Genomic DNA, 72,089 nt, shown 5'->3' with positions numbered 1-72,089 from the left:
TATGTATGTATGAATTTTTGAGATTATTTAATGTTTTTATAGAACTCAAGTGAGTCACAAACAAAGTAACGTCATTTTTTTGTCTGATACGAAACGATTCTTAAGAATTGTGAATATGCGAGTGTGCATATGTGTAGGTGCATGTGGGGTGATGCTTAGATTCATATGACGGGTTTGTATGTTTCTTTATTACACAAGTGTTTCGTTGCTTTTTATATGTGTGTATGCATAAATTAAGTGCATGTGACTGTAATATATTCATCTTAAGAAATTCAAATGAATCTTAAGCAGAACAGCAGGAAAAGATACAGGAAAACGAAGGAATAGAAGTTCTTCATAGATAGGTCGTTATCGGGAAAGATCATACTCTAATATCACAGATAAAAGAAAGAAGAACCCAGGCAATCTTTTACATCTGCTTCTGAGGTTCGGTGATCAGTAAGTGCAATAGTGTGCTTTGTGCGTACGTATACATGTTGTAAATCAGTATTAGTGAATGTATATGAAATAAGACAAACTTGAAATTAAAGTATCACCAAATCAAAGTATAGGTGCAGGTGTGGTTACGTGGTAAGAAGCTTGCTTCCCAACCACATGGTTTCGGGTTCAGTCTCACTCTGTGAAACCTTGGGAAAGTGTCTTCTGCTATAGTCTCGGGCCGACCAAAGCCTTGTCAGTGGATTTGGTAGACGGAAACTGAAGGAAGCCTGTTGTATATGTATGTATGTATGTATGTATGTATGTATTATGTGTATACGTATATGTATATATTTATGTGTGCCTTTGTGTCTGTGTTTGTCGCCCCAAGCACGCACCGCTTAACAACCGATGTTGGTATGTTTACGTCCGCGTATCCTAGCGGTTCGGCACAAGAGACCGATAGAATAAGTACCGGGCTTTAAAAAAAATAAGTCCTGAAGTTAATTTGTTTGACTAAAACCTTTAAAGATGGTGCCCCAGCATGGCCGCAGTCAAGCAACAGAAGCAAGTAAAATAAAATAAAAGGAAAACTCCATCATCGAAATAAAATAAAATGCTAGTGGTTGATGTAAATTGATGTTAGTGAATGAATATGCAATAACACAAAACTATGTAGTGTGTGTTTACAAAGTAATGTGATATTTCTGACGTAGTGAAGCATAGTTGCCATTGTTGCTATTGTGGTTGACCTTGTATTAGTGTACTGGTGGTGGTGGTAGTGGTGGTGGTGGTGGTGGTGGTGGTGGTTATTGCTGTTGTTTACTCCTAGATTTGCTAATCAAGAAAATCTGATTAAAGACACTCCGGCTTTGACCATTCCGTCTATTAAGTTCCCTATAACATCAGTGACTTTGGTTTAACTATTCACAACCTAATCTGGAGTGCACACGGCAACAATATGACCTGCAGCATGTGCCAATAGATTCTTAGAACTTTCCAGTCTAGACATCTTGATATTAGTATTATTCGGTTCTCTACCTTCGCCAGGTCTCATCTTCAATATTGTTATTCTTTACACGAAACAAAACATTATGAGAATTGAAGCACCTCAGAGATAGATCAAAAAAATAATAAATGGTATGACAGACTTTGACTCAAAAAGCTCAAACTTTACCCCTTCCAACGCTGCCATGAATACTGCATTATGTATATGACGTAATAAATATCCAATGAATACAGTCCAAACAAAACTGGTTTCAAGTCCACAAGTTACCCAAGGCTAACACTGCATACTAAATTCGAGCTCATATCACGTAACATTGCAACACAGTTTTTCTATCTCAACTGGCCCTGCCTAATTCAAAACTACTCCGAAAGAAATCATAAATGAAAAATTCTACCACCGACATCTGGATACATCTCATCAAACCACAACTCCATACTTGAGTGGGCTATGGTATCCTAAAACATAACTTAAAAGACTAGCCCCTGATGATGATATTAAGTTAAACATAGCCTTGGACAATTAAGGCCAAAACCTAAGGTATCTATGTAGGACCACATTTTTTACCGTGCCAATCTACTGTGAGTAGAATATTCACATTGCAGACAGCCGAAATGATATTATGATAACAATACGGACAATTGGTATTGGAGCGCGGTTCAGAAGTTCACTTCGCAATTATATGAATCTAGGTTTCTGAGTATATGTTCAGTAAGGTGCACTGGATAAGAGTATTCTACTACTTTTACACACACACACACACACACACACACACACACATTACATACACTCCCTGAAATTGCTGACCCTGTGCCAAAATTTGAAATCTATATAAGATCTAATCATAAGGCAGCGAGCTGGAAGAATCGTTAGCACACCGGGAAAAATGCTTAGCGGCATTACGTCCATCTTTGCGTTCCGAGTTCAAATTCCGCCGAGGTCGACTTTGCCTTTTATCTTTCAGGCCCGATAAAATAATTACCAGTTGAAAAGGTGAGATCGATGTAATTGAATTATCATCTTCTCCGAAAGTGCTGACCTTGTGCCAAAAGTTGAAACTGACATTAGATTTAATCGTTTAATCTGTCCCCCGGTTTAAGGCAATCACCTGCAGAATGGATTGCACTAAAGCTAAAGGTGGGGCTTTAGTGCAGTCCTGCAGTCCATTCTGTTTTACCACCTCGGGTGAGACTTTAATGCAGTCTGTTCTCTTGATATCCTTAGTACTAGCTCCTCAGTCGGGGAATAACTTTGCCCCGTCCCACCCTCTTGCCTCCATTCTCGGTGTCCCTGAAAAATATCAAGACGCTCTCACACCCTCCTGCAATGAGAAAAAAAATTATCTTAACTAAACAAGAGAAGAACAAGAACATTAACTAGTCCAATGTTTAGAAGAAATCTATGTAAAATAGAAGTAAGAAAGCGAAGAAGAATGAGGTAGATAAATCCGTGTTTATTCTACAACGGCGCGAGTTTTGGTAAGCAAACATGAGAATAGAAATTGCTTGATTTGGTTACTTTGTATATATTTGGCATAGAAAATTAAAGCTGAGTAAATTATTGCCCGCGAGATAAGAAAGAAAGAAATTCTTGTCTTCTTGTATTTTTGTCTTGATCAGATAAAAGTGAAGATTTCTAAATGACATGCGAAAATCCTCTGAGTTCCTGTAAACGAGCACCGAAAAAACAAACTTTTGTTTCCTCGTTGATAAGAAATATCAATAAATGAAGAAATATTACCGAAGTGGAATAAAATACAGAAACCAATAAAGTAAAATCAGGTATTCTTGTACAGTAGCTAGTTGGTTTAGCTGTGGTTACAGTATTGTTACTATTTAGCCCTTGGTCAACCCCGACCGAACTAACCTAAGGCCTAAGACGTTCTAGTCATGGTTGTGACCGTCTCGTCTTTTCTTTATATTGATTGATTTATTTATTTATTTTTAGTAAATAATCTTAAAGTATGACTGAAGGCGTGTAGTCTAGTGGTTAGAGCGTTGAGTTCAAGATCATAAATTCGTGGGCTTGATTCAAGGACTAAGCGACACATTGCGTCCTTAAGCAAGGCACTTCATTTTACGTTGTTGCAGTCTACTTAGCTGAAAATTAATACCAGCCGACTACTAACGCAGCATTCACTCTCCGTTCAGCAATTATCCTTGATGTTGTGTTGGGTCAAGAGTGGGAGGGACAGGAAGGTTTCTATGTCTAGCAGTGACTACATAGAAGCAATTAAAGAAAGCATAGCATATGCTACCAAGTCATCCTTGCTTGCGAGTAACAGTTATCTACTTTATTAAGTGATGCTCCACCGTTTGCCCTCACATTTCTTTGAAATCGATATCCAACATTGGATCAAGCTAACGAATATTGTGGATGAAATGCATATGGATTTCATCAACCTTCGTATATGACCGAGGCGCTAAAATAGACAATATTTCCAACATATACAAGTACAAGGGAGTGCTGAAAAGTTCCTGGCTTTAATGGTATCGCGAAAGGCCTGGCTGGAGGCCCAACATTCCCAGTTCTTTTACAGGCTGAGAAAAAATGAAGGGCTGTTGCAATAAGTGTGTGAATCTGAGAGGGGAATATGTTGGATAAAATCATAATAAACTGATTTTCCTGTATTTTCTTTTATCCAAAGCCAGGAACTTTTCGGCATTCCCTCGTACTTCAGCTCCTCCCATCACCCTCAATGTTTTTATGGAGAGTAAATATAAGCAGTTTCGTGTAGAGTTTTCTTCGTGGTAGAGTCACAATCTAGAGAGCGAGGTTTACATTTACATTTAAAATGAAACCAAAAGCAACGTATATTTTATTTCAGTTTCAACTTCAGCAGCAATATTTTTAAGCTTCTTGTTCAGTACTTTTTCTGGTTCAGTAAATTAAAGACATCATCACTCCTGCGCCCGCACTTTTCTTGATAGTCTATTCATTTAGTCTATTCTTTTTACAGACAACGCTTTTCAAAGACGTAAAGAAATTATTGCCATCGCGTCGTATATTTATTTTAACTTCTAATTGTTAGTATTGATTAATTTTTACTATTTAGTACGAAAATAAACATAGAAAACAATTCTTCGTCTAAGAATAAATCCTATTTTGTGAATGTCAGCTAAAACGTACTATTAATGAACTTAAATTGGCATATTTATTCTTTAAATCTAAGAATAACTCTATTCTAAAACAATAGTAGTATTTTCATTAAATTTGAATTGAAAATTATACCTTTTGCACCTAAAATTGCACATAAAAGCCATTATTTTTGCATCTTTTTATTTGCATCTAAAAAGTGATTTTCACTAAAATCGTATGCTTTCAAAACTTTGGAGACTTGGAAAATGTTTAGCTTGTGCAATGCTATTCCCAAAATGAAAAAAAAACACAATACAAGCATCTAGGTGGAACTGAAACTAGTATTGAATCGAAAACGTTCAAAATCTGGAACTGTCCTTACTCCCAGCACCTTTTAAGTTTATTTACTGTTTTCAATGTCACCTTTTGCTTAAGAAATCTGCTTCCCAACTGCATGGTTCCGGGTTCAGTCCCACTGCGTGACACCTTGGGCAAGTGTCTTCTACTATAGCCTCGGGCCAACCAAAGCCTTGTGAGTGGATTTATTAGACGGAAACTGAAAGAATCCCGTTGTATATATGTATGCATATATATCTATGTGTGTGTGTCTTTGTCTATGTTTTCTCCCCATCCCCGCTTGACAACCGGTGTTGATGTATTTACGTCTCCGTAACTTACCGCTTGGGTAAAAGAGACCGATAGAATAAGTATCAAGCTTAAAAAATAAGTCCTGGGATCGATTCATTCAACTAAAATTTCAAAGGCGGTACCCCAGCATGGCCACAGTCTAATGACTGAGACAGGTAAAAGATAAGATACTGCACAAATTTTCACGAAATTTTCAGTATCAGATTCGACCCATTAGGATCTTTTAAAAAGCAAAACCATACGTATTTTTTTCTAAAATAACAGAGATATGTTGACTTAATCTCGTTCATATTTGACTATCTTTTGCACCAGATTTAACTTAGTTTCTAGAAACAGATTCTTTTCCCTGAGAACTTTCCAATAAGCTAATTGGTACTAAATGTCTTCTACAAATAACAGATATTATGATTTATTGACCAATTTGATCACATTTTACCTCATAAGTGTGTCTGTACAACACCGATTTTGAGATTTATAGAATTCGATTATTCTCAGCGGTATCTTTTATTTAAGTTTAACTAAAGCAATAAATGATAAAGAAATGAGGAAATTGCTGTTCAGTAGTTGTATCTGTTCGTTAATCCACCTTTTTGAATTTCTATTAGATAAATATAGATATGACTGTGTGAATATGACTGTGTATTTATTTAAGTATAACTTACACAATATTTATATACTCAAGAGATGATATATACATTGGTTTTAGATTGGTTTTACATGAAGAATATTCCAGAGGGTGTACGAACTGTCTGTGATGATAGAGTAATAATGAAATTTGTGAGGGAAACCAAAAATGAGAAATAAAATTTTAAATAAGTTCAAAAATATCAACGACTTTGACGAATTAAAATGCTTTGTTCCATTTAAAATTATATGCATAGATTTAAAAAGCAATTTATAAAAAAATAAGGTTTGGCCAGTATGGGGCTCGAACCCACGACATTCGCGTTATTAGCACGACGCTCTAACCAACTGAGCTAACCGGCCGCCTGACTGCAACTGTTCTAATTTAACATTATATAGTATATTAGTGTGTCTTTGTGTTAATTTATGTTTATATGTGTGTATGTGTGTATGTAACTGCGTGTGCGTGCGTGCGTGTGTGTGTGTGTGTGTGTGTGTGTGTGTGTGTGTGTGTGTTCGCCCGCGTGCATCTGTGTGTGTACCTACGAGCAAACGAACGTGTATGTGTATCTGTATGTATTTGTGTGCTGTAGTTTCATGAGGCTGTTTATGTGTGACGCCTACACAATATCTTTGTGTGATTGTTATGAAGGGAAAGACGAGGCGGTTAATATGTGTATCTATCTGTGCATTTGATAATATATATATATACATTCGTACATTAATATTCGTTTATAGGTGCGCTTTATCGCGAGTGTTAGTATTCCGTTATCTATTTGCGTTTTCTATTTGCTACGTATCTGTATGTTTCGTATTTGTTTATGTGCGAATGCGAGTATGTATGTGCATGTATGCGTGAGTGTATGTGGGTGAGTGTGTGTGTGTGTTAGTTTGCATGCACGTATGTATCTATACGTGTATCTTTTATCTTTTATTTGTTTCACTCTTGGACTGCGGCCATGCTGGGGTACCGTCTTAAAAGGTTTTAGTCGAACGAATCGCCATAAGCATTCATTTTAAAGTCTGGTACGTATTCAACACCGGTTGTCTCACACACACAATACATACTGGTGAGCGGGCAAACGAAAACACTGTGTGTGTGTGTGTGTGTGTGTGTGTGTGTGTGTGTGTGTGTGTGTGTGTGTGTGTGTGTGTGTGTGTGTGTGTGTGTGTGTGTGTGTGTGTGTGTGTGTGTGAAAAGAGGTGGAGGAATTGGTAAACTGGGGCAAAATGGGTAACTTCTGATTTCTTGTTACTTTCTCCCAACTTGTTTGAAATTATTACATTCCAAGTATTGCATCATCATTTTGTATTGTTGCATCATTTTGTATTGTTGCATCATTTTTAGGGGTAAAAATTGGTCAGTATAGTTGTTGCTGATGTAGCTGAGAGGGTCCGAAACAGTAATAGGTACATTTTTTTTCAAGAAATTTTCCTTCAACTTTGACCCGATTGTAACTGAGGCTGCAAATAAAATATCTGAATAATTTTTGATGTTTAACAATCAAGATTCTTTTCTCTCTATGGTTCCAAGTCAAGTTTTTCCCACACTAATATCTTATTTGATAATTTTCAATTTTCAAAGTCGATGTCTAAATTGGGGTAAAATGAGTAATGAGTAATTTCGAAAATTTTTTCTCTTTAAAATGGTGCCTTAAAGCATTGAGAAGAGCCTCGCCAGCAGATCATGAAGAAGCATTTTTATTTTTATTTTTTATATTTTGTTTCAGTCACTTGACTGTGACCATGTTGGAGCACCGCCTTGAAGAGTTTTAGTCGAACAAATCGATTCCAGGCCTTTTTCATAAATCTAGTACTTATCCTATCAGTCTCTTTTACCGAGCCGGTTGTCAAGCAGTGGTGAGCGATAAACACAGACACGAGGACAACACAAATAGAGATATACATACATGTATTGACGGGATTCTTTCAGTTTTCGTTTACCAAATCCACTCACAAAGCTTTGGTCGGCCCGAGGTTATAGTAGAAGACACATGTCCAAGTCCAAGGTGTCACTCGCATGGTTTTGAACGGCCCCGAGGTGCCACGCAGTGGTACTGAATTCGGAACCATGTGGTTGAGAAGCAAACTTCTTACCACAAAACCACGCCAGCTCCTATAAAAATGCAAATGTTCCCATACCAGGAATCGATCTCTGGTTGCCTGGGTGAAAGCTGGAAATATTTTTATAGTCTGTCTTCATTGATATATTTATCTGCAATTGTGTCTCTCTATGTGTACATCACAGTATGTGCAAGTGGATGCCTTTGTGTTTGCATGTGTATATCTATTTTCGCATATGGGTGTGTGTATAATTGTAATTCATTGTGCTTGTGTGTGTGTGTGTGTGTGCGTGTGTGTGTGTGTGTGTGTGGTCGTGTGTGTGTGTGTGTGTGTGTGTGTGTTCGTGTGTGTGTGTGTGTGTGTTCGTGTGTGTGTGTGTGTGTTTGTGCGTGTGTTTGTGTTTGTGTTAGTGTATGTGAGTGCTGCGCGTGCATGTGTGTGTGTGAAAGTGTTGACGTTTCGAATGCTTGCCCATCATCAAAGAAATTACAGAAGAAAAATGAAAGAGGAAAGTGAATAAGAAAACGTAGTTGAATGGGGAAAAAACGTGAGAAGAGGGTTAAAGGCCAGATGGTAATGAAGTTCTGTGGAGAAGTTAAGACGGTGGGGAGGTGGTGGCTGTGCATGTATTGGAATGTAGCTATGTATTGTGATGGGTATAGGTGATAATGTGGGTCTAATCGTATTGTGTGCAACGAAAGCATAGAAATGAGGAGGAGAATTGGAGCGAGTGCGAGGTGAAAGGGAAAGCGAGAAAAATATGAGGTGTGTAGTAGAAGGTATGCGAATGTGGTAAGATGACCGACTGAGCTGTCACTGAGATGTCCTCTGACATGAACAGCAATACAAGGAGTGACGGGTATACAAAGGTCGCAGACTGGGACATTGGTTCAGACGTCGACCTTTAGCAAATCGTCACTTTTGCGGAGCAGTACAAGAAGATTATTATCGCCGAGGTAACCAAAAATGACATGTACGCGAGTGAAGTGTTGATGACCTTCTAAAACCACAGAGCCACTCCCATAGTGGGTGCAGAAAGAAAAGTGAAACATCTGGTGGCACAAGGCAGAAAATTCTGCTGTTTGGCAGTAAGGGTTATTAGAAAGTTTCTGCTATAAGGCGTTTTAAGAGTGAAGAAGGAAGGAAATTGATGAACATCAGCAGGAGCAATACAAGATACTGTTTCCAGAGTACCACCAGTCGCAGCTCTAAGAATGGCGGGATTATTTGCCTTCCCCTCAGTGCAAACAATCGATGAGCAGACATCGAGGGCCTCCACCCTCTCTTCTAACGTCTTGTGACAAAGGAGAGCTTGTGGTGACTGGAGAGGAATGGAAAGCAAACACCCAAAAAATGGCACGAAACAATGAGCCCAAAATGTAGGCATTTGTGACTCAGGGAGAGGAGCCTACAACATCATAGAGTTGCTATTTCAGATCGACCCAAATTTAATTTTACCTCCCGATAAAGTGAAATCCTATTCAGATTTCCAGAGTTGGAATAGAATAAAATCTATATCAAATTACCCCTGGGTGGTAGCTGGAAAGTAATTTCATCTTACTCCACACAATTTCAAATGACTCCCTTAAAATATGTATTTATTTAACGTGTTTTATCCATGTCATATTGGCAGCACCAGCAGCAACAGCAGCAACAGCAGAAGCAGCAGCAGTACCAGAAGCAGCAGCATCATCATCATCATCATCAGCAGCAGCAGCAGTAGTAGTAGTAGTAGTAGTAGTAGTAGTAGTAGTAGTAGTAGTAGTAGTAGTAGTAGTAGTTGTTGTTGTTGTTGTAGATTTAATTCAAGATAAGGTGGTAAGGTGATGTACCGAGAAACACACCTGCTTTCTCTATGCATTCTCTCAAGGAATTAATATAACTGGTCATCCGTGGTTAAATGCTTCCAGATCTAACGAATCCTCAAGAATTTTACGACTCTCATCGCGCAACTAAATCATATAAACAAGACATTCATTCTCACTTTAGTCGTGGTTTGTATTATGCGGAGAAAACATTAAGCTATAGATATAAACTCAAGGGAGATAACTTATGAAAGCAAGGGTAGTTAAAAAATTTACGAGTTATCTCCCTTATTCGTTTCCTTTTTTTTTTTTTGTAAATTTGATTGATGGAATACCCTTTAGTCAAATTAACAAATCTTGGTTTAAATTCTTCCTGGATTATCTAAATATTACATTTCTAAATATAATCATATCAGGTCGCCTGTTGCAATGTAAATATAATTTTAATCAATTTAATATTCGATTATCTGAATATGCAACGATGACTGATACGAATTAACGAGGGGATTTTGATGTGGTCAATCTCCTTTAATTTACACTCTATTTTCTGCAAAAACTGAACAGGACATTATATTTTGCCGTTAGTCAGAAATGACGTTTGGGTAACCTGGAGCAAGGCAACAACACCCACAACAATGTCAGATTATCTTTATAATTGTGTCTGTTTTCACTCAAACTCAACTTCGCAATATTTTAGCCACCATCTTTAGAGATACTAAATATTTAATGATAGCTTGTCAAATTCAGTTTTGTAAATACTCAAACGTTAGTAACTACATGTATATTATTTACCTGTCAAACTTAAGTGAATTTTATTGTCGTAGACACTCGGTGCTTTTTTTCATTTCTAGACGTTAACTGAGATCGTTTTTGATATTCTACCAGATATTAAAAATCATTTTAAATTGTATATAAACTTTTTTAATCGCTTACATGAATTTTCATATATTTGTTATTCATACGAAAATTTGTTTTCGATTAATTTGCACATGTCTTTATAACAGCAACTAATAAACCATACGTGGAAATTAACCTTAGTTTAGTTACAATATGCAACCAGCCAATCAGAGTTCCCCTTGACCATCAACAGAAATTTTCGACATCGTCAAGATATTCGACACACATGCGAATCTCCGAGCAAAATACTTCTTGACAATGGATTCTATCGATCATTCGTTTGATTGATCAATAGTTTCTCATCCATTCGCACCATCGTTATATCCGAACGGAGTTCTCTCCGATCCATTCAGTACGATGTGTCCCAAAACTCAATTTTATCCCAACAATCTTCCGCCTATAAATCAATGACTGCACTTCATTCCCCTTTATTCTTCTATGGCCATATAACAGCCACAAGCAACCTCGACACCTAATATCAAATATACAACGACCTCATGCAGAGATTTCGAACACATCCTCCTATGAGATGTGGTCAAGATCTTGTTTCATTCAACATCACAAAAGCACAATCATTATACAAATTAGGAAAATATTATTGTAATTCATCCATACCTAAACATGAACAGCACAACAAGAATTCTTAAGGTTGTTAGAAATGCCTTCACCATCGCTAAGGGTCGAACTTGACGTACGCACATTCAAAACATAGCAAACATAGCTTTCGTCTTCAAAGTCAGAAGAAACTTCAGATCCACGCAACCAATAATCTTTTACAAAACTCAGGTTAGACACACATTAGACTGCTCCTACGTCTGAATGCTGTTACGATATACACAAACATCCGACTGATTGGCACAAAGTCTCTCTCTGCTCAACGCTACAATCTCTGGTTTCTAGTGCTGGATTAACCGATAAGCAAAATAAGCACGTGCTTAGAGCACCATGGAAAGAGGGGTACCGTCTCTTCAACTTCTTATATGGACGGGGTGTTGGCAGCTACACTGCCGCAAAGCTGGATTTACAACTGAAATGAAGAAATGAATTAAATTTATAGCCATCTTCCAATTTTAATGCAAAAATGACAAATTTCTGCTTATAAATAAATATGGTCGCAGATTGGAAGTTTTACTAGCTTTGAACACGTATAGCACGTGTTTGTATCAGTGCAAGTGTCAGGTAGCTTGTAAGTTCTCTGTCACTGGTTCATGGTGGTCTTCATTTCATGACGCATCATGGCACACTCAGCTCTGTTTGCCTATTATATTTAGTGTTTAATCTATTAAAATGATATGAATCGTTTGCTTCATATATCATTTACGCCCACCAATTCATATAAGAATCATTATCATTCAATTTATCTCTGATTTAAGACATAAAGATATAAAAATAATCGTAAAACAACATGTGATTAGAAAAACCTATAATAAATTTAGATTATGGTTTTGGTAAAAATATTAATCTTATTTGCTATAAAAAGATTTTACTTTTGTAAACGAAAAAAATTTTTTTTCTAGTAGAGATTTTCATTTTGCGAAGTTTCTTGATTTTTCAAAACTATATCAAAATTTCTTGATACATATTGTAATTTATGCTTTTAAACTTGTAATCTAATAAAATCATTTCACATGTGTGTAAATATATCATTTTTGTCAATGTATCAAATATGATGATTGATGCGCAGGTTATTAGTGAATACTAAACACAAATTCCTCTGTCACATTATAATTTCATAATACTGCTTGTTTACTTCGTCTTCACTTCGTTTTTTTATCATTATAGTTGACTTTTTTAGACTTTTTAAAAATATGGTAAGTTGTTTTTTTTACTTTAAAAAAGCTTCATTTTGTATATCTAAATTTATCGCTATACAAAATATAAAAAGATATATTAAATTATAAAAATGAATGTTTTTCACACACACAGACACACACACACACACACACACACACACACATATATATATATATATATATAATAGTTTATGTATATATTGATATTATCTCAGTTTTAAAAAAAACCTTTGACAATGTAAATATGTTAATAGTTACCAGAGGTAGCAAAATTACACAAAAAACCAAGATATCACAGTCGTTTTATAGGTAGAGATACCAAGTTAAAGTGATACATTTTGAGAAGATATGAATAATAACAACAATAAATGGAGCAAAACGCATATAAATAAAAGTTTTGCTCCATTTATTGTTGTTATTATATATATATATATATATATATATATATATATATATATATATATATATATATATAAGTCAGTAAATAGTGGGGTTGTGTTATATATATATACATTAATATAAATATATTATATATAAGGAAACATAATTATTTATAATGACTTGTGATGAAAATTACAAGATAAAAAATTGTTGCACTCATACCAGATAAAAACAAAATACTAAGTTGTCACTGCCACAACATGACTCCCACGAGTTGTACTAAATATAAAGTCGGTGTCCATGTTAAATGTTTTATTGATTTCCATACAATATAAAACTAAACACACATACACACACATAAAGAAAGATATGTTATGTAATCTTAGTTTTACTGTTTCTATTGTTTTTTTTCCTTTGATTGAAATTATTTGGTTTTGTTCAAAATTGTCAAATAAAATTTTGCTTTTTTGTACTTATATATGACCAGCGTATTACATAGATACATCAATTTTTTTGTATGTAAAAAAAGGAAACTTTGAAAAAAAAACCTACCTATACGTTTTTTTTTTACTTCTGTATGAAGTTCTAAAAATATTTTTTTCAGTATTATCATATGCATTATGATATGACACCCAAAAACTGAGATGAAACAGATTCAGTTAAGTGGTGCTCAAAAACGAAAATTAGCAAACAAGAAACAAGAGAAGACTTTGGAATTAGAATGCAAGACTGCAAAGTTGACTAATTTCTTCGCAAAAGATCCACAACATCAACATCCCCGTCTTCGGAAGCCAGCACAAATATGGCATATACCTCTTTGATTACTCCAGAATCAAATCTAGTGGACATTCGAATCACCGAAGCATGTTCATCTAGTACAAGTCTTGTAACTAATCGGAGTGATTTCATTTTGCCCGTAAATTTTCATGATACTGATATTTCTACTGTAAATGAAATGATTCATTCCGTAAAACATGAAGAAAATCGTAATTTGGCAGATCTAGGGTTCTGGTTTGATTTTTCTGCTGATGATGTCACTTACTGGATAAATGTCAATACTACAATGGACCATTTGATAAGTCTTATCGTCACTTTATTAGCGGGAAACCAGTAAGGTATTGTTCACAGAAGCTCTTTATTGGCACAAAGAACAATGGTGAGAAATACGAGAGAGTTTATTGTTTTGTTTGTAAATTGTTTGCTCCATGAATTTGAACTTAAAAACATGTGCAGATCTGTATGTATCATTAGCTGAGCAAATGTGCACCTCACGAGATGAATTTGAAAAATATGAAAATGATGCTAAGGAAATGTTACCAGATGCTGATTACAAAGCAATTGCAACTCGCAAATGTATCAGAAAGAAGCTACCCAATGACAGAGATGCGCCAGAAGTATATCTGAACGCTAGAGATAATTTTCATGTCACCACCTTTCTAAGAATTGTTGACAAACTTGCAACTAAGATGAAAAGAAGAGGGGAGATATACAAAAAAACTGCAGAAAAGTTTTCTTTTCTATGTGATGTCTCTTCAACATCTACTAACGCTGAGAGCTATTCTCACTATTGTCAAAACCTGATTGACACTTACACTGAGGACTTCAATAGCAATTTCTTAGCTGAGCTTGAGCAGTTTCATTTATATGTGTGCTATAAGTTCAGTGCAACAGAAAATAGAAAAACTAGATTCAGTCATGCTGAACTTTTTAAAATTATATTAGAAGACAATATTGAGTGTGCCTTTCCAAATGTAGATATTACCTTTCATTTATAACACTAATGATCACAAATTGTTCAGCTGAGCTTTCATTTTTACAACTGAAATTTATCAAAAACCCTCTCAGGACAACAATGCAGCAAGGCAGGCTAGATGTCTTACCTCTACTGATAATAGAAGCAGATGTGTTGAGGAAGATTAACTATGAAGATCTGATCAATGACTTTGCTAAGAAAAAAAAATAAGAAAAAATTATTTAATCATTAGATATAAATATTATTTTCTACTTACAGATAGTTTTATATACTTTCGAATTTTCGATAAAACAAATGTTATTTTCAGGTTTATTATTGTTTATTTTTTCCATTACAATTGTATGGGGGAACCAAATTTTTAAGTGCTTAGGACCTCTAAGGATCTTACTCCGGCCCTGCTGGTTTCATAGACACGCTGTCTCCTCTCTCCGTCTTTTCTAACTCTACTACATAAGCCTCTGTTCTTTCAAGCTGGCTTGTTTTGTGCAGCCGCAACTCAGAAGCTCCTCGCTCACTAGTCTCCGCTCTTGTCATCATATGTGTAGCCTTTCACACCAACTCCCAAATCTCACACTAAACACGGAATGTCTTCTCGACTCCGTAATTCAGCCCTCATGAATTGTCCAATGCACACACACACACACAAACACACACACACACACACACACACGCGCGCACGCACACGCGCACACACACACACACACACTTATAAAGTTTTTCCTACGGCCATCATTTTGCAACTTATCTTCAGAAATGCTGATCACATCAGTCTTGCCAATTTATGTACATACATACATACATACATACATACATATATACATACATACATACATGCATGCATGCATACATACTTATTTACATGCACATATACATACATTTACTGCACATGAATGTGTGAGTGTGTGTATACATGTATAGATAGATAGAGAGAGAGAGAGAGAGAGAGAGAGAAGAAGAAGAAGAAGAAGAAGAAGAATGTCGACAAAAGGAAAATATCAGAGAAAGATTAAAACATAACAAAAAATAAAAAATTAAGTTAAAAAGCTACAAATTATATAAAAGTTAAAATATGTAAATAAATGAATGTAAAAAGCAAATATAATTATTTCAATTGTTTGTAATGCACGTGCGTGTGTGTGTATGTGTGGCTGTATAATTAAGAATCTTGGTTCCCAGCCATGTGGTCTTGGGTCGCATTGCGCGGTACCTTAGGCAAGTGTTTTCTATAGCGTCTGGTCAGCTAAAAGCCTTGTGAGGGGATTTGGTAGGCGGAAACTAAAAGAAGCCCATCGCAAAATAGATAGATAGATAGATAGATAGATAGATAGATAGATAGATAGATAGATAGATAGATAAATAAATAGATAAATAAATAGATAGATAGATAGATAGATAGATAGATAGATAGATAGATACATTTCTTTTATTAGCCACACAGGGCTCAACGAAGATGGGACAAATACAATGTAGAGCTTTTCTTTTTGGGAGGGGGAAGGAAGGAAAAAAAAAAAAAAAAAAAAAAAAAGAAATTGGTGGTGTCGATCAAAAGGGATCGTAGGAAGGGAAAAAGGGGGAAGTTCGATCAAAAGGGATCGAAAAAAAAAGAAAAGGAAAGGCCGATCAATAGGGATCGTGTATCACACAGTAATGTTCTCGTGTAAAAAGAGGGGAGGACAGTTTAGGTTTAGCCGTGGAAGGAAAAGCCCACGGAAAAGACCACGGTAACCTTGGTCAATATTCTCATTGAAGAAACTATAACAGTAAGTGACTCTCTTTTGCCTTTTTGTTTTATTTTTTTTTTCTTGTTCATAGGGTTATGCTCAAGATGGCTCCGTCGTTCACACGTGCCATCCTTGCTACATTCACCCATCTTTTTTTGAAGCATTCACTAGACAAGACTTCCCTTTCTACTCTCAACTTCCTCTTCAGGTGATACTTGAAGAAGTTGATGAGAGATTGCCCAGAGAGGAAAGTCTTTGTCTCTAGACCTTTCAGACGCGTCCACCATACACATTCTTTCGCCATAGCCACAAGTACGATGAAAATAGCTCTTCCTTCCCGTTTAAAGGAAGGAGGCGCGACAATATTCACGATAGACTCGGCTGATAGACCGACTCGTCCCACACGCGATAGCAGTTGTTCGACGTAAGCCCACAGCTCGGAAATGGTGGGACACTGTACGAGTGCGTGCAGAACGGTTTCGTCGCTCTGCCGGCATCTCGGACAGGTCGGCCCCGTGTTTCTCGAGCCATGCCTGTAGAGCTTATCCCGAACGGGTAGTGCTTCTCGATAGCACTGCCAGGCCAGGGATCTCTGGAAGTTGTCCATAGGTCCCGGCCCGAAGGTCGTCTTAAACAGGCGGGTCAGGTATTCCTCGTCGACGCCCAGGTTCGCCCCGAGATCGTCGTCGTACCTTCCCTCCACTAATCCACTATAGAATGCGTTAGTTGTGATGCAGTCGCTCAAGGTTGACCCGGGTTGTTGGAGTTGCCGAAGAGCAGCGCGACACTCGCGGTGCCATTCGCCCTTCCTCGGCCTCTTCTTGATCCATGACTGCAGTTCGGTCATGGAGACGAGCTGCGGGAAAGCGCGCCGCACAAACGGTGACCACACCTGTTCACCGCTGTCTACGTAGAGCCGGAGATGTCGCAGTCTCAGCGCGTGTCTGCGCATCATCAACCACGGCATGCCCAGTCCTCCTTTTAACGGGTGTTGGCAGCAAACGGATCGCCTAACCATCGGAACGCTTCCTTTCCACAAGAAGCGGAAGAGGATGCGCTCCAGTTTGGTGATGGTAGGGTCGGGACAAGGAACGACGGTCAGGCGGTAGTAGATGACGGACGCGATGTACGTGTTCGCCACCTCCGCCCGACCTTTCAGGGAAAACTTCCTCTCGGCCCATTGCCAGGCTAGAGTGGCCACCCTTCTCGTTATCTCGTCCCAGTTCTTCTCCGTTTGGAGGTCTGGACCAAACCAGACCCCGAGCATCTCAACCGGACCGTCAGTCCAACGTCCCACGACGGAGGCGCTACTTGACGGCATGGGGTTGCTTCTCCAGGTGCCGAGCCGCAAGCCCACTGACTTATCCCGGTTGATTTTTGCTCCCGTTACCGCTTCGTAGTCTCTCAGTGTCTCGCCGACAAGCTCGATGTGCTTTTGGCTAGACACTATGACGGTGACGTCGTCCGCGTATGCCGACACGCTCGTCCCGCATCCCAACTCTCGCGGGATGCCCCTCAGCGTCGCCAGCTTCCGCAGTAGTGGCTCGAGAGTCAACACGTACAGAAGCGACGAGAGGGGGCATCCCTGACGGACCGAACGTGCAATGTCGAAGGGTCTTGATAGATGCCCATTGACGCGAACTACCGAACGGATGCCTCTGTACAAGGCAGCCATCCAGCCGCGGAAAATGGGACCGAAGCCGGCTGCTATGAGGACAGCCTCCAAGTATTGATGGTCTACCCTATCGAAAGCTTTCGATTGATCTAAATTGATCAGGGCCCCACCCATGCCAGGTTCCTTAACTACCCTCTCTATGATGTAGCGCATCAGATGGAGGTTGTCATGGATGCTCCTGCCCGGCACCGCGCACGTTTGCGCCTTACCGATCAGTTTCTCGATGACAAGCGCCAACCGCTTGGCTAACACCTTGGCCAAAATTTTCAAGTCTGCATTGAGCAGAGTGATGGGCCTAAAGTTATCTATGACGTCCCCCTTGTTTGGATCTTTCTTCAGCAGCGTTACGGCTCCTCGACTCACAAAACCAGGAATGCTCCCGTTTTGCTGCCAGTTGCAGTACACCGCCACCAAGACGTCTCCAAACAAGTCTGGCTTACAGTTGTAAAGCTCGTAGGGCAGACCATCCAAACCCGGAGATTTGTCCCTCGAGCATCCCGCCATCGCGTCCCTCACTTCCGCCGCCGTGATGGCACCTTCGCAGCACTCCGCCTCTCTTGCCGAGAGTCGTGGCAGGCTGTGCAGGTAGGCACTGAAGTCCACCCTGCGTTCTCGCTCGCCATTCGTCCCAAACAGTCGAGCAAAGTGCCGCTGAAAGGCCTCACACATTTTGCTTGGCTCGAGCAGTTCGCGCCCCTGTTCGTCCACCAGAGACCGAATGGTGGCTTTGTTGCCCTGTTGCGCCTCCGCCACCCGGGCCTCTCGTGCGGCTCCAACACCTTCGTTTCTTAGAGCACGCATCCTAGCCCTGACAACGCACCCTTCGTGTTTGGCGTTGAAGTGTTGGTCAAGGGCCAACCTCGCCGCCAAAACGTCGGATGCGATGCCACTTCTAATTGCCTCTTCTAGCTTCTTAACTAGTTCACCCTCTACTCTGTTTCTGTCTATGGCTAGTGCTTTGCTATACCTAACCGCTTCCGCTTTTATTGCTCTCTTGAGGGCAAACCACCATTTGTTATTGATGATGGCTCCTGTCAAAGCCCTCTTTACTAACGTGCTAATCCGGTCTCTGAAAACTGGTCTCGACGGGAAAGACGCGTTTAGTTTCCAGTAACCGGAGCCCTGCCTATGTGTCTTATCTAAGTCTAGCGTACACGTCACAAGTTTGTGATCCGTGTAGCTGACTATGTGAAATTGTGGACACCCTATGCTATCTCTATCTACTCTCCTACACAGTATTCTATCTAGATACGATCTCGACGACCCGATGCGGTTTGTCCATGTCCACATTGGCGCATTCGGGTAATCGAGTCGGTACCTGTCAGACAGTTGAAAGCGTCTGAGCAGGTCTTTGAGGCATTTGCATCCCCGTCTATTCCTATCTCTGCCCACATAGTCTAGATGCGTGTCCAAGGTAGCATTCCAATCCCCCACTAAAAGTAAAGGACGAGACGTTCCTAGGAATACTTCTAGACGTCGAAAGAAATCCGGCCTACCTGTTAAAGGTGGTGCGTATACTGATATGAGTCGAAAAGCACACCCATCGCTGCCATCGACATCCAGAACAACCAATCTACCCTCCGGGTCTATGAATACTGTCTTTACTTCGAGATCCAGACTCTTGCGAAAGAGTACCGCCGTGCCACTACCGCCCATTCTCGGCAGACAGGGAGAAAAATAAATGTTAAACTGTCTGCCAAACATGGACGATAGGGCCCGCGGATCATGGAGTCTGGTCTCGCTTATGGCTATGATTTCTAGTTTATGTGACTTTATGTCATTTAGGAGGTACCCTTGTTTCCAAGGGGACCCCAAGCCACGCGCATTTACACAACCAATCTTGAGCATCATTTTGATTTGAGTGTTAAAGTTTTATAAAGAGAGTCACTTACCGTTTGAGAGTTTTTGTGTCTCCTCCTTCGGGTTTTCTTCGAGGAGATCACTATATAGTTTTTTCGCCAGGTATTTTTGGCATTTGCCAACTGCCTTTGGAAAAATAGATTTTAGTGTGTGATGCAGGGTTGGTGTTATGTGTAGTATTTTGATGTGTTCTGGCGGTGTTGTGTATGGGTGGTTGCTGGTTTTTATGTCTTCGTTTGTTATGTTTGTTTTTGTGTTGATGTATTCCATCAACTCTGAGTTTTTTGTGTTGATGGCAGTGAGCATTGTGTGTGTACTTGCTTTTGGGGTTTTGTTGCTTGTGTTGTAGTTGTGTGTGCTTGTGTTGGTGTCTGGAGTGTTTTCGGGAGTTGTGTATCTCCCTGCTTTGTTTGTGTTTGCTTTTCTTTTCTTGCTCCTCTTCCTCCTTCCTTTCTGGGCTATTTGCCATTCCTCATTACTTTCATCTTCCGACGAAGGTTCTGAGGAATCGGAAGGGGGTAGGGGCAAATTGTGAGCGTCTGTGTGTGCTTGTGTGAGTGGTTGTGTTGCTGTTTTTGTTGGTGCTGATGGCTTGTTATTTGTGTGAGGTGTGTGTGATGTGGGGGAGGGGGAAACAGTCTTGGAATTTTCTTTCTTTTCCCCTGCTTCCTCACTTGTTGTTTTTGCAGATGCTGTTGTCTTCTCAGTTGCCAGTGTTGCTTGTGTTTCTCTTGTTTTGATTGTTGATGGTGGTGTTGGTAGTAGGGTTTTTTTTCCGGGTTTTGGTGGTTGCCCTTGTTGCTTTTTTTGGTTGGCGGCGGTTGGGCAACTGTCCTTGAGGTGTGCCTCGCTGCCGCATACATAACAACGTGGCCGCCTTCCTTCCACCACTACATATAACTTGTGGTCCTTTGCCAGTTGGATGTGTGTGGGGATCTTTTGGCACTCCTCTTCAGTGATGTGGAGGAGGACTTCGACTTTTTTTCCCCCTTCCCAGTTTTTCTCCTCTGCAGTAGCAATTTCTAATATATTTGCCTCCTCCATTTCGAGGCATATAGAACCTACTATCCACTGTATTTCCACTTGTGAAGGGACATTCTTTACTGTCACCTTCGTCACTCTCTGTCCAAGATAACTCGGTATCATCACCAAGTCATCTGTGTGGAGAGAGAGTGTTGAAAATTCCTTCGCTAACTGTTCGCTCTTAAAGCGTACTAGGACCGTGGCAAATTTTCGTCCCCAAGTAACATGACTTTGAAAGGGCCATATCGGTTTGAGACAAATCTCAATTTTTTGGGTGGAGAAATTCTCCGGTCGCTTCGTTTTCTTGTTGATAAGTCTGTATGATATGTGCTTCTTGTTTGTATTTTCAATAATTGCTTTTGGTATGTGTATTTGTACAGTGTCACCTTCTTTCGTGAGAAGGGATTTTGTGTCATTGATTTGTTTTTGGGTGAATGTTAATATTGTTCTTTTTTCTTTCGTTGCATCGGCAAAATTTGTTTTTGTGATGCTGGCAGATATGTTGTTTGTGGCGTTTGTGGTGTTGTTTATCTTGTTCGTCTTGTAGTTGTTGATGGTGGTATTGACAGTGGTGTTGGTACTGCCAGGTTCAAAGGTGGTGGTAGTGGCGGCAGAGTTTGTCGAAGTAGTGGTGGTGTTGGTGTTGAAGGTCGGTGTCCTGTTGTTGTTGCTGTTGTTATTGTCACTGGTAGTAGCAGTGGTGAGGACAGTGGTCGTGTTAGCAAGGACATTTGTGTCGTTGTTGTTGTTGCTGTTGTTGTTGTTATCTTTGTCGTTGTTGTTGTTGTTGTCACTGGTGACGGTGGCAGGCAAGACTGCTGTAGCAGCAGAGTTTGTACACGTGATGGTGGTAGTGGTGGTGGTTGAGGCAGCAGCAGTTGACTCAGAATCATTGCTCTTCTTCATCACTTGTCTGCGTTCATGCGGAACGGCATTAAGTGTTTTCGCCTCTGGCATTAGGAGCGGGAAGTCGGCCTCGTTGAAAACCTTAGCCATATTCGTTTTAAAGAATATGGCTAGGAACGAGGAAGATATGTTTGAATTTTTGGAAATAAGGCTCTAAATAGAGCTATTTCCGATTTGAAAAATATATGTTCACGAAGTATTTTGTGTTATACACAACTTATACAAAATTTTAAAACAAAATAGGTCTTTTAAGAGGTGAAAAATGCAACTTACATGGGAGCCGATGTGTCTACCGTCCGTCCATGATGATACATTTCTTTTATTAGCCACACAGGGCTCAACGAAGATGGGACAAATACAATGTAGAGCTTTTCTTTTTGGGAGGGGGAAGGAAGGAAAAAAAAAAAAAAAAAAAAAAATTGGTGGTGTCGATCAAAAGGGATCGTAGGAAGGGAAAAAGGGGCAGTTCGATCAAAAGGGATCGAAAAAAAAAGAAAAGGAAAGGCCGATCAATAGGGATCGTGTATCACACAGTAATGTTCTCGTGTAAAAAGAGGGGAGGACAGTTTAGGTTTAGCCGTGGAAGGAAAAGCCCACGGAAAAGACCACGGTAACCTTGGTCAATATTCTCATTGAAGAAACTATAACAGTAAGTGACTCTCTTTTGCCTTTTTGTTTTATTTTTTTTTTCTTGTTCATAGGGTTATGCTCAAGATGGCTCCGTCGTTCACACGTGCCATCCTTGCTACATTCACCCATCTTTTTTTGAAGCATTCACTAGACAAGACTTCCCTTTCTACTCTCAACTTCCTCTTCAGGTGATACTTGAAGAAGTTGATGAGAGATTGCCCAGAGAGGAAAGTCTTTGTCTCTAGACCTTTCAGACGCGTCCACCATACACATTCTTTCGCCATAGCCACAAGTACGATGAAAATAGCTCTTCCTTCCCGTTTAAAGGAAGGAGGCGCGACAATATTCACGATAGACTCGGCTGATAGACCGACTCGTCCCACACGCGATAGCAGTTGTTCGACGTAAGCCCACAGCTCGGAAATGGTGGGACACTGTACGAGTGCGTGCAGAACGGTTTCGTCGCTCTGCCGGCATCTCGGACAGGTCGGCCCCGTGTTTCTCGAGCCATGCCTGTAGAGCTTATCCCGAACGGGTAGTGCTTCTCGATAGCACTGCCAGGCCAGGGATCTCTGGAAGTTGTCCATAGGTCCCGGCCCGAAGGTCGTCTTAAACAGGCGGGTCAGGTATTCCTCGTCGACGCCCAGGTTCGCCCCGAGATCGTCGTCGTACCTTCCCTCCACTAATCCACTATAGAATGCGTTAGTTGTGATGCAGTCGCTCAAGGTTGACCCGGGTTGTTGGAGTTGCCGAAGAGCAGCGCGACACTCGCGGTGCCATTCGCCCTTCCTCGGCCTCTTCTTGATCCATGACTGCAGTTCGGTCATGGAGACGAGCTGCGGGAAAGCGCGCCGCACAAACGGTGACCACACCTGTTCACCGCTGTCTACGTAGAGCCGGAGATGTCGCAGTCTCAGCGCGTGTCTGCGCATCATCAACCACGGCATGCCCAGTCCTCCTTTTAACGGGTGTTGGCAGCAAACGGATCGCCTAACCATCGGAACGCTTCCTTTCCACAAGAAGCGGAAGAGGATGCGCTCCAGTTTGGTGATGGTAGGGTCGGGACAAGGAACGACGGTCAGGCGGTAGTAGATGACGGACGCGATGTACGTGTTCGCCACCTCCGCCCGACCTTTCAGGGAAAGCTTCCTCTCGGCCCATTGCCGGGCTAGAGTGGCCACCCTTCTCGTTATCTCGTCCCAGTTCTTCTCCGTTTGGAGGTCTGGACCAAACCAGACCCCGAGCATCTCAACCGGACCGTCAGTCCAACGTCCCACGACGGAGGCGCTACTTGACGGCATGGGGTTGCTTCTCCAGGTGCCGAGCCGCAAGCCCACTGACTTATCCCGGTTGATTTTCGCTCCCGTTACCGCTTCGTAGTCTCTCAGTGTCTCGCCGACAAGCTCGATGTGCTTTTGGCTAGACACTATGACGGTGACGTCGTCCGCGTATGCCGACACGCTCGTCCCGCATCCCAACTCTCGCGGGATGCCCCTCAGCGTCGCCAGCTTCCGCAGTAGTGGCTCGAGAGTCAACACGTACAGAAGCGACGAGAGGGGGCATCCCTGACGGACCGAACGTGCAATGTCGAAGGGTCTTGATAGATGCCCATTGACGCGAACTACCGAACGGATGCCTCTGTACAAGGCAGCCATCCAGCCGCGGAAAATGGGACCGAAGCCGGCTGCTATGAGGACAGCCTCCAAGTATTGATGGTCTACCCTATCGAAAGCTTTCGATTGATCTAAATTGATCAGGGCCCCACCCATGCCAGGTTCCTTAACTACCCTCTCTATGATGTAGCGCATCAGATGGAGGTTGTCATGGATGCTCCTGCCCGGCACCGCGCACGTTTGCGCCTTGCCGATCAGTTTCTCGATGACAAGCGCCAACCGCTTGGCTAACACCTTGGCCAAAATTTTCAAGTCTGCATTGAGCAGAGTGATGGGCCTAAAGTTATCTATGACGTCCCCCTTGTTTGGATCTTTCTTCAGCAGCGTTACGGCTCCTCGACTCACAAAACCGGGAATGCTCCCGTTTTGCTGCCAGTTGCAGTACACCGCCACCAAGACGTCTCCAAACAAGTCTGGCTTACAGTTGTAAAGCTCGTAGGGCAGACCATCCAAACCCGGAGATTTGTCCCTCGAGCATCCCGCCATCGCGTCCCTCACTTCCGCCGCCGTGATGGCACCTTCGCAGCACTCCGCCTCTCTTGCCGAGAGTCGTGGCAGGCTGTGCAGGTAGGCACTGAAGTCCACCCTGCGTTCTCGCTCGCCATTCGTCCCAAACAGTCGAGCAAAGTGCCGCTGAAAGGCCTCACACATTTTGCTTGGCTCGAGCAGTTCGCGCCCCTGTTCGTCCACCAGAGACCGAATGGTGGTTTTGTTGCCCTGTTGCGCCTCCGCCACCCGGGCCTCTCGTGCGGCTCCAACACCTTCGTTTCTTAGAGCACGCATCCTAGCCCTGACAACGCACCCTTCGTGTTTGGCGTTGAAGTGTTGGTCAAGGGCCAACCTCGCCGCCAAAACGTCGGATGCGATGCCACTTCTAATTGCCTCTTCTAGCTTCTTAACTAGTTCACCCTCTACTCTGTTTCTGTCTATGGCTAGTGCTTTGCTATACCTAACCGCTTCTGCTTTTATTGCTCTCTTGAGGGCAAACCACCATTTGTTATTGATGATGGCTCCTGTCAAAGCCCTCTTTACTAACGTGCTAATCCGGTCTCTGAAAACTGGTCTCGACGGGAAAGACGCGTTTAGTTTCCAGTAACCGGAGCCCTGCCTATGTGTCTTATCTAAGTCTAGCGTACACGTCACAAGTTTGTGATCCGTGTAGCTGACTATGTGAAATTGTGGACACCCTATGCTATCTCTATCTACTCTCCTACACAGTATTCTATCTAGATACGATCTCGACGACCCGATGCGGTTTGTCCATGTCCACATTGGCGCATTCGGGTAATCGAGTCGGTACCTGTCAAACAGTTGAAAGCGTCTGAGCAGGTCTTTGAGGCATTTGCATCCCCGTCTATTCCTATCTCTGCCCACATAGTCTAGATGCGTGTCCAAGGTAGCATTCCAATCCCCCACTAAAAGTAAAGGACGAGACGTTCCTAGGAATACTTCTAGACGTCGGAAGAAATCCGGCCTACCTGTTAAAGGTGGTGCGTATACTGATATGAGTCGAAAAGCACACCCATCGCTGCCATCGACATCCAGAACAACCAATCTACCCTCCGGGTCTATGAATACTGTCTTTACTTCGAGATCCAGACTCTTGTGAAAGAGTACCGCCGTGCCACTACCGCCCATTCTCGGCAGACAGGGAGAAAAATAAATGTTAAACTGTCTGCCAAACATGGACGATAGGGCCCGCGGATCATGGAGTCTGGTCTCGCTTATGGCTATGATTTCTAGTTTATGTGACTTTATGTCATTTAGGAGGTACCCTTGTTTCCAAGGGGACCCCAAGCCACGCGCATTTACACAACCAATCTTGAGCATCATTTTGATTTGAGTGTTAAAGTTTTATAAAGAGAGTCACTTACCGTTTGAGAGTTTTTGTGTCTCCTCCTTCGGGTTTTCTTCGAGGAGATCACTATATAGTTTTTTCGCCAGGTATTTTTGGCATTTGCCAACTGCCTTTGGAAAAATAGATTTTAGTGTGTGGTGCAGGGTTGGTGTTATGTGTAGTATTTTGATGTGTTCTGGCGGTGTTGTGTATGGGTGGTTGCTGGTTTTTATGTCTTCGTTTGTTATGTTTGTTTTTGTGTTGATGTATTCCATCAACTCTGAGTTTTTTGTGTTGATGGCAGTGAGCATTGTGTGTGTACTTGCTTTTGGGGTTTTGTTGCTTGTGTTGTAGTTGTGTGTGCTTGTGTTGGTGTCTGGAGTGTTTTCGGGAGTTGTGTATCTCCCTGCTTTGTTTGTGTTTGCTTTTCTTTTCTTGCTCCTCTTCCTCCTTCCTTTCTGGGCTATTTGCCATTCCTCATTACTTTCATCTTCCGACGAAGGTTCTGAGGAATCGGAAGGGGGTAGGGGCAAATTGTGAGCGTCTGTGTGTGCTTGTGTGAGTGGTTGTGTTGCTGTTTTTGTTGGTGCTGATGGCTTGTTATTTGTGTGAGGTGTGTGTGATGTGGGGGAAGGGGAAACAGTCTTGGAATTTTCTTTCTTTTCCCCTGCTTCCTCACTTGTTGTTTTTGCAGATGTTGTTGTCTTCTCAGTTGCCAGTGTTGCTTGTGTTTCTCTTGTTTTGATTGTTGATGGTGGTGTTGGTAGTAGGGTTTTTTTTTCCGGGTTTTGGTGGTTGCCCTTGTTGCTTTTTTTGGTTGGCGGCGGTTGGGCAACTGTCCTTGAGGTGTGCCTCGCTGCCGCATACATAACAACGTGGCCGCCTTCCTTCCACCACTACATATAACTTGTGGTCCTTTGCCAGTTGGATGTGTGTGGGGATCTTTTGGCACTCCTCTTCAGTGATGTGGAGGAGGACTTCGACTTTTTTTCCCCCTTCCCAGTTTTTCTCCTCTGCAGTAGCAATTTCTAATATATTTGCCTCCTCCATTTCGAGGCATATAGAACCTACTATCCACTGTGTTTCCACTTGTGAAGGGACATTCTTTACTGTCACCTTCGTCACTCTCTGTCCAAGATAACTCGGTATCATCACCAAGTCATCTGTGTGGAGAGAGAGTGTTGAAAATTCCTTCGCTAACTGTTCGCTCTTAAAGCGTACTAGGACCGTGGCAAATTTTCGTCCCCAAGTAACATGACTTTGAAAGGGCCATATCGGTTTGAGACAAATCTCAATTTTTTGGGTGGAGAAATTCTCCGGTCGCTTCGTTTTCTTGTTGATAAGTCTGTATGATATGTGCTTCTTGTTTGTATTTTCAATAATTGCTTTTGGTATGTGTATGTGTACAGTGTCACCTTCTTTCGTGAGAAGGGATTTTGTGTCATTGATTTGTTTTTGGGTGAATGTTAATATTGTTCTTTTTTCTTTCGTTGCATCGGCAAAATTTGTTTTTGTGATGCTGGCAGATATGTTGTTTGTGGCGTTTGTGGTGTTGTTTATCTTGTTCGTCTTGTAGTTGTTGATGGTGGTATTGACAGTGGTGTTGGTACTGCCAGGTTCAAAGGTGGTGGTAGTGGCGGCAGAGTTTGTCGAAGTAGTGGTGGTGTTGGTGTTGAAGGTCGGTGTCCTGTTGTTGTTGCTGTTGTTATTGTCACTGGTAGTAGCAGTGGTGAGGACAGTGGTCGTGTTAGCAAGGACATTTGTGTCGTTGTCGTTGTTGTTGCTGTTGTTGTTGTTGTCTTTGTCGTTGTTGTTGTTGTTGTCACTGGTGACGGTGGCAGGCAAGACTGCTGTAGCAGCAGAGTTTGTACACGTGATGGTGGTAGTGGTGGTGGTTGAGGCAGCAGCAGTTGACTCAGAATCATTGCTCTTCTTCATCACTTGTCTGCGTTCATGCGGAACGGCATTAAGTGTTTTCGCCTCTGGCATTAGGAGCGGGAAGTCGGCCTCGTTGAAAACCTTAGCCATATTCGTTTTAAAGAATATGGCTAGGAACGAGGAAGATATGTTTGAATTTTTGGAAATAAGGCTCTAAATAGAGCTATTTCCGATTTGAAAAATATATGTTCACGAAGTATTTTGTGTTATACACAACTTATACAAAATTTTAAAACAAAATAGGTCTTTTAAGAGGTGAAAAATGCAACTTACATGGGAGCCGATGTGTCTACCGTCCGTCCATGATGATAGATAGATAGATAGATAGATAGATAGATAGATAGATAGATAGATATCTTTTTATTATAGCCACACAGGGCTAAATACAGAAAATGGACAAATTACAAAGTAGAGCTTTTCTTGGGGGGCGGGATAATTTGGATTAAAAGGGATCGCGGGAAGAAAAAAAAAAGATAGATAGATAGATAGATAGATAAATAAATAAATAGATAGATAGATAGATAGATAGATAGATAGATAGATAGATTGATTGATAGATAGATAGATAGATAGATAGATAGATAGATAGATAGATAGATAACATACATATGTGTGTGAAAAGGTTTGTATGTGAAACTAAGTGGTATGTGTACGCATGCGCATGAGTGCGCACACAAATGTGTATGTATTATATATCTGTGAGCGTCCTTGTATTTGTGTTTGTCCCACACCACCGCTTGACAACTGGTGTTGCTGCCTTTATGTGCCTATAACATAGCAGTTCAGCAGAACGAGAACGATAGTATAAGTACTACACTTAAAAATAAGTACCAGACTCGACTTGTTCGACTAAACTCATCGAGACGGTGACCCAGCATAGCAACAGTCCAATGACTGAAACAAATAATTTTTTTTTAAAAAGGGTTTATACACCTACATAGTTTGAAGCGTGTGGAGGCGCAATGGCCCAGTGGTTAGGGCAGCGGACTCGCGGTCATAGGATCGCAGTTTCGATTCCCAGACCGGGCGTTGGGAGTGTTTATTGAGCGAAAACACCTAAAGCTCCACGAGGCTCCGGCAGGGGATGGTGGCGAACCCTGCTGTACTCTTTCATCACAACTTTCTCTCACTCTTACTTCCTGTTTCTGTTGTGCCTGTAGTTCAAAGGGTCAGTCTTGTCACACTGTGTCACGCTGAATCTTCCCGAGAACTACGTTAAGGGTACACGTGTCTGTGGAGTGCTCAGCCACTTGCACGTTAATTTCACGAGTAGGCTGTTCCGTTGATCGGATTAACTGGAACCCTCGACGTCGTAAGCGACGGAGTGCCAACAACAACAGTTTGAAGCGTAAGTGACAGACGAAAGTTACAACGTGCTGTGCACTTATCCCCATCGAACTTTCAGTAGATGGAATAACAAATTAGGTCGCCATAAAGGGATATCTGTACGTCGATGCATTATGGTAAACGCTTGTACATGCACCTAGATACAGGCCGAAACGAGATGACCAGGAATCACCTGAAACCGCAAGTTTTACGTCAGAGTGTCTCTCTCTTAGAAAGATGCTGTAGCACACCCAGTGGTTTAGCTGCGCGTCTTGATACTAACCAAGGGTATTTCTGCATCCCCGCTCTAAAATGGATTATAGCCGGGCTCTGGTTTGGGAATTCCAGAGTTTTGAGGAGTGGAGCACCACCTCTTGACTACTATTGTTCTCATAGGTACAAATGAAAACATGCAGCAAGTTAGTACGAGAGCGGCCAGATGTTGTTGCGTGGGACCATACTTACGTGTCAAGCACGAAGCACCGATACCTTGAGTCATTTTCTAACTTTTCTGCTCATAAAAACATATATGTCCATTTATGGAGAACTCTTTCTCCCTTTAGATTCATCAAACATTCAAACACACACATGCACACATGCATATTTGTAGATAGATAGATAGATAGATAGATAGATAGATAGATAGATAGATAGATAGATAGATAGATAGATAGATAGACAGACAAGCAGACAGATAGATAGATAGATAGATAGATACATTTCTTTTATTAGCCACACAGAGCTCAACGAAGATGGGACAAATACAATGTAGAGCTTTTCTTTTTGGGAGGGGGAAGGAAGGAAAAAAAAAAAAAAAAAAAAATTGGTGGTGTCGATCAAAAGGGATCGTAGGAAGGGAAAAAGGGGCAGTTCGATCAAAAGGGATCGAAAAAAAAAGAAAAGGAAAGGCCGATCAATAGGGATCGTGTATCACACAGTAATGTTCTCGTGTAAAAAGAGGGGAGGACAGTTTAGGTTTAGCCGTGGAAGGAAAAGCCCACGGAAAAGACCACGGTAACCTTGGTCAATATTCTCATTGAAGAAACTATAACAGTAAGTGACTCTCTTTTGCCTTTTTGTTTTATTTTTTTTTTTCTTGTTCATAGGGTTATGCTCAAGATGGCTCCGTCGTTCACACGTGCCATCCTTGCTACATTCACCCATCTTTTTTTGAAGCATTCACTAGACAAGACTTCCCTTTCTACTCTCAACTTCCTCTTCAGGTGATACTTGAAGAAGTTGATGAGAGATTGCCCAGAGAGGAAAGTCTTTGTCTCTAGACCTTTCAGACGCGTCCACCATACACATTCTTTCGCCATAGCCACAAGTACGATGAAAATAGCTCTTCCTTCCCGTTTAAAGGAAGGAGGCGCGACAATATTCACGATAGACTCGGCTGATAGACCGACTCGTCCCACACGCGATAGCAGTTGTTCGACGTAAGCCCACAGCTCGGAAATGGTGGGACACTGTACGAGTGCGTGCAGAACGGTTTCGTCGCTCTGCCGGCATCTCGGACAGGTCGGCCCCGTGTTTCTCGAGCCATGCCTGTAGAGCTTATCCCGAACGGGTAGTGCTTCTCGATAGCACTGCCAGGCCAGGGATCTCTGGAAGTTGTCCATAGGTCCCGGCCCGAAGGTCGTCTTAAACAGGCGGGTCAGGTATTCCTCGTCGACGCCCAGGTTCGCCCCGAGATCGTCGTCGTACCTTCCCTCCACTAATCCACTATAGAATGCGTTAGTTGTGATGCAGTCGCTCAAGGTTGACCCGGGTTGTTGGAGTTGCCGAAGAGCAGCGCGACACTCGCGGTGCCATTCGCCCTTCCTCGGCCTCTTCTTGATCCATGACTGCAGTTCGGTCATGGAGACGAGCTGCGGGAAAGCGCGCCGCACAAACGGTGACCACACCTGTTCACCGCTGTCTACGTAGAGCCGGAGATGTCGCAGTCTCAGCGCGTGTCTGCGCATCATCAACCACGGCATGCCCAGTCCTCCTTTTAACGGGTGTTGGCAGCAAACGGATCGCCTAACCATCGGAACGCTTCCTTTCCACAAAAAGCGGAAGAGGATGCGCTCCAGTTTGGTGATGGTAGGGTCGGGACAAGGAACGACGGTCAGGCGGTAGTAGATGACGGACGCGATGTACGTGTTCGCCACCTCCGCCCGACCTTTCAGGGAAAGCTTCCTCTCGGCCCATTGCCGGGCTAGAGTGGCCACCCTTCTCGTTATCTCGTCCCAGTTCTTCTCCGTTTGGAGGTCTGGACCAAACCAGACCCCGAGCATCTCAACCGGACCGTCAGTCCAACGTCCCACGACGGAGGCGCTACTTGACGGCATGGGGTTGCTTCTCCAGGTGCCGAGCCGCAAGCCCACTGACTTATCCCGGTTGATTTTCGCTCCCGTTACCGCTTCGTAGTCTCTCAGTGTCTCGCCGACAAGCTCGATGTGCTTTTGGCTAGACACTATGACGGTGACGTCGTCCGCGTATGCCGACACGCTCGTCCCGCATCCCAACTCTCGCGAGATGCCCCTCAGCGTCGCCAGCTTCCGCAGTAGTGGCTCGAGAGTCAACACGTACAGAAGCGACGAGAGGGGGCATCCCTGACGGACCGAACGTGCAATGTCGAAGGGTCTTGATAGATGCCCATTGACGCGAACTACCGAACGGATGCCTCTGTACAAGGCAGCCATCCAGCCGCGGAAAATGGGACCGAAGCCGGCTGCTATGAGGACAGCCTCCAAGTATTGATGGTCTACCCTATCGAAAGCTTTCGATTGATCTAAATTGATCAGGGCCCCACCCATGCCAGGTTCCTTAACTACCCTCTCTATGATGTAGCGCATCAGATGGAGGTTGTCATGGATGCTCCTGCCCGGCACCGCGCACGTTTGCGCCTTGCCGATCAGTTTCTCGATAACAAGCGCCAACCGCTTGGCTAACACCTTGGCCAAAATTTTCAAGTCTGCATTGAGCAGAGTGATGGGCCTAAAGTTATCTATGACGTCCCCCTTGTTTGGATCTTTCTTCAGCAGCGTTACGGCTCCTCGACTCACAAAACCGGGAATGCTCCCGTTTTGCTGCCAGTTGCAGTACACCGCCACCAAGACGTCTCCAAACAAGTCTGGCTTACAGTTGTAAAGCTCGTAGGGCAGACCATCCAAACCCGGAGATTTGTCCCTCGAGCATCCCGCCATCGCGTCCCTCACTTCCGCCGCGGTGATGGCACCTTCGCAGCACTCCGCCTCTCTTGCCGAGAGTCGTGGCAGGCTGTGCAGGTAGGCACTGAAGTCCACCCTGCGTTCTCGCTCGCCATTCGTCCCAAACAGTCGAGCAAAGTGCCGCTGAAAGGCCTCACACATTTTGCTTGGCTCGAGCAGCTCGCGCCCCTGTTCGTCCACCAGAGACCGAATGGTGGCTTTGCTGCCCTGTTGCGCCTCCGCCACCCGGGCCTCTCGTGCGGCTCCAACACCTTCGTTTCTTAGAGCACGCATCCTAGCCCTGACAACGCACCCTTCGTGTTTGGCGTTGAAGTGTTGGTCAAGGGCCAACCTCGCCGCCAAAACGTCGGATGCGATGCCACTTCTAATTGCCTCTTCTAGCTTCTTAACTAGTTCACCCTCTACTCTGTTTCTGTCTATGGCTAGTGCTTTGCTATACCTAACCGCTTCTGCTTTTATTGCTCTCTTGAGGGCAAACCACCATTTGTTATTGATGATGGCTCCTGTCAAAGCCCTCTTTACTAACGTGCTAATCCGGTCTCTGAAAACTGGTCTCGACGGGAAAGACGCGTTTAGTTTCCAGTAACCGGAGCCCTGCCTATGTGTCTTATCTAAGTCTAGCGTACACGTCACAAGTTTGTGATCCGTGTAGCTGACTATGTGAAATTGTGGACACCCTATGCTATCTCTATCTACTCTCCTACACAGTATTCTATCTAGATACGATCTCGACGACCCGATGCGGTTTGTCCATGTCCACATTGGCGCATTCGGGTAATCGAGTCGGTACCTGTCAGACAGTTGAAAGCGTCTGAGCAGGTCTTTGAGGCATTTGCATCCCCGTCTATTCCTATCTCTGCCCACATAGTCTAGATGCGTGTCCAAGGTAGCATTCCAATCCCCCACTAAAAGTAAAGGACGAGACGTTCCTAGGAATACTTCTAGACGTCGAAAGAAATCCGGCCTACCTGTTAAAGGTGGTGCGTATACTGATATGAGTCGAAAAGCACACCCATCGCTGCCATCGACATCCAGAACAACCACTCTACCCTCCGGGTCTATGAATACTGTCTTTACTTCGAGATCCAGACTCTTGCGAAAGAGTACCGCCGTGCCACTACCGCCCATTCTCGGCAGACAGGGAGAAAAATAAATGTTAAACTGTCTGCCAAACATGGACGATAGGGCCCGCGGATCATGGAGTCTGGTCTCGCTTATGGCTATGATTTCTAGTTTATGTGACTTTATGTCATTTAGGAGGTACCCTTGTTTCCAAGGGGACCCCAAGCCACGCGCATTTACACAACCAATCTTGAGCATCATTTTGATTTGAGTGTTAAAGTTTTATAAAGAGAGTCACTTACCGTTTGAGAGTTTTTGTGTCTCCTCCTTCGGGTTTTCTTCGAGGAGATCACTATATAGTTTTTTCGCCAGGTATTTTTGGCATTTGCCAACTGCCTTTGGAAAAATAGATTTTAGTGTGTGGTGCAGGGTTGGTGTTATGTGTAGTATTTTGATGTGTTCTGGCGGTGTTGTGTATGGGTGGTTGCTGGTTTTTATGTCTTCGTTTGTTATGTTTGTTTTTGTGTTGATGTATTCCATCAACTCTGAGTTTTTTGTGTTGATGGCAGTGAGCATTGTGTGTGTACTTGCTTTTGGGGTTTTGTTGCTTGTGTTGTAGTTGTGTGTGCTTGTGTTGGTGTCTGGAGTGTTTTCGGGAGTTGTGTATCTCCCTGCTTTGTTTGTGTTTGCTTTTCTTTTCTTGCTCCTCTTCCTCCTTCCTTTCTGGGCTATTTGCCATTCCTCATTACTTTCATCTTCCGACGAAGGTTCTGAGGAATCGGAAGGGGGTAGGGGCAAATTGTGAGCGTCTGTGTGTGCTTGTGTGAGTGGTTGTGTTGCTGTTTTTGTTGGTGCTGATGGCTTGTTATTTGTGTGAGGTGTGTGTGATGTGGGGGAGGGGGAAACAGTCTTGGAATTTTCTTTCTTTTCCCCTGCTTCCTCACTTGTTGTTTTTGCAGATGCTGTTGTCTTCTCAGTTGCCAGTGTTGCTTGTGTTTCTCTTGTTTTGATTGTTGATGGTGGTGTTGGTAGTAGGGTTTTTTTTCCGGGTTTTGGTGGTTGCCCTTGTTGCTTTTTTTGGTTGGCGGCGGTTGGGCAACTGTCCTTGAGGTGTGCCTCGCTGCCGCATACATAACAACGTGGCCGCCTTCCTTCCACCACTACATATAACTTGTGGTCCTTTGCCAGTTGGATGTGTGTGGGGATCTTTTGGCACTCCTCTTCAGTGATGTGGAGGAGGACTTCGACTTTTTTTCCCCCTTCCCAGTTTTTCTCCTCTGCAGTAGCAATTTCTAATATATTTGCCTCCTCCATTTCGAGGCATATAGAACCTACTATCCACTGTATTTCCACTTGTGAAGGGACATTCTTTACTGTCACCTTCGTCACTCTCTGTCCAAGATAACTCGGTATCATCACCAAGTCATCTGTGTGGAGAGAGAGTGTTGAAAATTCCTTCGCTAACTGTTCGCTCTTAAAGCGTACTAGGACCGTGGCAAATTTTCGTCCCCAAGTAACATGACTTTGAAAGGGCCATATCGGTTTGAGACAAATCTCAATTTTTTGGGTGGAGAAATTCTCCGGTCGCTTCGTTTTCTTGTTGATAAGTCTGTATGATATGTGCTTCTTGTTTGTATTTTCAATAATTGCTTTTGGTATGTGTATTTGTACAGTGTCACCTTCTTTCGTGAGAAGGGATTTTGTCTCATTGATAGATAGATAGATAGATAGATAGATAGATAGATAGATAGATAGATAGATAGATAGATAGATAGATAGACAGACAAGCAGACAGATAGATAGATAGATAGATAGATAGATAGATAGATAGATAGATAGATAGATAGATAGATAGATAGATAGACAGACAAGCAGACAGATAGATAGATAGATAGATAGATAGATAGAACATAATAAATATGCATACGAGTATATGTCTCTATATAAATTGATATATGTGTGTATTTATATATATATTCATACACACACATACACACACATACTTCATAGAATGTATACATTTATGTCTACACATATACATACACATACATACGCATATACATACACACACAAATATATATACACACACACTCATACATATACATACACACATATACATACCCATATACATGCACACATACACATGCGTGTGAATGTATGCATACATATATATGTATATATATTCGTGTGTGTGAATGTACGCATATATAAGCGCGCGCATGTGTGTATGCATATAAGAATTATTCGGTCTTAGTAGAGACATGACATGTGATTGTCTTCTAGCACATTAGCAGTCCACCTAGTGGCCTCCTTTATATTTCCTTTCCTGAGCGTCCAATAACACTATCCGTATCACGTCCTCACTTTGTTGTTTTTTTTGTTTTTTGTTTTTTTGAACTTATATATATATATATATATATATATATATATATATATATATATATATATATATATATATATGTATGTATGTATGTATGTATATATATGTATGTATGTATATATATATATATTCGTGCGTGTGTGTGAATGTATGTATATACATGTGTGTGTGTGTGTGTGTGTGTGTCTGTGTCTGTGTTTGTGTGTGTGGGGGGGGGGTCCTATTACCGCTTAACAACTGGTGTAGATTCTTTTACGTCCCAGTTATTCAGCGGTTCGGCAACAAGAGCACGATAGAATAGCTACCCTTTGAAGACGGTGCTCCAGGATGGCCGCAGTCTAATGACTGGAAAAAGTAAAAGCATAAAAGATAAAAGAAAATACGTTGGAAGTTGTGGAGGAAAGGTAACTAACTGAGTCAGGTGTAAATGTTGACAGGTGAGGACTGTCATTGACAGGTGTGAGTTGAGTGGCTCAAGTACTGTTTGGTGATATGGCAATATAACAACTGCTACCACTATCGCGTTACACTACATCTCACAAACACTTCTTCACCAGTTTTTAATTTCTCTGTGAACTATGGCTGTATGTCAAGTAGATCCGCGAGTAGCGCAATCGCTTGAGAGCCCCTCTCTAAACGTATTACGGTTTTTAGTTAGGCTGTTTGTTGTTGATTTTACTATTGTAGTTGTTGTTGTTGTTGTTGCTGCTGTTGTTGTTGTTGGTGGTGGTGGTGGTTTTGATGGTTCTGGTTGTGGCGGCGGCGGCGGCGGCGGCGGTGGTGGTGGTGGTTTATGGTGATGGCGGCGGCGGCGTTTTTCATACTTTTGTTGCTCTTTTGTGATTACTGTTGGTGGTGTGGCGGTTGTGAATTATGGCGAAGACGACGTCTACGACGACGACGTTGGCGACGATGACGTTGGCGACGATGATGATGATAATGATGATCATTGTCATGATCAACTACAGCACTGATCTAGCAAATGTATGATCAAAGCTGTTCCAACCGCAACCAATCCGTCTTTATATATATATATATATATATTCCTCCCCTCCTTTTCTCTCTGCTACTCTTTCTCTTCATACAGCCTTGGTCACGTGTGTGCGGCTGCTATTTCTTTTCGTTCTTGGAATCATTTTAACGATGCGTACTGCCTTAATTCTTCGAAACGCCGGAGTTTTAATGGTGGCAGCTGATGAAGGGGATGTTTCTATGTGGCCTGCTTGTTTGTTGCACCTTGTTTACCATTTTTGTCCTTGTTCTTTTGCCACGTCATGTACCCAGTTATGTATCTATATGTACATGTGGATGAACGTATATACATACATGTACATATATATGCATATACTCATATATTGTTTATATATATATATATATATATATATATATATATATATATATATATATATATATTTAGAGCTACGTTGTATAATCCGCTCTCTCCTTTTTTAAAAACAGTTAAGTGTAATTTGAAGGAGATTTGTCTTTTGCTAATATTTCTTGCATCAAAAGCGACAGTCTAGAGCAGGCATGGACAACCTTTCCTGAGAAGTGAACCGCAGTAAACATGGTTCATGAGCAGGCGAACCGCACTACTAAAAAGTTTGAATGTAATTTTTTATTAGACGCGCCATTCAGAGAGCTGTAGTTTGCCGGTGACTGCTAGAGCTTCACTTGTTGGATTGATCTACCTGGATCATAGTTACAACGACACAACTACCTCTTCCAACACGTATGTAGTCATGTAACTTGTTGTTGGCACTCCGTTGCTTACGACGTCGAGGGTTCCAGTTGATCCGATCAGCGGAACAGCTTGCTCGTGAAATTAATGTGCAAGTGGCTGAGCACTCCACAGACACGTGTACCCTTAACGTAGTTCTCGGGGATATTCAGCGTGACACAGTGTGACAAGGCTGGCCCTTTGAATTACAGGTACAACAGAAACAGGAAGTAAGAGTGAGAGAAAGTTGCGGTGAAAGAGTACAGCAGGGTTCACCACCATCCCCTGCCGGGGCCTCGTGGAGCTTTAGGCGTTTTCGCTCAATAAACACTTACAACGCCCGGTCTGGGAATCGAAACCACGATCGTATGACCGCGAGTCCGCTGCCCTAACCACTGAGCCATTGCGCCTCCACTCATGTAACTATATTAGAGAAAATTAACCGACAGTATATGGTGTATGACAGAATCGTGCTCTGAGTTCAAATTACGCCAATATCGACTAGGCCTTTCATCGTTTGCTTGTAAGTTGTATTTTTGATGGTGTAATCAAGGGTAAAAAGACGGGATCAGCACCTTCACAGGCTGATATCGCGGAGGTCTTTACGATTGATGTTCATTTGGAACAACAGGCAGTCAACTACGAGGCAGATAGTGGGGTTCTAGAGAGATGACATTCTAAGGAGGTGGGGAACTTGGAGTTGGGAGGCGTTGAATGGTGAATATAAAAGGACACAAAGCAACACACCAGTTTACTGTTTAAAAAAAAGGAAGGATGGAGCATATGATACAATGCAATTTTAATATGGAACTTGTCGAGATGGTGGACAGGCACAATTTGGATGACGAAATGAAGAGATACAAGTTAAACCGATTGAATCTGGGGAGTTGTGTTGTTGGTGACGCGAGACCAATTATGGTGAAAAGTCACTATAGTAACTCAATAACTGATCAGGGCTGGAGAATTTTGTTTTTGTTTGTCTATATGTCAATCGAAAACCGAGTTATGGTGGTTCGTATGTTGCTAGTGTTTATATATATATATATATAATCAAAAAAAGCAACACGGATTTTAAAGGTTATTGCAGTACGCACGTTTCATGCTACTCCATTTATTTAAGTGTATGCGAGCATTACATTGAATGCAAAATGCAGAGCAATCTTCAGCTGCACAAAGATATAGAAAATTTTCTGAAAACTTCAGCAGAATGGACATATTACTATTGTGGCAACATTTAAAATCTAAGTGGGAATAAGAATACATAAAAGAACCATCTTGACATAGCCAAGGCTACGCAATGGAATAGGGATTTTAAATCCGGGCAGATATCTCATGAGCACTCTGGTAAAATCCAGACTTCGCTAGTTACATCAAATGACAGAAAACATTTAGAATCGTTTAGAATGAACAATTAAACTATGCTTCCTTTGACTGCTAGATCCTGACGTCGCTTCAATGGATTTCATGAAGGATACAGAGAATATCATCAAGACATAATAATGAAAATTGGGGAGTTATACGTCTTCAAAATATATTTATTAAGAAGCATTTTCTTTATATTACATTCCGACACGTGTTTCTGCTAAATAAGTGTCTTAGGATCCTTTGATATAATAGTTTTGTGCATTTAGTCGTTTTATATTAAATCAATTATAGTACACGTTCAAATCCAAACCTTAACAATCCTATACAGCTTACTCGGTATATGTTCCATACGGGTGGGTGAAGCGCGAACTGAAGATTCAAGTATTAAACATAAGTTCCTAAAATACACTCTTGCTGAGGGAATATAAAACATTAGGTAAAAGACAGTGGAGATAGCAGTATATGATAATATATCCCGATCCATTTAAGGTGCCTCCTTCTAAGAGTAATTATCTGTTTCCATAATATCTGTAATGGTCATTACGCTTAAATAAAACCAGTACTATGTACATATCGTGTCTGATAGGAAATCTTTTACATGTTTATCCAAAATGTACAATTTTGTAATTCCTATTAGCAAATGAAACATGTGTAGTGAAGAATAAATGATATTTTCTAGCTTCTTGTCTTGATATATAATATGTCTGCAAACAATATTTCCAAAATTTTCAACTCTAATATGATAGGTACCTCACATAACTATAACAACTAGATTGTAATGCTGGATTGTAATACTGAAATATGCAGATGTGCTTCAAGACAACACAGCTTGGACATTAACCCTACCTACATTATATACATGTGTGTGTGCGTGTGTATGTGTATAAATATATATATGTATGTATATATATATATATATATATATATATATATATATATATATATATATATATATATATATATATATATATATATATATATATATATACATATACATATACATATACATATACATATACATATACACACGCATAGATAGATAGATAGATAGATAGATAGATAGATAGATAGATAGATAGATAGATAGATAGATAGATAGATAGATAGAGTCGCGTCAGAAATATAAAGTTGAAACTTACTTGCAAATGGACGCGTGCGTTCGGTGATATAATAATACAAAGAATATGTATGCATGTATACACACATATATGTACATACTTACATCTACATGTGTATATAGATGCATATCAGAGTACAGGACGTTAGAAAAATGAACTACAGACAACGGAACGAACACATAAGAAAACAGATAGCCACTTTGGAATTATTCCTTCGTCAGCTACCTCTATTCTAACTAGACGTTTCGATGATAAGGCAGAACGTACTCTAGAATAGTCTCTTCCTGAGTAGTGGATCGACCCACTAAAGAGAGGATTCCAAGGTGGCAAACACAAACCAAGACAGGAAAAAATGGACACTGAAAACAACATTAAAAAGCCGTAGGGCCAAACGCGAATCTGATGTTGAACGCTTGTGATATGACGAAGCTGGACAGAGAAAAAACAGTTCGTCTTGCCTTCATAGTGGCTGGACCGGTCTTTCTTTATTCCTGGATGCGCTAGTGTATGTATGCGGGTGTATATTCATCTATCTATCTATGAATCTGACTGTGAGAGTGTATATATGCGTTTGTTTGGGAGAGTGCGCGTATGTAGACGCGCTTGCACACCGACATCTAGTCTCCGTGTACGTATGTGTATATGTCAGTGTACGTGTATGTATGTATTAGGGTCTGTGCATTCTGTTGTGTGTCTATGTATACGTGCAGTATGTTTTGTGTGTGTGTTTGTGTGTGTGTGTGTACATGTCTATGTACATGTATAACATTGTGTGTATATGTATATATTATGTACTTCCGACTACGTGATTTTGACTATGTATGAGTTGACCTCTGTGTGTGTGTCTGTGTCTGTGTCTGTGTGTGTTCGTGTGTGAGCGTGTGTGTGTGTGTGTGCGTCCATGTGCGTGTGTTTGGGTGCGTGTGTGTTCCTAGCCATCTTCACAGCCTGTATTTACTAGTATCATGCTATGATGGATACTACAAGGAGACACCCAGCTCCATCACTTCCTCAAATACTTCAATATCTCACGTCTTAACCCTGATTCCGTTTTCACTCATCACACCATTGTTATTGAACAGATATATATACATACATATATATATATATATATATATATATATATATATATATATATATATATATATATATATATATATATATATACATAATATATATTTGAAAAGAATTAATGGAAATGGCTTTTATGATCATTTTTCCACTCTAATAATTAAATGTTTATAAGTAATTATTAAAGTGGAAAAATAATCAGAAAAGCCATTTTTATTCATTTTTTCAAATATATAATACTGTACCAAAGATTTTCTATTTCTTATTCTACTACATGCATACATACATACATGCATACATACATACATTCATACATACACGCACGCACGCACGCACACACACACACACACACACACACACACACACACACACACACACACACACACACACAGAATTAAGCACATAAGTGCAAAACAAGGTGGAAAAAATAGTACTTGAATACCAAAAGTTAAGTAATATACTTTTTATAAAAGCTGCAAAATTACCTCAGAACCCTTACTCAGAATTTCACGTTCCCGTTCGTCGGACAATTGTGATAAATATTTATCTGTTCTGTGATAATTTTGCAGTTTATATGTGTGTGTGTGTGTGTGTGTGTGTATACACGCATATTATTTATAATTTTCAATTTTATCGTTTTTGAAATCAGTGTATGATCTTAACGGAAATTTTATAAGCTAAAAAAGCAAGATGAGTTTAACCCTTGGCGTGGTGAGGGTCACTGATGAGTGTTAAGATGCATTAAGCATCAGAACGCGAAATCATCGATGATCTGGCTGCGTCTGCGACCATAACGAGCTTGTCTCCCTTGTCAAGTCATGAAAATAGTGCTTTTGTTGGCTATTGGGTGGTTTTGACTCTTATTTCTAGCAATACTAGTACTGGTAAATATATACAGGGTGCGTAAGATATTTGAGGACAGATTTATGTTTTTTTTAAAAAAAAACAAATATAATGACAGATAAAATCTTTATTTATCAAAAAATGCTATGAGAATAAAAATAAACCTTTTCTATAATGTTATTCAATAAAGCTTCAACAAGTGTTTCTATATGAGATCCAAATTATGCTTGAATCAAGTAGTCCTGGTTCATTTTGGACATTACACTGACTATGGCAGCTTTCAAAGAATCTTTGGTGTTATGGACGTCTTTATTGACCTCTCTTTCAACAACGTTCCACATGTAATAGTCCAATGGATTGAGATCTGGGGAATTAGGAGGCCAAATGTTAGGGGTTATGTGATCATGAAAATTTTCAGCCATCCATTCTTGTGTTACTAGAGTCATGTGTGATAGATAGATAGATAGATAGATAGATAGATAGATAGATAGATAGATAGATAGATAGATAGATAGATAGATAGATAGATAGATAGATACGATGGGCTTTTTTTTCAGTTTCCGTCTACCACATCCACTCACAAGGCTTTGGTCGGGCCGAAGTTATAGTACAAGACACAAGCTGCATGCAGTGAGATTGAATTCGAAACCAGGTGGTTGGGAAGCAAATTTCTTACTACACAGACAAGCCTGCGCCTTACTTGGCAAAGAAATAAAAGTTATTTGAATGCGAACTCTGATCGCTTCATTAATGATTTCTAAGTTTGACACAAGTCAACAAATTTAGAAGTGGGTAAATCGATTACATCGACTCCAGTGCTCGACTGGTACTTATTTTATCGACCCCGAAAGGATGAAAGTAAAATCAACTTAGATTGAGCCATTGAACTCAGTACGTAAAGCCGGAAAAAATGCTTCTGAGCATTTTGTGCAACGTGCTAACTATTCTGCCAGCCAGGCACCTTGTTCGATCTCCCCATTAATGAGGGAGCGGATCTGATAGTTCACTAGGGAGATCCTTCCGAGATCGACTTTGCCTTTCATCCTTTTGGGGTCGATAAAATAAGTACCAGTTGAGTACTAGGGTAAATGTAATCGACTTAAACCCTCCCCCGAAATTACTGGTCTTGTGCCAAAATTTGAAATCAATATTTGGGAGGGAGGATATTTGTCTTACGGTATCTGATGAGCTCAAACACAATCTCATTTCATTGACCAACGGGATCCAGCTGACGATGATAGGGTCCAATGTTAGCATGGGCAATATCATCATCAATAGGAAGAGTAAACCCTGCACAGAGTGGAATAAATACAAGGACAGGTAGAAATAAATATTTCACGTATCCTCTCCAATGAAAAACTCTGCCTGAAAGTGGACAATCCTCTTTAGCCATCTCCTCAACACACACACACACATACACGCACACTAAAAACATACCTGCTAACAGAGATACACAAACACACATACTGACACACGCACAGTAATACACATACACACATACAATCACACTTAGACACACACACACACACACACACACACACACACACACACACACACACACACACACACACACACACACTAACACGCGATCTCACAAACCTACACACAAAACTATTCTAACAAAAATCCTATTATATTATGTCACCTTTATTGAACTGAAAATGTCTGACTGTGACAGACCAGCAGTACTTAGCTTTGCTTCAAACTGCTTTACTTTAACATTACAAATACTGGTCGAAACTGCAGAGTTGCCATATTTATTTATAGAAAACACTTCACACCACCAAATTAGGTTGTGACTAACTGGCTGACTGACTGACTATCATTATTAATATTGCTATCATTATTATTATTATTATTATTATTATTATTATTATTATTATTATTATTATTATTATTATTATTACTACAGTATTTGCCGGATCTAAAAAATGATATCGACACCAGTCTCAGCTTGATCTCAGACAATTCTAATGTAACAGCCACCACTTTTCATTGTTCAGCAACATAGAGTATTCTTAGTCCTAAATCTCTGGAACATACAAGAAAATAATTTTGTATACATCACATATATATACATATATAGATAAATCTATCTATCTATATATATAACTTCAGAAATCAGGTATGTTCAAATAATTATCTTTTGATTTCAACACCTTCTAGAAAAGTTTTTTTTTTACTTTAACTGAAAGATTCAACGTGTACGTAAGTGTAGCTGTGTGCATATGTGTAGCTCTGTGTGTGTATGTGTGTGTGCGTGTGTGTAATATTTCTTTTAATCATTTGAGTCATTGAACCCTGAAGTATGACATTTCATTATATTGATCCCAGTACTCAATGTGGTATTAATTTTATCGATCTCTATCAATCGAAACGCTATGCCAATGTGTTTCAGTAGTATTCTGCCGACTCATCAATGATTAGGGGTCGTTTTAACTTCATTTTTCATGTTGTTATAGTTGTTATTGTTGTTACTGCTGCTACTGTTGTTGTTGATGTTGTTTTGTTGTTTACCCCCAGGTCAGACTTATCATCGATGTTATTCAAACTATCTGGAACTACAGTTTAAAATGTATCCTTCCCGTTTTAAGATGGTAGCAAATATTTCAAGAGCAATTTGCCTGTTATTTCTAACAGGTAGAGTTATCGCACCCGTTCGTTAACTTATATTTAGTTAACTAATTATATGATATGTGAGAGAAAAAGAGGGCGAGAGAGTTAAAATAGAACAACACATCTGTAAAACTAATACATTACAGTTTCATCCAAGTCGTCTAGTAGTTAAAATTCTGCGTTCAACGAATTCTGTATTACATTTTGAACGATACATTGATAAGTAACAAATTACAGGTATATGTATCTGTTTGTGTATTATGGATCATTTTGTTCCCTTCCTCATCGTTTTCGTTTTTTAGTGTCTATCTTAGCCGTTCGTCTGTCAGTTGCTGATGTAAAGACAAAATTCGTCTTCCATATTTCTGTTTCTATTTTTCAGCGTTTATGATGGTCATCCATCAACCAAAAGTAAGGTATTAAAGTAAAAGACAAAAGACTGTTTATCTTTTCCTTTGTACAACATTTACTCTTAAAACCAACCTTTACCAGGCTCTGTGCAGTTTTATTATCCAAAGTATGAGAATTATCTGTTGCGTATGAGTTATTGAACGATGTTTTTCTCCAAGAATCAACCATAATGTGAATTCAGGCAGTTTGATTCAAAAACTCGAAAAACTGAAGAATCTCCATGAAAAAGAACCAATTGGAATCGTTATAAATTACTTTTCTTCACATCGTACGAGCAACTGATTCTCTTTTGTGCAATCTATTAACTGATATTTGCTGATATAGATCATCACTACTTATTGTTTGTATATTTTTTAGTGTAGTGGTTTTGTTTCAGCTAATATATATTGGCATATCTCATGATTAATCCATAGGTACCTTCTTTCTCCTCTGTTTTTGCTTTACTATCAGGTCATCCCATAAGTTCTGTCCGATTTTACCTTTCTTTTTAAATTGAATGAAATTTGATAGTATTTTAGAATGTCTAATGGATTTTAAAATTATTTTCATGCATTTGTGTACATTTAAACTAATTAAATATTATTTTACAGAATAATAGAATTAAAATTTCTTTGATTAAAACCCTTTCTAACATGGAAGTATCCAAAGAGCATTTGAGGCACATAATGCTTTATGAGTACAAAAAAGGAAACTCTGCAGCCGAAGCAACTCGAAACATATACTCAGTTTATGGGAAATAATACTTGAATGAAAAAACTTGCAGAAGATGGTTTGCAAAATTCAGAAGATGAAGATCGAACAGAACGTCCAGTTGAGTTTGATGATAAGCTCCTTGAGGCATTACTTGAAGAAACTTCTGCATTATTAGTTGAAGAATTGGCAATAAAGCTTAGTTCAAACGACACAGCTGTTCATCGTCATCTTCAACAACTTGAAAAGGTTCCTAAACTTGGAAAATGGGTGCCTCATGAATTGTCCGAAAGCAACCGCAAATCCTGAGTTGACATCTGCTCTTCTCTCCATTCTCGCGAACTCATTTCGCCTTTTTTGGATAGACTTGTGACTGATGACGTAAAATGGATCTTCTATCGAAATGTTAAACGTCGTAAACAGTGGCTTGGTAAAAGGGAAAAAGCTCAACCACAACCGAGAAGGGAACTTAATGGGGAAAAGGTTATTCTCTCTATCTAGTGGGGTTGCAAAGGAGTAATTCACTTTGAACTGTTACCACCTAATGCAACAATCAATGATCAAGTCTACTGTCAGCAATTAGAGCGTTTGAACCAAGCTTTGAAGAAAAAAAATATCCGCTTTAATGAATCGAAAAGGAGTGATGTTTCATCAGGACAATGCGTGACCCCACACTGCTAAGATCACATCACAGAAGATCGAAGAGCTTGGTTGGGAAAAAATTCCTCATCCATCTTATTCTCCCGACCTTGCTCCTTCAGACTACCATTTGTTTCGTAGTTTACGGAATTATTTGCGGGTATAATTTTCGCAAGCCGGGTGGAGGTCGAAACTGACATTTCGGAGTTCTTCGGTTTGAAACTAAAAGTGTTTTACATTGATGGGATTAAAAAGCTTGTAAATAGATGAAAGAAAGTCATAGATAATCAGGGAAAGTACATTGATGATTAAATTTCATTTAAATATAACATTTGATCACTTGTTTTCTATATTCAAAATTCGGACAGAACTTATGGGATGACCTGATATATTGACACCAACTCGGCAAAGTGTGCGTTGTCCTAATACATTATGTATGTATGCTTATATATGTGTGTATTTATGTATGTATAAATGCATTTATGTTTGCGTGCATGCACGTAAGCATGTTGTGTGTGTGTGTGTGTGTGTGTGTGTGTGTGTGTGTGTGTGTGTGTGTGTGTGTGTGTGTGTGTGTGTGTATTTTTCTGCTTTTAATTTTTGAATCTCTCACCAATGGAGAAAGAAAATGTTTCCTGCCTTCCATTGAGATTTAAATATCATCTGGGCAATCATGCATATGTACTTTTACTTGGAGATTTAAGTTTTCTCTCTTTGCAGAATTCAAGTTAGTGACTTCAGAGTGGCATGGTTCTTTTGTTTAAGTCAAGCTGTATGTATGTATAACTATATCAGTTTATGTATATTTGTGTGCACACATGTATGCATGTATATATGTATGCACATACATATGAATGTGCTCGCGCACACGTGGTTTCGTGTATGAATGTCATTGCATTAGACGTGTTCCATGTGTGTATGAATTATTTCTTGGAGGCTTTATTTAAGTTTTTCCTTTGCAGAATTCAATCTGGTCACTAACAAAGTTTAAGTCAAGACAGTTCAGCGTGTGGATGCTTGAATTTGTTAGTGTGTGCATGTATGTTTATTTGGTCATGCGTTCGACCAAGAAACTTCAAATGGAGAATCCCAAGAATGTTTTGCAAATTTTTATTGTAATACTAATCTATAATATTTGAAGAATGTAATTCAGTCAACTTTGCTCTTTCTTGGATACCCTTGCATTCCACGCTTGTATACAAATCAGTTGTTACATAGCCCGGTAATATGATAATAGGTACAAATGAACATCTATTGCAAGGATATAAGAGCTGTTGGTTTGTCAATAGTCATCCACAGTTGTTCGCCTTTTTCCCAATTTTTGATGAGACATTTAACATCCGCCTAGCCGCTGATCGCTTCATCAGAGCATCATTTTTATACCCCGTAAAAAATATCTGATCTATTGTATTTACACCGAGTTTCTGCTTTTATTGGAACATTCCACCAGTGTTCTTTATTTTTATGTGTGTATACGTTCTGGTTCTGGCGTGTCTTTGGGATCAGACCATGATTTAGTGACGATGTCACATTTCATGAAAATAATATCTTGCGGATATTTTTGGACAGCTACTAATGATATTAGGAATATCTTCCATAATCGACATTTTCTATCACAACGTAGAAGTCTAGATGCATCCGGGTCTCTCTTGTTGATTATATATTTAGTAGATAACTACTGTTCGTGGATAGAAAATGCGTAGCCTTCTTGGCGAGATAAGATGTATTTATCGCACGTCCAGGAGAAATTATTATTCCTGTTACTAATGTTGATATTCTTTAGTTTGCGGGATATGTATCTATCTTTTATCTTTTATCATTTATCTTTTACTTGTTTCAGTCATTAAACTGCGGTCATGCTGGGACAACCCAGGACTTATTTGTTCTAAGCTTGGTATATGTTCTATCGGACACCTTTTGCCGAACCGCTGTTTACCGGGACGTAAGCACACCAGCTTTGGTTGTCAAGCAGTGTTAGGGGATAAACAAACGCGCACACACACACACACACATACACACACACACACACATACATACATATATAAATACATATATATAATATAGTTCTATATTTAAGAGATGAGGAATTATGCACATTATTTACATTATTTACATTTGACGGATATTTGTCCTCATCTTGTTTGTTGTTAACACAACGTTTCGGCTGATATACTCTCCAGCCTTCATCGGGTGTCTTGGGGGTTCTCATTCCTAAGGTATTTTTTGATGTTATTATTATTATTATTATTATTATTATTATTATTATTATTATTATTATTATTATTATTATTATTCAGGTCACTGCCTGGAATCGAACTCGGAATCTTGGGGTTAAGAGCGCAGGCTACTAACCCCAAGATTCCGAGTTCGATTCCATGCAGTGACCTGAACAATAATAATAATAATAATAATAATAATAATAATAATAATAATAATAATAATAATAATAATAATAAATAATAATAACATCAAAAAATACCTTAGGAATGAGAACCCCCAAGACACCTGATGAAGGCTGGAGAGTATATCAGCCAAAACGTTGTGTTAACAACAAACAAGATGAGGACAAATATCCATCAAATGTAAATAATGTAAATAATGTGTTCTTTCCTTTCCTGAGCGTCCAGTAACACAATATCTGTATCACGTTCTCGCGTTGTTGTTTTTTATTGTTTTTTTTTGTCGTTTTTCTTTTTTGAACTCACTATATATATATATATATATATACATATATATATATATATATATATATATATATATATATATATATATATACACGACAGGCTTCCTTCAGTTTCCATCTACCAAATCCACTCGCATTCGTCGACCCGAGGCTATAGTGGAAGAAAATTGCCCAAGGTGCCGCACATTGGGACTGAACCCGGAACCATGTGGTTGGGAAGCAAACTTTTTGTCACAGTCTCACCTGAGCTTATGCATAACTTTCAGCTGATATGATGTGTATTTCTCCTCCAAGTCGCTATTTAAATAGGTCAAACCAACCAATCTTAGCTCATTTAGATAGAACAGCATACTCAGGATACTATTTCATTCATACATACCTATTTACCTAAATACAGGGTGTCCCAAAAGTCACCGATGGTTTCAATTTTTAATAACTTCCTGAACGTTATAAATAAATGCATGAAATTTTGATACAATATAAAGGACATACTGGAAATTAATATGCATAAGTCAAATTGTGCAACACCACTACATCACATATGAAAAATGACATCGCTTAAACGGCAGCCATTTTCGACTTCACATGCCCGTGCTCTTTCCAAACCTTGCACCATAATACCCTCAAGAGTTTCAGACCCCACTTCTCTGATTTATCTATTAATGTTCTTCAGTTGCTCCAGAGTCTCCGGTTTTTTTACGTAGATCCTCTCTTTCAGGTATCCCCCACAAGAAAAAATACGGGTTAGTCAAGTCTGGGGAACGTGAAGGCCATTCAAAGTAGACCTCACACATGGTTCCAGCAAGATGAGGCAACTGCTCATACCGCAAGAAAAACAATGCAGTTGCTACGGTAGTGCTTTGGAGAGAGAATAATCTCCCGCTACGGCAATGTTAACTGGCCTTCACGTTCCCCAGACTTGACTAGCCAGGATTTTTTCTTGTAGGGAAACCTGAAAGAAAGGGTTTACGTCAGCAATTCGGAGTCCCTTGTGCAACTGAAGGAGAACATCAATAGAGAAATCAGAGAAGTGGGGTCTGAAACTCTTGAGGGTGTTATGGTGCAAGGTTTGGAAAGAGCACGGGCGTGCGAATCCGAAAATGGCTACCATTTAAGCGATGTTATTTTTCATATGTGACGTAGTGGTGTTGCAAAATTTGACTTGTGCATATTAATTTCCATTATGTCCTTTATATTTTAGAAAACTTATTTCTGTCTCTTCTCTCATGCACGTCTATCTTAAGCGTTCATAATAACTTTTCTATCGTCTTGGCTTAGCAACCCTCACTGTTTGTTTTACTGTCTTGTTCTCACTGTCTTGTTCTTGTTAACACTTTCACCCTCCGCAAAAGATTCCAAATTTTATTTAATTTGCTTTGCGGGAAGGACTGTTCCAACAAAGTCGCGTATTGTCCTTGCCTTCGAAACGCGAAGTAGATGGAACAAGGACAACTGACGAAGGGTTATACTCTTTATGGTGCATGTCTCGTTTCTCTGTTTGTTTGTTTTGGGATGAACCTGAAACCGTGCGGTTGGGAAGCAAGCTTTTTACCACTCAGACAGATGGTTTAAATAATAGATATTATGTAAGATGTGATATTGTATGAGTTAATATTACCTAAGGGGTGACATTGTTTAAGGTCTGACACAAGATGTGACGTTTTGTAAGATATAACAGTATATAAGATGTGACGTTACGTGGCATAAAGGTAGCATTGTGCCTTTTACAGAAACTATTGCATTGCTTCATTAGTGTTATTGCGTATGAGGCAGTATGATGTAAAGGTCGCATTTCGTAAGGAGTGACATTAAATAAGAGTGACATTGCAAAACGGAGATATTGCGAAACGGGTGAAAATATGTGTGGATGGCATTACGTAGGTGTGGAAATTTCTCAAAAAGTTTTTTATATAAGGATTCGTTAGGGAGGTTTATATTTGATTACTCTTTTACTCTTTTTACTCTTTTACTTGTTTCAGTCATTTGACTGCGGCCATGCTGGAGCACCGCCTTTAGTCGAGCAAATCGACCCCAGGACTTATTCTTTGGAAGCCTAGTACTTATTCAAACGGTCTCTTTTGCCGAACCGCTAAGTTACGGGGACGTAAACACACCAGCATCGGTTATCAAGCGATGGTGGGGGACAAACACAGACACACAAACACACACACACATGTATATATATATACATATATATACGACGGGCTGTTTTCAGTGTCCGTCTACCAAATCCACTCACAAGGCTTTGGTCGGCCCGAGGCTATAGTAGAAGACACTTGCCCAAGGTGCCACGCAGTGGGACTGAACCCAGAACCATGTGGTTGGTAAGCAAGCTACTTACCACACAGCCACTCCTGCACCTATATTGGTCATTTATTTCATTAGAAGTGATTAAATCCAGAGCAAGGAATGTTTAGGTTGAGTATAGAGAAGAATCTAGGATATTTTGAGGGACGGCGTTATATATGATGAGGCTGAACGTTGTTGTTGTTTAGCGCCAGATCAATGTTATTATCAAAAATGTTCAAGTCGTGACCACCTTGTCTTTCTTTTCAGATATAGTGTATCTATGTGGAGGCGCAATGGCCCAGTGGTTAAGGCAGCGGACTCGCGGTCATAGGATCGTGGTTTCGATTCCCAGACTGGGCGTTGTGAGTGTTTATTGAGCGAAAACACCTAAAGCTCCACGAGGCTCCGGCAGGGGATGGTGGTGAACCCTGCTGTACTCTTCCACCACAACTTTCTCTCACTCTTTCTTCCTGTTTGTGTTGTACCTGTATTTCAAAGGGTCAGCCTTGTCACACTGTGTCACGCTGAATATCCCCGAGAACTACGTTAAAGGTACACGTGTCCGTGGAGTGCTCAGCCACTTGCACGTTAATTTCACGAGCAGGCTGTTCTGTTGATCGGATCGACTGGAACCCTCGACGTCGTAAGCGACGGAGTGCCAACAAGACAAGTGTATCTAAAACTGCATTGTTCAAAACTTCCAAAAGTGTAAGATGCCACAGTAATGGTAATATTTAACAAAAAGTCATTAAAAGCAATGCTTTTTAAAACTTACTCTTGACCAAACTTTATTCCCTGTGGATTATGCCAAAATTTAATTCTTAGATTCGAAACTTTTTCATAACATTCTTCTCAACTCTGAACCCAACATTAGCAAACGTTAACGGACGTAACTAAATACTGGAAATGCATTTAATTCGGCATTCTTCCAGTCTACCCCTTTGGTAAGTTAAGTCATGTTGACTCTAAGAAATATATAGCATAAAATCTTTGGGGTACGTGTGTGTGTTTGAGTACGTGTTAGTGTACTTATGTCTATTTGTATATATGTAAGTGTATGAGTGTGTATGTTGTGTTGTTTGTGGTGTGAAATGCTGGACATAAATGAGAATTTTGTCATCTTTTTCATTTCGAGTTTTAAAAAACCTACCGAAATCAATTTCATAGTAAAATCAACGATGCATTGGTATCGAATCGATCGATTGTGTCTTCCACAAACTTGTAATCGTGCTGCAATCATTATTTTGAAACTGACTTGACAGTGAACTGACAGAATCGTTAGCGCGTCGGACAAAATGCTTAGCGAAATTTTTTCCGGTTGTTTACGTTCTGAGTTTCAAATTCCGCCGAGGTCAACTTTGTTTTTTATCCTTTCATTATCACTAATAAAATAAAGTACCAGTCAAGTATTGGTGTCCATGTAATCAACTTGCCCCCTCCCCTCAAAACTATTGACCTTGTGCTGAAATTAAAAAGAACTATTTCGAAACTGACTGTAGTAGAATCGTTAGCGTATCGTGCAAACTGTATTTCATTCAGGTCCTTTACGTTAATTAATGTTGAGTTCGATACTGAGAAATATGAAAAATTAGAAAAGTTTCGAATCTGAAGAATTGATTACAAGCATAATCGAAAAGAAAGAGAGACTGGGCAAGAGTTTTAAGTACATATAAAACTATAAAACTCTAATTCCTATACATTATTGTCAAAAATTACCGTTATTGTGGCATTCTACTACCTTGGAAGCATTGAATAATGCGGTCCTGAATACACTATATCTAAAAAGAAAGATAGAGTGGTCCCGACCAGAACGCTTTTGATAAGAGAACTGATCTGGGGCGGCGAAGCAACAACAGCAACGACATTTTCACTACCGTCAGACTCTCCTGATTCAATTCTATATTCATCCTTAAGCAGTCCTTACCCTGAATCACATCAGTTCTGATTCAGCTATATCGAAACAACATTGTCCCGTATATCCCACCTTTTTTTTTTTTTTTTTATCAGCGGGATTGATTTGTGGAAGTTGTTGCTGCTATTTCTAACAGGTCGAGTGACTTCGTGTGTGTGTGTGTGTGTGTGTGTGTGTGTGTGTGTGCGTGTGCGCGTGCGTCTGTGTGTTTGAGTATGTATTAGTGTTTATGCGTTTGTGCATGTTCTAGGGAGTGTTAGTTTGTGTGTTTGTACTCTGTGTATGAATGCGTTTGTGAAAGAAAGTAGACAGATAAAGAGGGAGAGTAATTTGAGATGGAAAGAGAGAGAATAATTAAGTGAGCAATAACAAGCAGGTGTCATACTTGAAGTCCTTCTTTGCTAACAAGACAAGTCTACTTCCAATAATGTACACAACACTACAGATGTGTACATTTTACTGTCGGTCTTACAAAAAACAAAATGAAGCAACACTCGAACGGGACACCAAAGAAACAATAACAATGGAAACTATAGGAGAATCGGCAGAGTCGTTAGACTGTCGGAAAGAATATTTCGTGGCATTTTCTTTGATTCTCAACGTTCTGGGATCAAATCCGCCGATGTCAACTGTGTCTTTCATCTTTTTTGAGGTCGATAAAAATGTGCCAATCCTGGGTGATTAGAACTGCAGGAATGTCGAACTAGATACCTAATGGTATTTGGTTCAGCACTTTGTGTCTTGGATGCCTTTAGTAGAGTCCATTCTGTTGCAAGCACTCGGCCAGGTCTCCAGTTTGAAGATACCTTCTTCCATTCACACCTCCCGCTAGTCTTTATTATTTTGGTGTTCGATATAATCGTCTCCCATCAACATAACAACTCCTCAGTTTTCTACTTCTCATTCATAGTTGTGAAACATGGGTTTGATAGGTTTACACACGTCCTTAACAGAATGCTTCCAATAGCTTACTCGCTTTTATTCTCATTTTTTTTTTTTTTTTACCTTTCTCCAAGTTCTATCGTCTCATCGCCAAGACGATGAGAAGATGATGGAGCCTGGAGAAGTGGACAACAAGAATGAGATAGAGTTTGCAACCCTCTAGACGTCCCTGTTCTAAAGGAAAAGATCACTTGGTTTATCAGTACCCTACATCGTCCCTTACCTGATATTTCGCTCGCCTTTGCCTCTTCTTTGGCTATCCTTAGAGCTCCGACTAAAAGTGCTTCAGAAACATTAATAGCAGCAGCCATAATCTTCCCCTCCGGGGCCTGGTTGTATTGTTGTTGTGGTTGTAATTGTTGCCTCTGATAATGTCTACCACCCTCTTGTTTCTTACGCTTTCCCTCATCTTCTGAACTGAAAGCTCTCAAATGGCCTTTACTCCAACCTTTATGACCTGCACTACTAGTGTGACTGACCCCCATCTCTGCTGCTTCAGTGAACTGTAAATCTGAAATAATCTTATTGTTGCTGGTCACCTTCATACTTATATGTTGTACAAAGTTGACGAGAAAGCTAGGGTCATCCTTCGTGCTAATATTTCAATTCATAATGCTTGTATTCGTGAGATGCATCAACTGTGGAGTCAGCCTTCAGGAAGGTGTGTGGTATACTAGTGCTGTCTGTAACCGTATCAAAGATCATTCTTGCTGCTAGCACGTCGGTTGCAATGCTTTTAGTAATCGCCTCTTTCGATGTTTCTGGAGATGTACCTGGAGGTACACAAGCAACAGCAGCTTCAGTGGCCTGCAGTTACTGGGCTTTCTTTTCTTTTCTTTTTCTTTTGTTCTTTTTGTCTTGTGCTTTGTTTTTGTTTGGCGGGAGTTGTTCTTTTTATCTTACGTTTTGTTGTCGTTTTTGTTCTTTTTTTTTCCTGAACTTTTCTAACTCTTCTGAGCAGAAAGCCCTTAACTTATCCATACTATCACATGCGTAGCAGCTGGGTTTTCTGCCCTGAATATGATATTTTTCTCTAGGTAACCATCAGAGGACACAACTCCGGGGCCTCTTGTGACGTCATGAAGACTTACCTGTCCTCAGAGACATATCACTCTACTACATATCATCAAAAGTCAAGTCGTTGATAATAACCTGTTCTAATTGTGCAGGAGTCAACGTTGTGACCGATGACTTTAACATCGGCGACGAAGTTGTTTTGTTGTGACACTAGTCTCTGGACAGGTGTGTGCCACTAACTGAGCATCTCTCTTCACCCCTTCACTTTTTTAAAAACAGCACCCAGTATGATATATAACCCCGCCCATCAACTGATACAGAAAATCTCGCTCCACATATCCTCAAGTACTACCGTCAACTGTTCTTTGAAATGTGCAGAGAATGTTCCTGTGGCTTTAGCAATACACAGTTAAGTTACTTTCTTTTTTGCGCTTATGTGACAGTTTCAGGAGTGGAGGCGCAATGGCCCAGTGGTTAGGGCAGCGGACTCGCGGTCATAGGATCGTGGTTTCGATTCCCAGAACGGGCGTTGGGAGTGTTTATTGAGCGAAAACACCTAAAAGCTCCATGAGGCTCCGGCAGGGGATGCTGGCGAAACCCTGCTGTACTCTTTCACCACAACTTTCTCTCACTCTTACTTCCTGTTTCTGTTGTGCCTGTATTTCAAAGGGCCAGCCTTGTCACACTGTGTCACGCTGAATATCCCCGAGAGTAAGGGTACACGTGTCTGTGGATTGCTCAACCACTTACACGTTAATTTCACGAGCAGGCTGTTCCGTTGTTCGGATCAACTGGAACCCTCGACGTCGTAAGCGACGGAGTGCCAACAACAACGACAGTTTCAGGTAGAAAGACAGCTGGTTTTCACACATAATGCAACCGTGCAGTCTTTCTTTCTTCTAAATGTTTCCTGTTTGTCTGTTGCAAATAATGTTTTAAAAACCAAAAATGGTTCTTCGCTCAAATTTCTATCATTACTTCCCGTTAAGAAAGCTTTTGTGCATGTGCATGTGTGTGCGTGCGTGCGTGCGTGCGTGCGTTCGACGCTCTAATAATTCTGCCAGTACACCACCTTTGTAACTGCTTCTAATACAGACACAAGGCCTGGATTTTAGTCGAGGAGTGAAGCAGACCTAGCTGAGGAATGTTCAAGAACAAAGGATGTGAAACTCCGAGTAACTAAACTCAGAGTTTGTTAATTATTTCAAGTTTTTTATAATGGTGATTTCTTGATTTACCGATAATTTTTTGTATTAACAATAAAGAAGAAGAAGAAGAAGAAGAAGAAGAAGAAGAAGAAGAAGAAGAAGAAGAAGAAGAAGTGCAACATCAACAACGGAAATCGAATTTCATGTTTTCAATGTGAATAACTACGATAACCGCTACATCAAATCAGCATTACGACTTCAACCGTCCAAATTAGAAGCTTTAACCTAACAAGCTACAGTTAATTAGTGTGTGGCATGTCGGCGGTGAACTCAGTCCACGCAGTTTCAAAGTATGATAATATAAATATCTAATATAGAAAAAGATAGTGAAAAGTTTTTACATCACCTACAGGAATCGAAACTCCTATCTACTATAAACTGTATATCCGTATTAATATGATAGATAGATTTACATATGTGTGCGCGCGCGTGTGTGTGTGTGTGTGTGTGTGTGTGTGTGTGCGTGCGTGTGCGTGTGTGTAATAATAATAATAATAATAATAATAACAATAATAAATGCCAAAATGAATTACTGTGAGTCAGTGTGTCACATTTTGACTACCTCTCTCACTATTCAATGACTCTTCTACTATTCCTCGTGATGGAGGAAAGTAATAGTAGGCATAGAGGCGGAGGCGACGGTAATGATGGTATGGGTGGGAGTAGCCGAGGCAGTCAGGGATGACGGTGATAATAAGCGATGTGAAAGACAGTGGTGATGGTGATGGAGGGGAAGGCGGCGAAGTCAAAGGTTTTGATGGTGGTGGCGTCAGAAGTTTGAATGGTGTGTGTATGGCAGTTGTGGTAGTGATGGTGGTGGTACTGGAGATGATGATGGTTGACAACAATCAACAAAGAGAGAGAGAGAAAGAAGGAGGTTACACAGGAAAAGAAAATTGTACTGACCCTTGAATGGGAAGACAAAAAATGCTTATTATGCGGCATTGCAATAAGTTCCAAGTCGACAAATTATATCATTGTTTAGGTGAAAATTGTTCATTGTTTGAAAAATATTGGTCAAGTTTAATAAAATTTAATATGTACTCAATGCATGAAGTGTCATTGTTGGGCCCAAGGCCCAATGAAGAGCCTTCCACAGGAGCTAGCTTAAAAGCTGCCCGATAGGGCCGCTGGCTATGTGGTAAGTAGCTTACCAACTACATGGTTCTGGGTTCTGTCCCACTGCGTGGTACCTTGGGCAAGTGTCTTCTATTATAGCCTTGGGCCGACCAAATCCTTGTAGGCGGAAACTGAAAGAAGCCCGTTGTATGTGTGTGTGTGTGTGTGTGTGTGTGTGTGTGTGTGTGTGTGTGTGTGTGTGTGTGTGTGTCTTTCTGTCTGCCTGCTTGCCCCCCCCCCAAAAAAAAAACATCGCTTGACCATTGATGCTGGTGTGTTTACGTTCCCGTAACTTAGCGGTTCGGCAAAAGAGGTCGATAGAATAAGTACTACGCTTACGAAGAATAAGTCCTGGGGTCGATTTGCGCACACACACACATATATATACCCACACCAACCCACATATATATATATGTGTGTGTTTAAATAAAATATGCCCCGATCTCCTCCCCAAAAGTAAAAACAAAAATGTTCAGTGTACCAAAGTAAATATTTCAATATGCTGAAATTGCATATCCTGTTGTGCAACAACAAGTAGTAGTAGTAGTAGTAGCAGCAGCAGCAGCAGCAGCAGTAGTAGTAGTAGTAGTAGTAGTAGTAGTAGTAGTAGTAGTAGTAGTACTTATTGCTTTAGTCGTATCTCTTGAATTGTGAGTGTCTGTTATTTGTTTAACGTTGTTTGGTTTATAATTACGGTATACATATATTTGTAGGTACACATGTACCTGAGAATCGGTTACCAACTCATCAAGTTTCTTCCTTTTTATGTATCTATGGCATATATTTTTGCCTCTATCTGAAATATTTGACCCTTATCATCATATTCAGCTCATCATCATTATCATCATCATCAATAATATCAATATCCTTTTCAGCCACTTTCAGCCATTCAGCGACTATTTTGTTTTGGTATTTGATTGTCTAGAGTTAAATATTTGTACTGAGCTGCTAAGTGTGTAGATACACTTGATTGTTCAAAGGTACAATGCTCTGTAGATTGCTGATTAACAAAAAAAACGGGATGGGTTTGCCATACAGATTGATTCTGTGCGAAATAATTTCGTTTCACTAACTCTTGATACAGACGTTTTTTGTTGAAAATCTGTCGTTAATAAAATGCTACAAAATATTCCAAGGCTATTTTTGTCTTTTTCTCCCTATTTTTTACTCTGCAAAAGATATCGATTTAATGTTCACTGAGTAGGAAAAAAAACACATTTAAAGAGAACAGGAAGGGATATTGTAAGAGTCATGCCTTTCCCAATGAAATTTGAGATGCAGATAAAGCCAACCTTCTATAACAAAGACTTGAAACTGTATTTTGTCCTCTTGTTCTACATAACTTGTCCTTCCCAGGTTTTACATAAATACTCTTCTCCAGATGGATCAAAGTGATTGCTAGATCTATCGGAAATAACAGCCAAATCTCTCTCAGGTCACAGAATTGTCTTCAAAAGTTGAAAACGCTTAAAAACATCATGGAGAAGTTTTAGTCTAAAATACATTAAGCACATAAATCTGATGGATCGTGGCTGACTTGGGCTAAACAACAACAAAGTATCAGATTCGTGAGAAGGAAAGAAATTATTACATGGCCTTCATGATGTTTTCAAAGTCATTAGTGAAATGTGTGAATTCAAAATGCTACGTTGGTCATGTATCCAACTAACCGAGACTTGACTTTCTACAAACCAACTTTTGTCACGTTATATTGTCGCTTTTAAAGCATTTACGTCTTTATGGCATCGATGGAATATCTCGGGTAATTTGGTGACATTCTTGCACATATATAAATTTTAATACACATTCACACATACACACAGACGCACACAACACACACACACGTCTATTTACACACCGTGTGCATAAGCGTATGTGTGTGTGTGTGTGTGTGTGTGTGTGTGTGTGTGTGTGTGTGCGTCTGTGTGTGCGTCTGTGTGTGTGTGTGTGTATGTATGTGTTGAGAAAACAGTCAGAATTTTGGGAAAAAATCTTTTTGTTTCTTTATTATTAACGCTTTCGTTTCTTTCTCGAACTTGTCAAATGAACTTTTTGTGAATGTACAAACAGCTTGTTCATTTATGTAAAACATGTTTTTTTGAGGTTTTGTGGGGTTTTTGGGGGGGAGGGTCCATGACAATGAAGATGGATAGATAGAAATATAGGTAGGTAGATAGATAGATAGACAGATAGATAGATAGATAGATAGATAGATAGATAGATAGATAGATAGATAGATAGATAGATAGGTAGGTAGAGAGAGAGAGAAAGAGAGAAGGGGTATCCCACTTCCTATTCACTATTCATTTAGTCCTTTACCATTGAATTGGAATGGGTTTAAGGATGGTGACCTCTTTAAAAAAGAACGGGTGCGGTTTGGTCATCACTGAATGTCATTTTGCTTTCTTTTTCTTTTCCCCTTTTCCTTCTTTATCCCTCTTTCTTTCTTTTTCTCCTCTTTGAGTTATATTTAGAATACAAAATGTACTGTCTCCCCTTCCAAACATACAATTTTGGAGGGAATTTTTTGATGAAATGTAGTTCTGCATGAAAAAACATTAGTGTAATATTTGCAACTTAACAATTTAAAAATTAATAAATAAGTAAATAAAATAAAATGAAAAATATATATATACACATATATATACGTAAAGCTAGAACATCCCAATGCTACACATATATATCTGAACATTTGTAAAGATGACTCACATTTGGAATAAAAAATGCAAATTCTCCACTTTACTTTCAAACATTTAGGGGGGTATGTGTGTGTGCGTGTTTGTGTGTGTGTGTGTGTGTGTGTGTGTTTTGGGGAACATGTCCATATTTATACCGTCTAACTTCGATCACGCCTCTTTCAATTTCATGATTTTGCATTATGTGTCTTGCAAACAACTTGCACATGCAAGTGCTACCAGTCAAGAATTCCGCATACCGGAAGCCAGCAAGTGTATGGGGTCATCAGGAGAGAATGCGCGCCGTTTCGGGGCCTACCTCTCGACGGCATCAATGCGCACCGGCCCCCCTCACTGATATGAGGCCCCGCTTGCTAGATCAACTGATTATTAAACAAAGTTCAATAGTTCTCTAGCCATCGCTCATCGTCTCTTTTTAACCAAATCCAGTGGCTAGCCTTCTCCACTGTAGTTCGGATATCGGTAATGGTGGTATTTACCTTCCGATGAGTTAGGCCTAACGATAACAGCAGTCGTTTCACACTGTTTCCTACAAATCCTCTACATCCGACTTCGATTGGAACATTAGTATAACACTTACAAAATGTGCTGTCTCCGCTTTTCTTTCAAACATTCAATTCTGGAGAGAATTTTTTGATGAAATGTAGTTCCATGAATAAATAAATAAATAAACGAATGGTGAATAGGAAGGGGATACCCCTTCTTTCTCTCTTCCTCTACCTATCTGTCTATCTATCTATCTATCTATCTATCTATCTATCTATCTATCTATCTATCTGTCTATCTATCTATCTATCTATCTATCTATCTATCAGCTTATCTACCTACCTATATTTCTATCTATCTATCTCCATTGTCATGTAGCCTCAACCCCCTCCCCCCCCCAAAAAAAAAACAATGTTCTCTTCTAAACAAAACCCTCCGAAAACATGTTTTCTATAAATGAGCAAGTTGTTTGTACATTCACAAAAATTTTATTTGACAAGTTCGAGAAAGGAACGAAAGCAATAATAATAATGAAGAAATAAAAAGATTTTTTTTCAAAAATTCTGACGACTTTTTTCTCAATATTCAATTTCTGTGCCGCACACATAACACTATATATATATATATATATATATATATATATATATATATATATATATATATATATATATATATATATATATAAAAGATAATAAGAGTGAAAAAACTACAGAAGGCTTGTGTTACATGGTTAAAGTATATATTTAAATTATGTCAGAAAAATGTTATAAAATCTTTTTGGCATATAAACATTGTGAAAATAATGTTAATAAAATAAAGAATTTATCTTATATAATATACTGTGCATCTTTATTTGTCTCTGTTGCTACATCTGTACAAAAGAGTATAAGTCTCTAGCAGGACTGAAAAGCCACATCTGTGCTCCTCATGTTTAAGAGTACAATCAAGAGATGTCATTGCACGAAATCATTATATATAATGTGTGTGTGTGTGTGTGTGTGTGTGTGTGTGTGTGTATTTTTCTGCTTTTAATTTTGGATTGCTATGTGGTTTGGTAGCCGAGTTTGCTAGAAGAGCTCCCTGTGATAGCCACAAGATTTTATGAACTCATGTATTACACTACAACAATATATGTGTGTGTGAAAGAATATGTGTGTGTATGTATGTATGTATGTATGTATGTATGCATGTATGTGTGATTTATGTATTTGTTTTGCAAGGTTCTTGATGTGAGATCATGTGTTGAAACAGATATTGTTATATTTAGGAATGGTTATATTTTCCCAATTAACCACTCGCACTTTAAAACTGAAGTGAAAACCAACTATATAGTGTGTGTGTTTAATTGGCAAAATATGACCATCCCCAAGTATTACAATATATAAACAATAGATGCCATAGTGTAAGGCCTCAACCAACCAACCAATCATCTGTCTATGCCACACAGATACATTTTATTTTGTTATTGCACAGGTAATGAATGCTTTTGCACTGCTTGCGGTACTAGCGGTGATAGGATCAGTCCCACCAGCTGGTACACAAATTATTGATGAAGCCACTAACCAATGGATTCAGACATTATTAATACAGCCAAACAGATTAAAAATGAGGCGGGAAATTCGAGAAATGCCGAGAAAGAACCTCCATGATTTCTTCAGAGCCCTCAATATTATGAAGAACGATCGGGTAAGTGTTATTATTTGTATATGCTCACTTATATTGCACACACACACACACACACACACACACACACACACACACACACACATTTATACTTATATGTTTTGAGTACATGTGCATACATATACGGTCTTATATATTATACTATTATGCAAGGCGACGAGCTGGCAGAATGGTTTGCACGCCGGCAAACTGTTTAGTAGTATTTCGTCCGTCTTTACGTTCCGAGTTCAAATACTACCGAGGTCGTCTTTTATAAAAATAAATACCACATGAGCACTGGGGCCGACACAACTGATCAACTCCCCACCCACGAAATTGCTGGCCGTGTGCCAAAATTTGAAACTAATATATTATACTCTTACACACACACAGTTGGTAGGTTGGTTAGAGCGTCGGACAGACCACTTCGCAGTAATTGTTCCGGCAAAATTCGAATGCTGCCGAAGTCAACTTTACCGCTTATCCTTTTGAGGTCGATGAATATAATACCAGCGTTATAGTGGGATCAATTCTTCTCTCTCTCTCTCTTCCTCTCTAGCTTTTCTTTTTCCTGGTCCCACTAATATATACAATAATTTGCTTGTTCGTTTTCCCGTTATACTTTAGTTAATTAGAGAGGTGAAGTGGAGTGAGTAATAGGTGGAGCAAAATTGAAAGAGAGAAGAAAGAAGTGAGAAAGAAGTAGAGAAAGATGTATAATGAGGCCAAATGCGTCACGTGGTTAGTTGAAGGGAGAGGTGAAGAGCGAGAGAAAAAGTGTGAGAGAAAACAGGGAGAGCGAAGTGTTAACGACGTACTGTATCGTGAGGAGGGAAAGGTAAAAAGAAAGAGATATGTTTAGGATACAATATTTAGCAGAAGTTGATGTTCTGGTAGTGAAGTTAAAGAAAAGCAGATGGAGAGAAATGGGCAGGGGAGGAAGTTACATTAAGAGAGAGAGAGGGCGAGAGGGGGAGAGCGGGGAGGAAGAGGGGGGAGGGGAGGGGGAGGGGAGGGGAGGGGAGGGGGAGGGGAGGGAGGGGGAGAGAGGCAGGTAACATTTGTATTGTCAGAGTGGTGGTGGTGGTGGTGGCGGCGGTGGCGGCGGCGGCGGTGGTGGTGGCGGCGGCGGTGGCGGCGGCGGTGGCGGCGGCGGTGGCGGCGGCGGTGGCGCTGGCGGTGGCGCTGGCGGTGGCGCTGGCGGTGGCGCTGGCGGTGGCGCTGGCGGCGGAAATTATTTTACCTCAAATTATTTTATCTACTTCATATAACTAATTTTTTAAGCAACCAAGGGAAATAACCCATAGCACTGCACAATATATTTTAACACGCAAGGGAAATAACCCATTTCATTGTTTATGTTCGATTATTTTGAATATTCATTTTTTTGTGTGTCCTATTTTTTTAATTTTCGCAGACAGTATCACTTTTATACTTTATTTGACACGTGAGTAGAACTCATATCTGGAAACCTCATGACATACTTAGATTGTTGAAAAAAATCGATAATAGAGCCCTTCCAATGGATCCTTCTATCTACTTCATATTACTAATATTTTCTTTAAACAACCCAAGGGAAATAACCCATACCACCTGCAGATTTTAGCGAAGCGATCAATATTTGATTCTCACGGTCAGCCGACCCAATTCTGCATTTCACTACTCACAGTTTTGAACTGCTAAACATTATTACTGCACTTCCTTAAAGACTTCATTCATACATTTCTATACATACATACTTTTTTGAATGCCCATCACTCCGATAATTCTGCATTTTCACAGTTACACTTTTTCCATGGCAGTAGATAATTTCTTTATTCCACAACGTATTTGTAGTGGCTTCATGCAGGCATAGCGTGGATTCGATCATTGAATGCTAAATTTCACTTAACACTTCAACGGTGCTTTTCTCACGGTAAAACGATAGTTTTTCTGTGAATGACAGCAGTTATACATTTCCCAGATGCCTTCGCTAAACAAAATAATGTCTTCGCCTCTCACCAACCTCCGACAACCTCTCTCGCCAGCCTCCAACAATCTCTCCCTCCTCCAGCTGACAGTTTTTTTGTTTTGTTCTTTTTTTTTTGTACTTTTTGGTGACGGAAAATACACCTTTTGTGGCAGTTATAACGAAATTGCTTTCTTCTATCAGAGTGATAATGCGTTTCAATAGAACATCTTTAACCCCGAGAATTACTGGGTACACCAGCTAGTCTACTACATATGTGGAAAATCGGTGTGTTTGTTTGTGGCATTGTTAGCTAACTCCTCCTACATCGTTTATTGATTTTAATGAAACTTGACACGTGAGTAGAATTCATGGCTGGAAACCTCATGACATACTTAGATTGTTGAAAAATTCGATAATATGGCCCCTGGAAAGGATCTCTATAAATTCGCTTGAGAAAGTGAAGGCTTTATCTAGCAATTTCCTAGAAATAGATGCATAGAAATCTGCGATATCAAATGATGGGTCTTTATTCACTATGTCTGATGTAGTAGATATAACCAAGCTTGCAATGTTTTGATGATAGGTTATCTCAATTAATGTTGACTTGGGGTTAAATAACAACAACGACGACGGGGAGAGAAAGAGGAAGTGAACAGTGTTTCATCGATATCAGATAGTACCACACAATACAACATGGCACCACACGGTACCACATCTTTAAGACGGTAGCATATAATTTGAATCAGACTTGGCTACCGTTTTGATAGACGGCCATATGAACAAATGAAGGCTATTTCTGACTGTGTGCGTCGCACTTTGTCAATTGCAGTTGACTCGGTCAACACAACAACCACAAACAGCATCACACATCACTACACCACATCAAACTATACCACACCATGTTGGATGTAAACTTTCTTGTTCTATTTTTAGTTGTTGTCTGAAAAGAAATACAATTGTAGTTTTGATGTCGTTCTATTTCTATATCCTACAGTCCCTCAGGCCCAATAAATACGATGCTCTCTGTAATTTCCATGCAATTCTAAAGAATATCGCCCATGAAGGACCAGGTTTTCTCGGATGGCACCGAATATACTTAATTCTGTAAGTAACACATTTATTTTGAATCTTCTTTGATGTGAAGCTGATTGAATTTCTTGAAACAACGTCACATACAGACAAGTCCTAGTGGTAGCAATGTAATCTTAACACAGATCTATTATGGCCTATTTTCCATACACTATTCTTGCTAATTACAACACTAAAATATATCGACTCTCAACACCTGATGATAGATACGAGAACTGAGCCAGCTAAAGTGGAGTATCTTGGTAGTGCTATGATGCAGGCTCCTATATTGATTCAGCTGACTCCGCCTCTTGGAAGCAGCAATAAAATATTAGTTCTTGTCCCACGAAGTACAAACGCTTTGTATATTGATGGAATCGTGTGATGTTTATGCCTGTTACAAGGTAAACTAAAAAGCTATTAATGCGAATGAAACAGGCTATAGCAATGTGAGCCAGCTCGGGCCATCATCTGGTGATGATGTCTTCGATTATCGTAGATATTTTCAGGTATGGAATATAGTTAAATGAAACAACCTTACTATATAACTTCTATTATATTTAATTCACTACCGCATGTACGAATGACAAAATCATTCTGGGCAGAATTTGAACACGAAACAGACGAACGAATTTAAATACTGTTAGGAATTTACTCCTCTTCTCTCTCTCTCTCTCTCTCTCTCTCTCTCTCTCTCTCTCTCTCTCTCTCTCTCTCTCTCTCTCTCTCTCTCTCTCTCTCTCTCTTCTCTCTATCTCTCTCTCTCTCTCTCAGTTAAGAATTTAGGAAAAATGAGCCAAAAAAAAGTCATTAAAAATTAGCAAGGGCGATTGCTATAATGAAAAAGGAGTAAACGCGACCCTGCATGAGACAAACAGAAAGAAAAGGAGAGAAAAAATAAAATGCATTGTTGGGAAGAAAGATAAGTGTTACGCATTGATACGCCACTAACTACATTGATAGCTTATATCCCATATATATATATACTTGGAAATTGATGCGTGGCGTTTTCCGTGTTACTTGTCCTGTTTTCCATTTTTTCTCTCGTAGTTTGTGTATTTTACTATTTGTTTTCGTACTTCATGTTGTTTACACAATTGGTGATGTCCTATATCCATATATATATATATATATATATATATATATACATATATATATATATATATATATATATATATTTACAAATTAAAAGGGTAAAGGATTATCAATTTATTAATTAATAAATCAATTAACAATTAACAATTTTTACCAAGCCCATCGGTATGAAAGCACCATTATTGGTGGAGAACTTATTTAAAAGCTCATATATATTTATAAATATAATTAAGGGATCAGCAAATATTTGCTTCACCATATACCGAAGTTCAGAAATAGCAGCTAAAAAAGCTGAGAATCCCACAGATAGCATCACTTTAACAGACAGTCTGTTAAAGTCTGTCATACCGGCCATGATGAAATACCACAAGGTATAGAAAATACGTATTCGCCTTTATATATTTAATCCTTTATATTGAACACTCAATATTTCATCTATTCAATAAGACATATTCCATATATTCAATAAGACATTCAATACTTTATTTCATTGTACCATCCATTTTTATTTTATATTATATATTGTATATTATATTATATATTGTATATTCCATATTCTATATCCCACATTGGTTTTGTCGGAATGTAAATAAAACATAAAAAAAACAGACAGTGTTGGAACTCTTTTAAACAAAATAATATATTCCTCTCTACACAATCATACAAAACCCCTTTTTTTGTATTTATTTTTACTCGCATATATATATATATATGTGTGTGTGTGTGTGTGTGTGTGTGTGTGTGTGTGTGTGTGTGTGTGTGTGTGTGTGTGTGTGTGTGTGTGTGTGCTTATATATATATATATATATATATATATATATATATATATATATATATATATATACAGGGGTTGGACAAAATAATGGAAACACCTTAGAATTTCAAACAAATTTATTTTAATATGGGGTAGCACCGCCTTTAGCAGTAATTACGGCTTGAATTCTACGAGGTATGAACTCATACAAAGCTTGAATTGTTTCCAAAGGAATGTTTGTCCATTCTTCAGTTATGTAACGGTTAAAGATTATTTTGTATCGGTTGAAATTGTTTAGTAACGGCAAGTTGTAAGATGCGAAAGATGAACAATGCATGAAGTTTTAAGGAAATATTCATTTTTACCCGTTATATTATACAATACCTTACCTCGACGGGCAGGTAATAAAATCCGAGAGCATGCGAAAGAAAGTTAGATGTGGCAGAATTTTTCTTGTATAGTTTGTGTACACATTATCTTAACAGTAATCTACAGAAAGAGATAGAGCGTGCATGTGTGAGCTCGTGCGTGAGTGCAAGTATGTATGTATGTAAGAAAAAAGAGAGGTAGAAGCAATTACAAGCGTACATTCATAAAGAAATTTGATCTAAGGACGTTAGTGCAACGCAAAGAAAAACAGAAGAGAGGGGAAAATTAATAGGAAGAAATACGATTTCAAAAGTACAAGAGGAAAGAGGAAATTCAATTCAAATTTGGAGCGACAATTTCAAATAAGAATGATAATTTAAAACTCTTAAACATAAAAATCGTATGTATAACCTGTAATATAATCGATGAAAAGCCATTTAAAATAAAAAGAAAAACAACAATATAAAAACAAACATTATAAAAATGCTGTAAAACATTATGAAAAGGAATCGCACCAAATGCGATGGTTGAAGAAAATTAATAACTGAATATGAAGACATTTAACATATCCAAAGTAACAATGATAAAATTAATAACAATATGCGGTAGAAAGAAATGGTTATTTCGATGGAAGGAGCCTCGAAACAAGAAATTTTTGAAGAATCGGGCCTGGCTGTGCGGTACACATGGTTCCGGGTTCAGTTCCACTGCGCGGCAAGTGTCTACAATAGCCTGGGGCCGACCAAAGCCTTGTGAGTGGATTTAGTAGACGGAAATTGAAAGAAGCCCGTCGTATATATATCTATATCTATGTGTTTGTGTGTCTTTGTATCTGTGTTTATACCCCACCACTGGTTGACAACCGGTGTTGGTGTGTTTGCGTCCCTGTAACTTAGCGGTTTGGCATAAGAATTCGATAGAATAAGTACCAAGCTTAAAAAAATAAGTACTGATTTATTCGATTAAAAGTTCTTTAACGCGGTGCCCCAGTCTAATAACTGAAACAAGTAAAAGATTACATTCAATAATTCGGATTTTCGGTTTACGAGTTGTCCTGAAACAAGATAAACGACTTTTCACTTAAACATAAGTGGCATTTCATGGAATGGCAGTAGAGTCCATATCTGTATGGGATTGCTCTGAGACAACCCGTGATTCTTGAGGTAATTTTTCAGAGTAACACCCGCACGATTTTCACTAAGAAAAAAAAGACTCGGATTTTTTGCGTGGAATCAAATACCCTGACCTCCTAATATGCTGCAAATCCCTTATTTTGGTTCGGAAAGGTGGGGGGCGAAGAGGGAACCTCCCATCTCCCAGGTCCTGGAGTCATTGGAAACTTTTTTTTTCGTTAAATGAATTCCTGTGACATCCTAATATGCTACAAAACCCTTTGGGGGGGGGGGGTCCGAAAAATGGAGTGGGGTGAAGTGGAAGCCTCGGAAATTTCACCCACTCCCACTCCCATTGATCTTTTCAGGGTTGGGGTTAGGGAAATCTGTCCCAGATTCATTGAAATTTTATTTTTCCTTAATGGGGGTAGGATGGGTAAAATTTCCGAGGATGTCACATGAATTCATTCAACGAATAAAAAAAAAATTCCAATGAATCCGGGACCGGAGGCTTCCCCCACTTTCCCGAACCAAAATAAGGGATTTGCAGCATATTAGGAGGTCAGGGTATCTGATTCCACGCAAAAAATCCGAGTTCATTTTTTTTCTTAGTGAAAATCGTGCGGGTGTTACTCTGAAAAATTACCTTTTTTGAAAAAGGCTCAACTATCTTCCTTCTTAATACAGGATTATTCTTTTACCTAAAACCTTACCTCTATATGCTACTCCTTTGTTCAAACAGCATTCATTAAAAGGGTATATTCTAGGATCTTTACAATTACATTTAGAATTAAGATCTGGTATACGCGATTGAGGCAATATTAAATTAAAATAGTCATTTATATATATCATACTTAATGTATATACACCGTTCATAGGCCAGTATTTATAGACGGTATTTATTCAGCCAGGCGGCTATTCGCAACACGAATGTGTATTGTTGATATTGTGAAAATTAATACCCAGTTGTGAACTTTATATTACTATGTAATGGAGTTGAATCTAAACACAATCTTTACATTTTTCTAGTTTTTACTCACCATCTTATTAGACAGGGATAAGTGATCTCTGATGAGTCTTTATAAAGCTGAAACTAGTGATTTCACTTCTCATTCCTGGTTATCGATTTCCTGCGGCCTAAACAGTGGGCCTAATTCCACAGTGAGACTAAATATATGCCACATTAAACTTACGATATGTAATTCTGCATATAGTTGTGTATTAACAACCCACGTATTATTGGTTCTTTACTAACACAACAATCGGTTAAATTTTCTCTTTTTCTTTGTTTCTCTCTAGGCTAGAAAACGCACTAAACCAAATAATTCCTGGTATTAACATTCCATACTGGAATAATACTCTTGATAACAGTTTGTTTGACCCGACACAATCTTCAATATTTTCAGACCATTTTATTGGAAATGGTCGTGGACTGGTCACTGGTGGTCCTTTTGCAGGATGGTTTACACCGCATGGACCCTTACATCGCAATATTGGACGTGTAAACCGGCTGATGACAACCAGAGAAGAGGAAAACATTATGTTGCGTTTTTATTTAGAAGACATTACGTACCCACATGCTCCGAACTGGACAAATATTGAGAAAATGCACAACCATGTTCACACATGGGTCGGTGGACAAATGGGTAAAGTAGAATCAGCATGTTATGACCCGATGTTTTGGATACACCATGCATATATCGACTGCATTTGGGAGAAATTCCGTACCAAACAGCGAATGCACGATATTGACCCCAGTAGCGACTATCCTTTCTTTTCTTACGGCAAACAGACGCATGCTCCAAATTCGCAAATTGGATTTGGTTGGTTGCTAGTACGACATGCTGTGCATGAATACTTCTCACATAATTTCTACCAATGTGCACCAACACCTTCTTGCTCAAGATCTCAACCAAACTGCGGTTCTAGTTATCTGAAATGTGATCTAACACGTGATATTTGCGTCCCGCTAGTGAATCTACCGAACTTGTAGAAGGATGGCCAGTAAAAGACGAAGAGGAGGGAAATAATCAGGCAATGCATAAAATATTTTGACTTGTGTCATCTTTGTCATTTTCTTTATCTTTTTCATGGATTACCATCAGAAAATTTGATTGAACAAATTAGACTAGTTATAAATGCTATGTTAACTTTAATTGAAAACACACATATACATGCCATTAGATGTGTGTGTGTGTGTCATACACAGTATTTACACACATATATACAATGTATTGTTTGTGTAAAACACGGGGCTAAGTAATAAATCATTATTATTATGACTTGGCTTTCAGTTTTCAAGTGAAATAGTCGAGACCAAGAAAAGTAGAATTGTCTGTATTGACAAATTTAGTGCGATTGCTTTCACTGAAATATAGTTTGATGAAGACAATATAAATGCATATTAAATAGGCGTGCTTATACATGTTATAGTAAACCAGGAAATATGTCTGAAGCAAAGAGAAAAGGAAGAAGAGGAATTATAACTAACAATTCACTGACAGATTAGGTTTCATCATGGTGTGACGTAAACTTATTTGATTCATAAGAATATCATATGCATATATTCTGATAGCACTCGAAGAATCGGACGTGGTAATTTTTTTCATCTGTAAGAATGTCAGAAAAATATATTTCTCCTGATTGGAAATGCAAACAAATACATAATGAGTATGATTAATATTATCATAACACATATTAATTGAAACATTCCTCAAACAAATCATCAGGCTGGTAACTTCGCAAACATTGCATTGCAGTGGAAATTCGTTGACAGACCATGTAACACTTGCCGGCAAATAAGAAATGCGAGATCATTAAGTGGAATAAGATAGTTTGCAGGGGTGGGGGAACAGGAGAGAGCTGTTGTTTTAAACAGGGTCCTTCATCGGAGAGCGTTATTTTCAATCATATTTGTGAAGAGGGAATAAAATGAAATTTTGAGGCAATTCTTTTCAAGATCATTAGTGATATCACTGAATTGAAATGGTTTCTCATCACAAATAGTAGTATTTCTCGAGGCGTAGTCAGGTCCTAAAGTTAAGGGAAGCGAGCACATAAAGAAGGGCACCGTGACACATACCAAACAATTTTAAACTCATTTCTCATATATTCTGCGAAATATTTCATAAGTTATAACACACGTAAATGTATTCTAAATGCATTAATTTCATGTTTCAGTAACAATGTTTTTATATACTAAACTTATTACTGATTTAGGTAGCAGCCACCAACACATCACAGGAGACTGAGCAGACAGTTCAAAAACATTGAAGGTTGGTCAAATAAAGTAATGACTCCAGAAAGTTCACCGAAGACCATGAGATTAACAAAAATAAAAAAAAGAGATTTGATTTTTATCGCACAAGTGAACTTAAGAATTTTAAGAAATTGCTGAAAAGACGCCAGTTTTGAAAAATGTGCTCAGGGGAAGGAGATGGCTACCCTCGCTCCCCTATTAGCTACGTCACTGAGTATTTCGTGGTCTCAGTTCCTCGAAAGTGTATAACTCTTATATACTATCAACACCTCAGAAGTA

General features: G+C 39.8%; 1 protein-coding gene and 1 non-coding gene across 2 annotated transcripts; one reads left to right on the top strand and one right to left on the bottom strand.

The window, feature by feature from the left end:
• Nucleotides 1–6,062: 6,062 nt before the first annotated feature.
• Nucleotides 6,063–6,136, bottom strand: Trnai-aau (transfer RNA isoleucine (anticodon AAU)). Its single transcript has one exon. It is a non-coding gene; the product is annotated as a tRNA-Ile (tRNA).
• A 37,638-nt stretch (nt 6,137–43,774) lies between these two features.
• LOC106871528 (tyrosinase-like protein) lies at nt 43,775–71,528 on the top strand. Its single transcript, XM_014918026.3, has 4 exons — nt 43,775–43,957; nt 62,014–62,226; nt 65,148–65,257; nt 69,851–71,528. Exons 2-4 carry the CDS (start codon nt 62,017–62,019, stop codon nt 70,542–70,544), a joined length of 1,014 nt encoding a protein of 337 aa, XP_014773512.2. The 5' UTR covers nt 43,775–43,957; nt 62,014–62,016; the 3' UTR covers nt 70,545–71,528.
• The last annotated feature ends 561 nt before the right edge of the window (nt 71,529–72,089 follow it).

This window comes from Octopus bimaculoides, chromosome 3 (assembly GCF_046866305.1).
Source record: "Octopus bimaculoides isolate indiv1 chromosome 3, ASM4686630v1, whole genome shotgun sequence".
Classification (NCBI taxonomy): domain Eukaryota; kingdom Metazoa; phylum Mollusca; class Cephalopoda; order Octopoda; family Octopodidae; genus Octopus; species Octopus bimaculoides.
This window is presented reverse-complemented; position numbering and strand designations above follow the sequence as displayed.

What these genes read in the sequence shown, in the direction of transcription:
- LOC106871528 (XM_014918026.3), top strand. Translation starts at nt 62,017, where the DNA reads ATGAATGCTTTTGCACTGCTTGCGGTACTAGCGGTGATAGGATCAGTC. An exon ending in ATATTATGAAGAACGATCGG is followed by an intron (nt 62,227 to 65,147) that starts GTAAGTGTTATT and finishes TATATCCTACAG; the next exon opens with TCCCTCAGGCCCAATAAATA. An exon ending in CACCGAATATACTTAATTCT is followed by an intron (nt 65,258 to 69,850) that starts GTAAGTAACACA and finishes GTTTCTCTCTAG; the next exon opens with GCTAGAAAACGCACTAAACC.